The sequence below is a fragment of the Balaenoptera ricei genome, unplaced genomic scaffold (assembly GCF_028023285.1).
Source record: "Balaenoptera ricei isolate mBalRic1 unplaced genomic scaffold, mBalRic1.hap2 scaffold_758, whole genome shotgun sequence".
In the NCBI taxonomy this organism is placed as follows: Eukaryota; Metazoa; Chordata; class Mammalia; order Artiodactyla; family Balaenopteridae; genus Balaenoptera; species Balaenoptera ricei.
In genome coordinates, this window is record NW_026777945.1 from 4,519 (window position 1) to 67,158 (window position 62,640).

Consider the following 62,640-nt stretch of genomic DNA (forward strand, 5'->3'; position numbering starts at 1 on the left):
GTTCAAACAGTAAATAAATACATAAACATAAATTACAAAAAAAAGAACACCTAATGCAGGTGGGAAGGTGGGAGGGCCACTGTAGAGGTCATCTATGCTACATGTACAAGAACCCCGAGAGCACACCAATCGGTACCACACTTTTCACTGCTGTAGCCGATCGTTCCCCCTGTACTGCCACACTGTAGCACTCCCTTCCCTCATCTACTGCTATAGTCTCTTTGGAAGGTGTTTCAGAACTCTTGTTATGAGAGTGCCAGTTGAACTGTCCTCACTTCCTTCATTTATACCAGGATTGAAGACCTTGTGGTCCGAGATCCTGTCCAGAGAGCAAGCAGGCTAAGACTCTGTCTTTGTTGATGTATTTCATCAGAAAGGGCTCTACCCCCTCTCCTAGTTCATGGTGTGACGTGTTCTTGGCCTCTCGGGAGAGTGGGGAGAATGGAAAGGACCCTATATGAGAATATGCTAGGCTCTGTAAAACATTTCAGGTTTTTAAAAATAAGACTCATTTTGTATTGGACTTATAACAGTCCTATGAAATACAAAGCGAGCCGAGAATCAGCGACAGGAAAGGCTCACCAGTAAGAATTACAACAGTCACCGCTTACCTCGTAGCATAGGGCACTGTCCATGATCCTTAAGAAGAGTTAGTAGAAATGCCTTGCCCATCTTGCCCCTGAACCCCTTGAAAGGTACACGACTGCTGTGTTGGTGTTTAGGGGGAGCATCTCACTTACCAGGGACTGACTTCTCCCTTGATCCCTTTGTAGGGATGGAGACCTCCCCCCTGGTGATGAAAAATTCCCTGGGATTGCAACCTCCAAGCCAGACGTTTTGTGTGACACAAAGTCAAGAACTCCCCAAGTCCTGCAGTAGCAGAAACAGCCACATACTTGAGAGTAACCCACCATCTGAACTTGGGGACATTTCAGTGACAGCTCCAGTCCAGAGTGCCAGGCGTCTCCTGGCCCTGCCTCCAGCTCCAAGCCAGGGACAAATAGAGAGTAAGCACGTGGATGATATCAAAACCAAGCTTTCAAAGCCTCTGGATGCCTACCAGATCCCAACAGAGAACCAAGATCCTCCACTACTCCCTTTAGGAATCCCTGATATTCACCAGCCGCTGGCCTGCACCGATCCCCTCAGCCAAGAGGAGCAGCCTGGTTCTGAAAATGCTGATCTGGGAGAGAACAGCCGGAGTCGTCAGGACCTAGGGACACTTGAAAATGGGACTGAACCTAGCAGTGGTCTTGCAGACATTACTACACTGGCGGAGGATATTCACCTTCCCCAGCTCTTTAATCCTTTGAAAGAGCTTGATCAATCCCAAGGTCCCAACGTGATCAAAGCTAAAGACACCAGAGCCATTAAGGTGAATCAGGTGCAGGAAAAGCCAAGTGTCATAAAGGTTCCCTCTGATCAACCCAGGAAGAACAAACAGAAAGCCTCTGAGCCTATCAGTGGCGCTCCCAAGGCCAAAATCCAGCCAAAGAATCCAGAGTGCCTGTTAGGGGGAGAAGTGGTTACCTGCCACGCTGCAGTCAGTGACAGGGCTCCTGTGAACACGGCCAAGCACTCTCAAGGCAAACCTCAGAAAGCTGCATCCAGAAAGATCAGCAAAACTAAGAGCCACGGGCAGGAAAAGACCAAAAGGACCAGAGGGAGAAACAAGGCTGAAGAGAACAAGCAGTCAGGGAACAAAGTCAAGGCAGAAGAGAAGCCAGCAATCCCCCACACGAAGCGAAAGGAACACCAAACTGAGCTTCTCCAACAGAGCTTTCAAAAGCCTCGAACCTCCCTTGGCGTGCGCATGCTGGAGTCTGTGAAGGTTCTTCATGCGCTGGGGAAGAAGAATGAGACGAAAACTGGGCTCTCTTCCTGTCGGCTCTTGGGAAAGTCAAGCAACCCCAAAGACCCCCAGCCACCCCCAGCTATCCAGCCATGGCGGCATACCCCACGTGAGGGGAAGGGTCCTGAGAAAACGCAAGTCCAAGCCCAGAAACCAGACAGCAGTGCTGAAACAGAGTGTCCATCTCCAGCCCAGTATGAGCGGCCTCCTCCTGGGAAGGTCAAGTTGATACCTCTGCCTTTTTCTGCCTGGGACAAGCCTCAAGCTCGACCCGCTCCTCGGAGGCCACAGTCTCTGGCCTCACATCGGCCTGCTGGGGCTTACCGTGCCCAGCCTGGTTCTACTGACTCAGCTCAACCTGCTGCAGTCAATTCATCCCAGCCAGCTCCTGCCTCTTTGCCAGGCCCCGCCAAACCAGCTCAGCCAACTGTGACCAACCCAACCCAACCGGCTTGGACCAACCACACCCAGCCTCGTGTCCCTCAGTCTGCTGCTCCTAGGCCTGCACCCTCCAAAACTTCATCTGGCGCTCCTCTCCAGCGGGAGCCTGTTCCCCCTGCTGTGAATAAGCGCCAGGCCCCACCCAAGCTCCAAACCCAATTTCTACTCCAAGACTTCAGCAAGCAACGAGTTCCATGGAGGGAACCCAACGTGCCTGAGCCAGTCATGTCAAAGCCCATCGAACAAGAGCAGAGGCCAGAGCGAGAGGCCATGAAGAGGCGGGCTCAACAACAACGGGAGAATGCTGCCAGATACACCTCTTCGGGCAAGCTGCAATTTTTCACCGAGAGGGAAAACGAAATGGAAATTGCCGACTACTACGGATACGTCAAGTGAGAGCTGCTAGGATTCTTGGTGCCACCTTGGCCACCAGCTGTTCTTCCATACACAGGTAAGACAGGTATAGAACTGAATAAGTAAATGGAATACAATTAATAGACGAGTAACAAACCTTTCGAATTTTCAGATGCTGCTAACTGGGGCGTGAGAAAGGAAGGACTGAAAGTTGGATGGGAGAATGAAGGAAAGGGGTAAAAACTGAGCAAAGAGGAAGGAACTTGGCCCAGGGCTAGGAAGGCCAAAAGAGACGTATGGATTTAGGAAAGGAAGCAGGAGTGAGGATGAAATGGCAGAAGTAAAAAGCAGGGTCAGAGGTCTGGGTTGAAAGAACACAATTGGAGTAGAGTTGAAGGTGACAGAAGAGGAGTCTAGGTTTACTAGGAGAAATAGAAAAAGTCTCTCGGGGACGCTGGCCTTAAGTCTCACAACCACCAGATAGGTATTTCAGAAAACAAGAGGTTCAGGACACATCTCTGAAAGGTCTGAGTCGCCTTATTCAGGTGTGACTGTAGTGGGGGAATAGGGAAATCTACCAGAGAAGTGGCTAGGGCTCAGAGTTATCCTAGGGGCAGCTGACGACAGGGGCAGAGCCAAGGGAACTGCTGGATCAGGAGGCCCACGAACAAATCAGGGGCAGAGCCGCCTGTCACTTCCCTGCCAGGAAGGAAGCCAGGTATATTACTATAACCAAGGCACACTGGGGTCTTTACTGTATGGAGAACTTGGCTCCTGCCCGCAATCCTACGGCTCTGCGTCACACACAGGAAGTAGGGCCTCTGGGCAACCAGAAATGGGAATGGGACTGAAGGAGATTCAGCCCACAAATATCCGACCACCAGCTTCCACCTCTGCAATCTGCCACCCTGTGTCTGCTCAACGCATCACAGAAACAAGTTTTCAAGGTGAGTATACAGACGGCAGAGAAAAGTTGAACAATGAGGTCAGCATTGAAAAATGGGGTCAAATCGACAGCTGGGAAGGGGTGTAGAGACAGGTAGAATTTAGATCCTGAGCCTTTAATAACCACTACCTTCTCTCAGTGCTCTCTGTTTTTAGACTCTATATGAGAACACCTAGGGCTTCCCTGGTGGCGCCTGCCAATGCAGGGGACACGGGTTCGAGCCCTGGTCTGCGAAGATCCCACATGCCGTGCAGCAACTAAGCGCATGTGCCACAACGACGGAGCCTGCATTCTAGAGCCCGTGAGCCTCAACTACCGAAGCCCACGTGCCTACAGCCCATGCTCCGCAACAAGAGAAGCCACCGCGATGAGATGCCCGCACACCGCAACCAAGAGTAGCCCCCGCTAGCCGCCAACTAGAGAAAGCCCGTGCACAGCAATGAGAGACCCAGTGCAGCCAAAAAAATAAATACGTAGAATAAATAAGTTCAAACAGTAAATAAATACATAAACATAAATTACAAAAAAAAAGAACACCTAATGCAGGTGGGAAGGTGGGAGGGCCACTGTAGAGGTCATCTATGCTACATGTACAAGAACCCCGAGAGCACACCAATCGGTACCACACTTTTCACTGCTGTAGCCGATCATTCCCCCCTGTACTGCCACACTGTAGCACTCCCTTCCCTCATCTACTGCTATAGTCTCTTTGGAAGGTGTTTCAGAACTCTTGTTATGAGAGTGCCAGTTGAACTGTCCTCACTTCCTTCATTTATACCAGGATTGAAGACCTTGTGGTCCGAGATCCTGTCCAGAGAGCAAGCAGGCTAAGGCTCTGTCTTTGTTGATGTATTTCATCAGAAAGGGCTCTACCCCCTCTCCTAGTTCATGGTGTGAAGTGTTCTTGGCCTCTCGGGAAAGTGGGGAGAATGGAAAGGACCCTATATGAGAATGCTAGGCTCTGTAAAACATTTCAGGTTTTTAAAAATAAGACTCATTTTGTATTGGACTTACAACAGTCCTATGAAATACAAAGAAAGCCGAGAATCAGTGACAGGAAAGGATCACCAGTAAGAACTACAACAGTCACCGCTTACCTCGTAGCACAGGGCACTGTCCGTGATCCTTAAGAAGAGTTAGTAGAAATGCCTTTGCCCATCTTGCCCCTGAACCCCTTGAAAGGTACACGACTGCTGTGTTGGTGTTTAGGGGGAGCGTCTCACTTACCAGGGACTGACTTCTCCCTTGATTCCTCTGTAGTGATGGAGACTTCCCCGCTGATGAAAAATTCCCTGGGATTGCAACCTCCAAGCCAGACAGCTTTCCTATGGAATGACAGAGAACTTGTCAAGGTGAAACACCAGTCTGCGGGAGAAAGGGAAGAAGAGAATGATGGAAATCGTTTCTGGGAAACTATTTTTACATTATGTGTTGTTTGTTCCCGGTAAATAAACTGAAATCTTCTTAACAGTAAAACAAAATCGAAACCACTAAAGCCAATAATACAGGAGTATAACGTTCGAAAAAAATTTCTTTGGCTGCGCAGCATGTGGGATCTTAGCTCCCCAACCAGGGATTGAACCCACGCCTGCTGCATTGGAAGCGCAGAGTCTTCACCACGGGACCACCGGGGAAGTCCCAGGACTACCACTTTTAAAGGAGAAGGTACAAACCCCTCGGTTCTATGAACTGGAGATTTTTAGTAAGAAGTCAATATATTTGTTGTTAGGCACATTTTATGTTAGGCTGTCTCCCTGCACAGGATGCAGGCGCCTTGAGAATGGAAGTCATATCCCTCTATAGTACGTCCCTCTTCTTTCTGCTTTGCAGTTTGCTGCTCCACTTGTTCAACCCCACCTAGTAATAACCTATACTTCCCTTGTTCCTGTTTTCCCATCTGGAAAACAGACAAAAGGCAACCAAACAACGCAAAGGTCTCAACAAATAAGGGATATCCAAAACCAGAGATGGCCAGAACTTCTGTACCCCTGATGAAATAGTCCTCATACAAAACCTGATAATCAAATTCCTTAATGCTAGGAATCACAGTGAAAAATAGTATCTGAACTGACTTCTGTCAGATGAGTGAGAACTAAGGTTAATTCAGTGTATCTGAAGCATAGAAAGTGAGGGCAAAAGTGGCACAAGATGGGGCTAGAGAAGCAGAGAGGATTCTAGACCACGCAGAGTCTTAAAGGCCAACAGTGTGTTTTCTATTCTCAAAACAATGTTTGTGAGCGATGTTTATGAGCAACGTTCCAACTTGCTTTGAAGGTTTCTTGTGTGAAGAGTGGATGGGAAGGAAACAAGACATATGGACACTAGTTAGGACCTAATCGCAACAGACAGGCAAGTTCAGTATTAGGAAGTTGAGGAAGAGCTGGCTGACAGATTCCAAAGAAATTCAGGAGATGAACTGAAGCGGGCTTAATGGGGTAGGAGATGGAGGAAAGGAAGGTCTTAGGGAATTCAAGGGTTTACTGCACACATGAGCAAAGTCTCAAAATTAATCATTTGAACGTACAGAGGCGGATCTCCCAAATGACACCGGTTAGGAAGCAACGGTACGCCCTTTAGAATTCCTAGAGACAACACAAATCAACTGTTTCGATGGAAAATTCGGCAGGACTCTTGATTTCCATGGGAATACAGAGAAAAGAGACACTGATCTGGCTTGCAGGTATATTTAGGAAGTTGTTAGCCGGACATCACCTACTAGTATCAGGTAAGTAGGCCGTCCGAAGTAGGAAGCTTAGGGGAAAAACCTGGAGGAAAACTTAAAAGCTGAAGCCACACCTCCACACTACACCACCTTTCACAATTTCTTCTCAGATAAGCATCATCCCCATCAGTGAAGAAACTCGTACCTCATAATAGGAAAAACAGGCCTAAAGATTCAATGTGTGTCTTGGGAGGTCCCATCTATGCGATATCTTCCTGGGACCAGAAAAGGCCCCAGGAAGATCAATCTCTGCACCCCTGAAAGCTTACCACCAAGGAAAATGACTAGGTCCATAGATTTCCTCCCTCAAACCAGCTTACCTCACACATAGATCATTAGCAACTCCGCCCTTACTCACATTATCACAGTCACAAGAGTGGTTAGGGAGAAAAGCACTAACCAGGGGAACTAAAACAGAGGCAATCCAGGCCAAGCTGGGCTGGTGGCAGATATCTGCTCCTTACGCTCGGGTGCATAATGCGACTCACCACAGTGCCTTTTTCACAGACCCTTTTGAACGTTTCTCCACAGAATCCAACAGCTCAAGTTAGCTCATGACGCTTCAAGGTCAACAATCGTCAAGAGAAAAACATGCAATATGTCTTACAATGTTGGATTCCTTACAAACAGGACAAGGAGATAACCATGTAGACAAAACCAGAGCATTTGAAAACATCTGTATTCTACAAACACACCAGTGAATGCTATAAATAAGGTACTATGACATAAAACAAAATGAAAACTAGATGTGAGACTGTTCTCTTCAGTGTACAGACTTCATGGCAGTTGCTGCACACTATCTAGCTACTTAGATCTTTAACTCTCTGTTCTGTTAATACCAAATGAGGCCCAAGTGTGTCAACCTGTTTCCCACAGAAACCAAAAAGTCTACATGCATCTCTTTTCTCCTGTGCCCTTTCACCTTACCTGCTCCCAATTCTCCACCAACGTCCTCCTCTTTCTCTAATTATTCTCCTCTTCATTTTGCTTGGCCTTGCCCCCAAGCATGCAAGACAGAGAGTCCTAGAGGTCCAAGATTCTAGAGTGGCTGTTTGCAAGGCGGAGGAGATTACAGTAACTGCCACACTGTATATACTTCTGTGCAAAGAAAAAGGGGCAGTGTTCAGAATGTCTCTCACATATAACAAGAGCTGGAGATGGCAGGATACCTGTGTGGCCCAAGGAACTAGAGCTAGCAAATTACGGGCCAAACAATTGCAACCAAAGGCTGGAAGAGGAAAGGTCTGCAACCAGCTCTGTCTCCTAGCTCTCTGGTATTTGCTGCCAACGGGCAGAGTCTATTTCGTGAGGCATCAAGCACTGAAAAGAAGACTCCTGCTGCTGGAAGTTGACAGGAAGTAACGTCCAATGCAAGATCAAGGCTTGTCCTCGAAGCAATGCCCATAATGGAAGAAAAAAAAACAAGAGAAAGCGGAAGAGAAATGTTAAGTCGCAAGTCCAACCTGGCCCCCAGCCTAGCCCAGCCCAAGGAAGGTAGGAGTCAAGGAGAAGAAACTAAAAGAGAAGAGCCTTGGACCACAACATTCTCCACAAGGTACACTCAAGAAACTTCACCCTACTCTTGAACCAAGTTACAAAGAGAGCTTCTTAATCCCTACTTTGGCTCCTTAAAAGCTGCTATCAGTTCACTCATTAGACACATATGATTTCAGAACAACTGTAATAGTTCAAACTAGATGGCTCTTTCCTTCCTAAGGATTATTAGTTAAATAAGATCTATATAGCTCTAAGTATATGATACATAAAATAGAATACTCTGTAGAATGTAAGTAACTCTTAGTTCAGTGTATTAATGAACGTCTGTAAGAAATGTTGCAATGATTTCCCTAATGGAAGAGCCTGGGGGAGGTAAATCTGTCTTCTAGGATTTCCTCCCCAGAGCTCAGAAACTCAGGTGTTGTTTTAGCTCTCCTACACTCTCTTCACCCAAGCCCGCCTTCCTGTTGGGGATCGGACCTCCCTATTGGCTCTCTCATACCTTTCAACTGCCTGCTTTGTGACATCACTCTCCTACCAAACCTACTACCACTTGGTAGAGCCTTGGGGTTTCCGTGGAGCTGTTTGGACCAGTAACCAGTGACCTCTGTACTGGACACGTGCGCCGTTCAGCTGCAGCCACTCAGACATCCTCTAGTGTTGTCTCCTCATCCCTTGTACCTGCAGTGGATGCTTCCTCTTCTCTGACCATGTCAGGTAAGAAAAGAAACTTTGGAAAGTTTTGCGTTCGATTTCTTTTGCCCCTAAATTGAGTAGGAGATTCAAAATAGCATGGAATAATGAGGGAAAGTATTGAACTACAAGTCTGGAGACCTAATTTCACTTTTGACTTTGACGTTTACTATCTGTGTGACTTTGGACAAATCACTGGCTGTCTCACAAAGCCTGTTGCTTTCCTTAACTGTTACGTTAGGATACCACATTGGGTTGATCACTCTGATCCCCTTCTTTTCCAGTATTGAGCCTTAAAGGGTACCCATGTAGAAAACGAAATCAGACACTTCTCAAGAGTGTTTCAACAGAAACATAGAAAAGCCAGGGGACATAGAAAACTAGCAATATATACCAAGATGTTTCATCTCTAATGGTCTCCCTCCACTAGGATTTCGACTAGTTGAAAAGAGAGAATAGGGAGAGAGGATGGAGAGTACTGGGCTCTACAGGGAGGCACAGAGTCGAGCGTAAGGAAGTTTAGGATGGTTTTCATTAGCACAGGCCAACAGGCACCAAGAGATGGGAGAAAATGTAAGAATGAAGAGGGAAAGCATAGAGGAGCTCTCAAGAAAAACGGAGTTTGCAATGGAATGCTGATGGGAACCAAAGATTTTCAATTAAAGCAGAAACAGCACAGAGGGAAACCTGCTCAGAGCAGGGCAAAACCAAGTTGATGGTAGCAAACCCTTACATTAACAGACTAAGAAGGAAAGTAAGGCCAGAACAGGGGATCACCAGGAAAGGCAGCTTATCAGAAAAGTCATACTCCGTTTTCTTTCTTTTATTGCCTCTCTGAATACAGTTGGCCACTTGACAGTTTTGAATATAAACGTTTTAGAAATACGTTTTAGAAATGATGCCTCCTATAAACAAGCAACCACAGTGGTTATCTAGGGGGCTGCTTTTCAGTGTTTTATTCTTTCTAATTTTTAAACTAGGTAGACATTTCGCCAATTCAACATTTTAAGTGATATCTTCTAAATTGAATCAGAAGGACTATTTTCCTTTGTGTGATATGTAGGTTCTAAGGCAAGGCTGCTTTTCATTTTTACAGTTATTTCCTTCCTAACACAGAGAGCACATTGATCAACAGCCATCGTTCGCTTGTAGATCGTAGGTATCGAAGAAGAAGAAGAAGAAGAAAAAGTCAAGCCCCACATCTCTAATTCCCCCCACTTAGGGAATTCCCTGGCGGTCCAGTGCTTAGGACTCGGTGCTTTCACGGCCAGGGCCACGCGGCGCGGCCAAAGAAACAAAACAAACAAACATCCACGTTTATCGAAAACCATATTGTGGAGTCCTGTGGATTTTCTTACATTTGAAAATCTTTTTTAATTGGATTCTAGGCATGATGGTTTTTTGAGGTTTTGGGATGCCATCTTCTTGGATGCTGAAGATGATTCTAATCTAAGTTCTAGGATAAATCCAAAAACCTTCCTGATACATTTTAAGCTTCCTTTCTGCTTATTATATAAGCTATATTCATTGAAATATATATTTCTCCTAGGCTTAATACCTCTTACTTGCTGGGTAAAAATATGAAGGAGCACAATAATGAAACTCTTTTACACTTATTATTTTGCTGTCTGCTTCGTACCGGTTTTCATTGAAATACTTGTCTATGTATGTTGTGGCTACCTATACATTCACATTTATTGCATTCTGTTGCTTGTTATGCATTTTTTATTGACATACCTTCTCTGTCTGTATGCATTGGCTAGGAATTCATTCACCTCTATCACCTCCATCGTGTTTTCTGGTTAATAGTATTCACTAAAATAGAGTGGGCAAAATTCACTTTCATAATGTTGCATGGATGGTACAGAATGCCATTTGTTAGTAAATTCATTAGGCTTCGATACTTGCCACATACCCCAGTTTTCATTAATATCTATGGATTTCTTTTTCGTTAACGTAATATGCTTGTCATGATTTTTCTTTGTCTTTCTAGAACTTATTGTATCTTCCTCCATATAAACCATACGCAATAGATCAGCTTATTCATCTATTAATTATTACTGCTATTATTATTGGTGGTGGTGTTATAACCACTTTATAGATGAGTAATCTGAAGGAATCAGATAACTTTTCCCTTTCCAAAAGCACTTAAGAAATCCACTTTCGGGTAATCATTTTGAGGTAGGATGAGAAACCAGGCTTGAAGAGGGCAAAAATGACTCTTTCAATTCACCAGTTGGACTGAGCTGTACGTCACCTCTAGGTAATAGCGTGGGAACTGCACAAGCAAAGGGAGACACTGAAGACGACAATGGTAATAGCCGTACTGTTTTCTAATGGACAAAAAAAATGCCTATATTATAAGTTCTATTTCTCCTGCTTTCTGGCAGTATCATGCTCAGAGTGGAGTCCTGGCAAGGAAGTCAGGATACTTAGGTTCTGAAACCTGGTAATGATACTAACATAATGAGAGAACTTGAACAAGTCAACCCGACCTCTCTGAGCCTCAGTTTCCTTACTCACGAAATGAGACTGAGAACATCGAAGTTCTCTAAGGGCCTCCTAGTTCTAAAATGCTTCCAGTCTAGGAAATAGCATAGAAGTCAATACGAGTGCAGGCTGAAGGGAAAGACAGGGCAGGGAGAAGGTTGCTTCCAGCCTAGAGAACAATCTCTGAACCACACCACTTGGCTCTTCTGCCCGTCTGTGCCCAAGATTGGGAGCACAGGCAGTTAATAGAGAAGAGTGGAAAACTGCTCAGTCCTTACAGCCATCATTAACTGTCTGATTTTGGGTTTCTCAGGAAGTAGTGATAGTAGAGGTGTCCTGATAGCAAGAACCTTCAGATGATGCCGTTCCTCAAACGTAGTGAGAATTTCTCAACCTCCCTGAGTTTGTCATGACCCTCTTGTTCTTACAGAAAATTTCCAACATCCATCTCTACGTGGAACTCTAAATTCTCTGCAGCATTCTCCTCCTGTGGTGAGCAATGCAACTTCCCTAACACGAAGCGTCTGCAACTTCTCCAGAGTCTCTGCCCCTGCCGTCAGTTCGGCATCGGCTACTGGTACCCCTTTCCAGACACTCATGGGTAGTGCCTACCTTTACCAACATTCTAGCACGACTATGTTATCTGGAGTTACTGACCACAGCCAGATCTCCACTTCAGCTGCTTCCTATCCAGGTGTTCTTGAGTGGGACATCACAGCAAGCACTGAAAAGAATTCTTCTTCACTCGGAGACTTTACTCTGGCACTCACTGACCGCCACACAGCTGCCTCCTCCATGTTTCTGGCAGCCCAGTATGATAAAACTTCAGACGCCAAGAACATGGTCCCTCTACATCCATCGCTTTCTGCCAGCCTTGCTCAGGGAACACCATCTCAGATTCCAAATCAGGGGCAGAGCCGCCTGTCACTTCCCTGCCAGGAAGGAAGCCAGGTATATTACTATAACCAAGGCACACTGGGGTCTTTACTGTATGGAGAACTTGGCTCCTGCCCGCAATCCTACGGCTCGGCGTCACACACAGGAAGTCGGGCCTCTGGGCAACCAGAAATGGGAACGGGACTGAAGGAGATTCAGCCCACAAATATCCGACCACCAGCTTCCACCTCTGCAGTCTGCCACCCTGTGTCTGCTCAACGCATCACAGAAACAAGTTTTCAAGGTGAGTATACAGACGGCAGAGAAAAGTTGAACAATGAGGTCAGCATTCAAAAATGGGGTCAAATCGACAGCTGGGAAGGGGTGTAGAGACAGGTAGAATTTAGATCCTGAGCCTTTAATAACCACTACCTTCTCTCAGTGCTCTCTGTTTTTAGACTCTATATGAGAACACCTAGGGCTTCCCTGGTGGCGCCTGCCAATGCAGGGGACACGGGTTCGAGCCCTGGTCTGCGAAGATCCCACATGCCGTGCAGCAACTAAGCGCATGTGCCACAACGACGGAGCCTGCATTCTAGAGCCCGTGAGCCTCAACTACCGAAGCCCACGTGCCTACAGCCCATGCTCCGCAACAAGAGAAGCCACCGCGATGAGATGCCCGCACACCGCAACCAAGAGTAGCCCCCGCTAGCCGCCAACTAGAGAAAGCCCGTGCACAGCAATGAGAGACCCAGTGCAGCCAAAAAAATAAATACGTAGAATAAATAAGTTCAAACAGTAAATAAATACATAAACATAAATTACAAAAAAAAAGAACACCTAATGCAGGTGGGAAGGTGGGAGGGCCACTGTAGAGGTCATCTATGCTACATGTACAAGAACCCCGAGAGCACACCAATCGGTACCACACTTTTCACTGCTGTAGCCGATCATTCCCCCGGTACTGCCACACTGTAGCACTCCCTTCCCTCATCTACTGCTATAGTCTCTTTGGAAGGTGTTTCAGAACTCTTGTTATGAGAGTGCCAGTTGAACTGTCCTCACTTCCTTCATTTACACCAGGAGTGAAGACCTTGTGGTCCGAGATCCTGTCCAGAGAGCAAGCAGGCTAAGACTCTGTCTTTGTTGATGTATTTCATCAGAAAGGGCTCTACCCCCTCTCCTAGTTCATGGTGTGAAGTGTTCTTGGCCTCTCGGGAAAGTGGGGAGAATGGAAAGGACCCTATATGAGAATGCTAGGCTCTGTAAAACATTTCAGGTTTTTAAAAATAAGACTCATTTTGTATTGGACTGACAACAGTCCTATGAAATACAAAGAAAGCCGAGAATCAGTGACAGGAAAGGATCACCAGTAAGAACTACAACAGTCACCGCTTACCTCGTAGCACAGGGCGCTGTCCGTGATCCTTAAGAAGAGTTAGTAGAAATGCCTTGCCCATCTTGCCCCTGAACCCCTTGAAAGGTACACGACTGCTGTGTTGGTGTTTAGGGGGAGCATCTCACTTACCAGGGACTGACTTCTCCCTTGATCCCTCTGTAGTGATGGAGACTTCCCCGCTGATGAAAAATTCCCTGGGATTGCAACCTCCAAGCCAGACAGCTTTCCTATGGAATGACAGAGAACTTGTCAAGGTGAAACACCAGTCTGCGGGAGAAAGGGAAGAAGAGAATGATGGAAATCGTTTCTGGGAAACTATTTTTACATTATGTGTTGTTTGTTCCCGGTAAATAAACTGAAATCTTCTTAACAGTAAAACAAAATCGAAACCACTAAAGCCAATAATACAGGAGTATAACGTTCGAAAAAAATTTCTTTGGCTGCGCAGCATGTGGGATCTTAGCTCCCCAACCAGGGACTGAACCCACGCCTGCTGCATTGCAAGCGCAGAGTCTTCACCACGGGACCACCGGGGAAGTCCCAGGACTATCACTTTTAAAGGAGAAGGTACAAACCCCTCGGTTCTATGAACTGGAGATTTTTAGTAAGAAGTCAATATATTTGTTGTTAGGCACATTTTATGTTAGGCTGTCTCCCTGCACAGGATGCAGGCGCCTTGAGAATGGAAGTCATATCCCTCTATAGTACGTCCCTCTTCTTTCTGCTTTGCAGTTTGCTGCTCCACTTGTTCAACCCCACCTAGTAATAACCTATACTTCCCTTGTTCCTGTTTTCCCATCTGGAAAACAGACAAAAGGCAACCAAACAACGCAAAGGTCTCAACAAATAAGGGATATCCAAAACCAGAGATGGCCAAAACTTCTGTATCCCTCATGAAACCTAGCCCGGTGTTCAATACTTAGGTATCATTAATACATGCGTGTTGACTGAAACAGTTGAAACTCAATTCTTCCACTTCCCAGTTTAGTTTTAGTCCTCATACAAAACCTGATAATCAACTTGGTTAATGCTAGGGATCACAGTGAAAAATAATATCTGAACTGACTTCTGTCAGATGAGTGAGAACTAAGGTTAATTCAGTGTATCTGAAGCATAGAAAGTGAGGGCAAAAGTGGCATAAGATGGGGCTAGAGAAGCAGAGAGGATTCTAGACCACGCAGAGTCTTAAAGGCCAACACTGTTTTCTATTCTCAAAACAATGCTTGTGAGCGATGTTTATGAGCAATGTTCCAACTTGCCTTGAAGGTTTTTTGTGTGAAGAACGGATTGGAAGGAAACAAGATATATGGACACTAGTTAGGACCTAATCGCAACACACAGGCAAGTTCAGTATTAGGGTGTTGAGGGAGAGCTGACAGATTCCAAAGAAATTCAGGAGATGAACTGAAGCGGGCTTAATGGGGTATGAGATGGAGGAAAGGAAGGTCTTAGGGAATTAAAGGGTTTACTGCACACATGAGCAAAGTCTCAAAATTAATCATTTGAACGTACAGAGGTAGATCTCTCAAATGACTCCGGTTAGGAAGCAACGGTACGCCCTTTAGAATTCCTAGAGACAACACAAATCAACTGTTTCGATGGAAAATTCGGCGGGACCGGTGCGTTTTTTCACTCCAACTTAGCTCCAGTTCCTATTACTCACATCTTCTGTGCCAAAACAACACAGCTGGAGGAACTGAAGGGGATTCCGTTTTGGTAATTAAGGAGTGTCCCCAACACTGACAGTCCCATCTTAAAAAGCACTCCCTCTGCATTTTACCCGAGGAGCAATGGCCAGAGCCTCCCTTTGAAAACGATGGGCAGAAATGAGAACATCACACACAGTCCCTTTCAGCTACTGTGAACTGAGCCGCGAGACGACCAATACCCCCTGGCACAGCGCGGACGGGCCAGCGCGCGGGGGCAACAGGGACAGGAGACAGCACAAGAGACGAAGCCCAGGCCCAGGGGCCAAGGCCTATTACCTTTCCGGCATGTGCAAAACATAAAACAGAAGCAATATTGTAACAAATTCATTAAAGACTTAAGAAAAAAACAAAAATCAGATGCTAAAGTGCCTACTCTAACCACTATACTATACTATATTGCTTCTATAAAACAAGCACTAAACCTCAGATACAGAAAAAAACCCTTTTCGTGTCCTCACACCTAGGTCAAAATTACAAAGCGTTAATTCAGGAGACAGAAAGGGAAGGAATAAATCTGAATGAATCTGAGTCAGAACACAGTGCTATAACCTTAGGCAAATTCCACAATACCCATGCCTCAACATGGCAAATTCCACAATACCCATGCCTCAACCTCCCTATCTATAAAGGAGTTAACCACACCAGCGCTAACCATTACTTGCCTCCTGGTAGCTTGTGAGTGTTAATTAATATTTGTAATAAATACACAGATCATCAGTTGAAAGAAACAAGGAAAACTACAGCGTTATTATTATTGCCTTGTTGCTAGAGCTAAACACCACAAATCAACATAAATAACTTATGTACACCAAGAATGTAGGGTTTGAATATGTACTTTGAAAGGCAATCGTATAATTAGTTGTTTCACCTCTAATTGCTTTTCCTTTTTTTTTTTTTTTTTTTAATTTAAAAAAGCAATACAGGGACTTCCCTGGTGGTTCAGTGGTAAAGAATCCGTCCTGCAATGCAGGGGACGCGGGTTCGATTCCCGGTCGGGGAACTAAGATCCCACATGCCGCGGGGCAACTAAGCCCTCGCACCAAACTACTGAGCTCGCACACCTCAATGAGGTAGCCCACGTGCCACAACTAGAGAGAGAAAACCCGCACGCCACAACTAGAGAGAAGCTCTCATGCTGCAACGAAGAGCCCGTGCGCCGCAACGACAATAAAGATCCCACATGCCTTAACGAAGGTCCCGCATGCCGCAACTAAGACCCAATACAGCCAATCAACCAATCAATCAATCAAGTGGGGCGGGGGGAGCAATACAGGAATTTCCCTGGCAGTCCAGCGGTTAAGACTCCAAGCTCCCAATGCAGGGGGCACGGGCTCGATCCCTGATTGGGGAACCAAGATCCCACATGTGGCACAGCGTAGCCGAAAAAAAAACAAAAAAAGCAACACATACCCTACGGCATTTATCCCAGAGAACGCATGTTCGCACAAAAAAAGGTACACAAATGTCCACAGCATCTCTATCAGTAATAGTCAGGAAATGGGAAAAAAACTCAGATGTTCTTCAATGGGCAAGTGATTAAACAAACTGAAGTACAGCCAAACCATGGAATACTACTCAGCAATTAAAAAGAAAGCGGCACTGGGACCTCTCTGGTGTTCCAGCGGTTAAGACTCTGCACTCTCAATGCAGGGGGCCCAGGTTCCATCCCTGGTCAGGGAACTAGATCCCGCATGCTGCAACTAAAGACCCGCACAGCCAAATAAATAAATAAATATTTTTTTTAAAAAAAAAGGAGCACTGTTGATTCATGCAATTTGGATGACTCTCCAGGGAATTACACTGATTGAAAAAGGCCGATCCAAAAGGTTGCATACTGGGAATTCCCTGGCGGTCCAGTGTTTAGCACTCAGCACTTTCACTACCTGGGCTGGGTTCAATCCTTGGTCGGGGAACTAAGATCGCACAACCGGCAGCGCAGCCAAAAAAAAATTTTTTTTACTTAAAAAAAAAAAAAAGGTTACACACTATATGATTTTATTCACATAACATTCTTTTTTTTTAATTAATTAGTTAATTTATTTTATTTTTGGCTGCGTTGGGTCTTCGTTGCTGCGTGTGGGCTTTCTCTAGTTGCGGCGAGCGGGGGCTACTCTTTGTTGCAGTGTGCGGGCTTCTCGCTGCGGTGGCTTCTCTTGTTGCAGAGCACGGGCTCTAGGCACGCGGGCTTCAGTAGTTGTGGCACGTGGGCTCAGTAGTTGTGGCTCCCGGGCTCTAAAGCGCAGGCTCAGTCGTTGTGGCGCATGGGCTTAGTTGCTCCGCGGCATGTGGGATCTTCCCGGACAAGGGATCAAACCCATGTCCCCTGCAATGGCAGGCAGATTCTTAACCGCTGCGCCACCAGGGAAGTCCCACATAACATTCTTGAAATGACAGGTTGCCAGGGACAGATAGGGCCGGGGGAGTGGGAGACGGGCCATCTTCCCCAGGGGGTATTTTCCCTTGATCATCTGCACAAAAACTTTATTGCAACTTTATCCACTGCACTATCAGATCATTATGATTTGGTGGGGAGTGGGGGAGCAGCAGTGGCTATAAAATGGCATCAGGAGAGATCCTGTGGGATGGAAATGTTCTCTATCTTGACTGTGTCAATGGCAATACCCAGGTTGTGACAGTATACTATGATTCTGTAAGATGTTACCATTGGGGAAAACTGGGTAAAGGACACACAGGAGCTATCGCACTATTATTTCTTACAATTGCATGTAAACCTACAATAATCTGTAAACAAAAAGTTTAATCAGAAATGAAGGCAACACATGCCTCTTGTAACAAGTAAAACAATAGTCTGTGGTCAGTCTCTTTCTCTACCCGTCCCATTCCCTCCCTCTTGAGATAACCATGCAAACTCACTGCTCATACAAACAGGCATGCATTTAATACTTTCTGTTTACTGTATCAAAATGGGATCATACATACTACATATTACCCTGCAGCCTACCTTCTTCACCCATCATCCCTATATCATAGAGAGCTTAAAAAAAAAAAATTTTTTTTTAAGTGCCAAGCAGGATGGCAGGTATAGAAAATTTTCTGACTAGGGCAAATCTGACAAATGTTTACCGTGCTAATGTGCCATAGCTCAGCCAGGTGCATTCAGTGAGAGCACAATATGCAAGTAGCATTCTAAAGAGATCTGCAAAAAATGCAAGGTCTTCAGCAGCTCTTCGAGGATCCCATCCCCCTCTCTGCCTCCTCCATGGAACCATCCCATGGAGGTTTAACAGTTTAACTCCATTTGCCCCCTCCTGCTGTTTGTGCTTTTGTTGTATACTTCTGTTCTACATCTCCACAAGACATTATTATTGTCATTTATTTACAAAATAACGTATAAATATAAAGGTGTATGTACCTGGGTATATGTACATGTATATATTAGACACACACACACACTTTAAGTGCTCTTTGTTCTTTCCTGCAGTTGTGTTCTTTTTTTTGGGGGGGGGGGGCAAGTTTTTATATTGGTAAAGTTCTGTACTACTAGAAATATAAGATTTGAAAAGAAAAGTGAGACTTGAGGATTATCTGTGGAGCTTATCCTCATTCTCCTGCTGACGCATTATGTGTTTATAATTTGAGAACTGCAGATAAATACAAACTGGTCTTCTCCATACTTGCTCACTAAGGAATTCCTCATTTCTAGGAAACGTCTATTTCAAGGAAAGGAAACAAACAAAAACACCTAGTGCACTAGATGATTAAAAGGTACACGTTTTATAGCCTGAGTTCGAGAAAAAAATTACCCAAGAAACGGCCTTTTTCCCTAGGAGCCAGCTTCTACTAGGGGAGTCTAGGGTTCTCTAGGCAAAGAAAAAAAACTTGCCAGTTTAAACAGAGTAACAGAAACGTTCAGCCAATCAAATATACAGAACTCATCACTTGCAGTGAGGAATGAAAGGCCTGTATCAACAGAAAAAATAAATGGCACCGGCAACGTCTGCAACAGAAAACAAACAGGAAATCCTTTAAAAAGCCAAAATTGCAAAGACAGATGAACAGGGTATGAAATTACACGCCGGGCAATGCACCTGTTAAAGGAAAAGAGGCGCACACCAAGTCTGAAGTCTTAAGAATTCGGTGTTCAACACTACTTCTGCATGCTGCCCAGCAGAAAACTCGGGTCCTGGCTTAATCCACAACGCACACTTCATTTAAGGAGGTGAACTGCTTGGTCTGACTCAGTTTCTTATTCTGTAAAATGAATGCAACACAGCTGTCGTGAGTCCCCAAAGAATTCTGCACAAACGCTTTGTAACTCCAAAGTGCTGTGCAAATCAGAGCAGCCCTTCTCTCCTTCACATTCGTTGGACTTAGAATTTCAGAAGTTTAGCTGAAAATATAGACGACTCGGAAGCAAGGGACTGAGAGTGGCCCACACAGGTGGAAAGAAATGCAGAAACTGGAGCACCTCATACAAACCGCAAGAGACCACGTTCACGTGCACACGTTATCAGTAACAGAAAACGCCACCGGTAGCAACTGTAAACCACTGAGAGGACCAGCAACGACATGTGTCCAAATCCAGCCGGCAGCACAGCCTCGTCGGCGGCAATGCCTTAAACACAGCTCCCCGCACTCCGCGGCCTAACGAGATCCACTTTTTCCAAAAAGTTTAGCAACTTGCCAAGTACACTGGCGTAGTTCACCTTTTTTAATTGCTAAACAAACATGCAGGGGAGTTGAGACAATCAAGGGAATGTTCAGCCTTCCTCAAAAATAAGATCCAGGAAATTCACGTTTTGCTTGAACAGTTTCATGTCTAAAACTGATCACAAACCTCTGTTTGATGTTGTTTTCTCGCTGCTGGCCAATGAGCCCGGGAAAGAGAACCAATTCTTTCAAACAGGGAGGGCTCTCTGCACTCTTCAGCTAAACCAGCGAGGCTTTACCACCGTCACGTTTAAAATAATGAGGAAGATGCCTCCATAGAGTTTACCGGGCTGCGCTAATCACGAGGGGCCTCGGGCGCCCAGGGCGGATCCCAGCGCCGGTGGCCGCGGGACCGGACGCCCTCCCCGGGACCCCCCCAGGACCCCCTCCCCGGGACGCGGCCGCGGGACAGGACGCCCCCCAGAACCCCTGCCCGGGACGCAGCTGCGGGACAGGACGCCCCCCAGACCCCTGCCCGGGACGCAGCTGCGGGACAGGACGCCCCCCAGAACCCCTGCCCGGGACGCGGCCGCGGGACACGAAGCTCCCCCCTCCCCAGGAACCCCTCCCCAGAGCGCGGGCCTCGCCGCCGTCTCGCAGCACCCGCCGCGCTCACCGCGGGCCGGGAGCCCCCTCAGGCCGACTGGCCCCCGCCCGCCGCCCGGCCTCCCTCCGGCCCGCGCCGCCCGCCGCGCTCACCGCGTTTTTCTTCTGCACCATCTTGTCCATCTTCTTGGCAATGCGGACCACCTCGTCCTCCATGGCCCTGGCAGGCCTGCCCCGCGCCGGGCCGCGGGGGACGGGAAACGAGAGGAGCTGGCCGGGCGGCAGGTAAGCCCAGGCGTCGGCGAGGGCCCTCACCAGGCGTGACCGAGGCGCTTCTTCACTCACGACGACTGCGACGGCGGGGGCGGCGGCGGCGGCGGCGCTCCTCCCACGCAGGCAGCGCCAATCGAGCTCCCAGCTCGCGGCGGCGACGGCGGCGGCGCTCCTCCCCCGCAGGCAGCGCCAATCGAGCTCCCAGCTCGCGGCGGCGACGGCGGCGGCGCTCCTCCCACGCAGGCAGCGCCAATCGAGCTCCCAGCTCGCGGCGGCGACGGCGGCGGCGCTCCTCCCCCGCAGGCAGCGCCAATCGAGCTCCCAGCTCGCGGCGGCGGCGGCGGCGGCGCTCCTCCCCCGCAGGCAGCGCCAATCGAGCTCCCAGCTCGCGGCGGCGGCGGCGGCGGCGCTCCTCCCCCGCAGGCAGCGCCAAACGAGCTCCCAGCTCGCGGCGGCGGCGGCGGCGGCGCTCCTCCCCCGCAGGCAGTGCCAAGCGAGCTCCCAGCTCGCGGCGGCGACGGCGGCGGCGCTCCTCCCCCGCAGGCAGTGCCAATCGAGCTCCCAGCTCGCGGCGGCGGCGGCGCTCCTCCCCCGCAGGCAGCGCCAATCGAGCTCCCAGCTCGCGGCGGCGGCGCTCCTCCCCCGCAGGCAGCGCCAAACGAGCTCCCAGCTCGCGGCGGCGGCGGCGGCGCTCCTCCCCCGCAGGCAGCGCCAATCCAGCTCGCGGCGGCGGCGGCGGCGCTCCTCCCCCGCAGGCAGTGCCAAGCGAGCTCCCAGCTCGCGGCGGCGGCGCTCCTCCCCCGCAGGCAGTGCCAAGCGAGCTCCCAGCTCGCGGCGGCGGCGCTCCTCCCCCGCAGGCAGCGACAATCGAGCTCCCGGCTCGCGGCGGCGACGGCGGCGCTCCTCCCCCGCAGGGAGCGCCAGTCGAGCTCCCAGCTCGCGGCGGCGGCGGCGGCGCTCCTCCCCCGCAGGGAGCGCCAATCGAGCTCCCAGCTCGCGGCGGCGACGGCGGCGGCGCTCCTCCCCCGCAGGCAGCGACAATCGAGCTCCCAGCTCGCGGCGGCGGCGGCGGCGGCGCTCCTCCCCCGCAGGCAGCGCCAATCGCGCTCCCAGCTCTGTTCTTTTGTTTTTTTTTTTTTTTGAATTCTGAGATTTTTCATTTGAAGTACATCTTAAAGCTATTAAATTCACAAATATGCTAATTTAAATACCCAATTCTATTATCTAAAACACACATTGCAAACATACAAATATCTATTCTCTCCACATGTCAGAGCCCATTCATTTCATGGTTTGGAAATGGGGAGAATAGATCCCCTTAAACTGCAAGTCAGCAGGTGTTTCTTTACAGTTAACTTTAGCAAAATTCATACAAAATATTAATGAACAATGAATGATCTTCTTTACTTGTTAACTCACAAGGAAACACCTTCAAAACTGCATTTTGTTAAAGTTTCTGTACTAAAATGTAGAAAAACTGAACTACACAAATATTGAAAAGTTTAAAATTCCTTAATTTTTTATTCCTGGTACCACTACCACAATTTACAGGGCAATATACCTGATGTAATGAAAAGAAAAAGACAAAGCTACAACAGATAAAAGACCTCAGGAATGTACATCTAATTGACCCTCCGTTGCATGAATCAATAGCTGCACTTTTTGCAAACTGTGGCTAGGACAGTCCTGAACAAGAAGGGTTTCCTGTTTAAGCTGCAGTAACTTTTCTGACTATGGATCATCGTTCCTTCTGCGGCAGGTTTTTACAGTTCCTCTAATGCATTTGGGACGACTGTCTCAAAGTAACCTGCAGCTTTCCTGACAACTCCTCGCTCTCTCTCCTGCTAAGAACTGTAGCCCTTTTCTTCTGAGTTTTGAGAACCTTCTGCTACCATATCCACCACTTCCACCACCAGATCCATAACCACCACCATAGGGACTTCCCGAGCTTCTTCCACCAAAACTGCCCCCCTTCATGGGTCCATAATTTGATTGCTGTTGTCCACTATAATTTCCAAAATCATTATAGCTCCCACCACCACCACCGTAGTTACCTCCAAAATTTCCTCCTTCATTGTAAGCATCATATCCTCCACCACCGCCACCATATCCACCATCTTGGTTTCCATATCCTGGTCCACCACCACCATAGCCTCCTCTACTACTGTAACCAGGACCACCACCATCGTTACCACCGTCGCCTCCAAATCCGTTTTATCCACCATCACCTCCTCCATAACTACCTCTGCTGCCACCACCTCCACCACCATAGCCTCCTCTTCCACCAAAGTTTCCACCACGGCCAAAGTTACCTCCACCACCTCCAAAGTTTCCTCCACGACCCATAAAGTTGCCAGATCCACCTCCACGACCTCTCTGTGATCCAGCAGATTGCATTTCTTGTTTAGAAAGGGCCTTTTTCACTTACAATTATGCCCATTAATAGTGTGGTATTTCTGAACAACAATTTTATCAACTGTATCATGATCATCAAAAGTTACAAAAGCAAATCCTCTCTTTTTTCCACTCTGCCTGTCTTCCATAACTCCTATGGTTTCAATCTTGCCATACTTTTCAAAGTAGTCTCTCGAATTACATTCTTCTGTATCTTCTTTAATACCACCAACAAAAATTTTCTTCACTGTTAGATGGGCACCAGGCTTTACAGAATCCTCTCTAGAAACAGCTCTCTTTGGTTCCACTACACGCCCATCAACCTTGTGTGGTCGAGCACACATTGCTGCATCCACCTCTTCAACCCAAGAGTAAGTCACAAAACCAAAGCCCCTGGAACGGTTTGTCTGGGGGTCTCTCATCACCACACAATCTGTAAGTGTGCCCCATTTCTCAAAATGTTCTCTTAAGCTATCGTCTGTAGTTTCAAAGCTCAGACCGCCAATAAACAGTTTTCTCAACTGTTCTGGTTCCTTTGGATCATGGCCCTCCTCCCCCCGGCGGCGGCGGCGGCCGGAGTCGGGCTGGGGGCGACCGGGCGGCGGTTTTACCTCCGTTTTGAGACCGGACTCGCCTCTTCCAACTCGAGTTCAATATGGGACCGAGAGCCCAGCTCTGTTCTATGTTGGGCCATTTTACTTCAGCCCAAAAAAATTTCTTCTAGTATTCCCTAAGGTCTGCTGGGGATCAGTTTTCTTATTTTTCATTTATCTGTATTTGATTTTTTAAAATTGATTCCAATTTTCTGTTGAGATTCTCCATATTTTAATCTATTAATCCCCATCTTTTACTCTCAATATAGTCATTTTAAAGTTCTGTGCTAACTCCAGAATCTGAATTCCCTCTAAATCAATTTTTCTTGGTTTTTTTTTTTTTTTTTTTTTTGTCTTAAGTTTTAGTCACTTTTTCCTGCTTCAGGAATTTCATAATTTTTGATTGTGTGCTGGACGTGGTGAATAAAAAATTCATAGAGACTGAAGATGCTATTACTTTGCACCAGAGAAGATTTACCCTTTTCTCTGTTAATCAGAGTGGCTGATCATTTCAGTCATTTCAGGAATTTTACTAGGTCAGAACTGGGTTGGAGCTTTAGTTGTCTCATCCTACCTATGATTTTTCCTAATTTGTGGCCTCCCTGGATTTTTGCTGTGAGCCTGACAGGTCTTTGATTCTTCAATAAATACAGTCAGTTATTGACTTCAGTCTTTCAGATGTTTGAATTCAGCTCTTTAGGCTCTCAGTTCTCACAGCTTCAGAGTATGGCAAATGTAAGGAGAGACCAGCTATGTATTTGTTGCCGTTACACTTTCTCAGTGAAAATTTGTCTCATAAACACTGAAACATTGCAGATGATTTCACTTTTTCTGACTCAGCCCCCTTCTTGGGGATGGCACTTCTGGGTTTTTACTGTGAGTCTGGTAGGTCTCTAATTCCTCACTTTGGAAAGTTCTCTCCCTCAGGCATTAGGTATTTAGCTTCCTGCTTTATATAGGTTCAAAAACTGGCAAATGTCTTGAAGAGGAGACCTAATGATTGTCACAGGCCCCTTTATCTAGCGGGATTTGGTTTGTTAGTGCCATGACTGTGCAGGAAATTTCACTCTGCTTTCTTGGCTCAGTCCCCCATCATCCTATACCACCCTGACACTAAGGAAATGTCCTGTGGGGGAAATCGGCTTGACATTCTGCTAGATTTCACTCCATCATGCCAGCAAATGAGTTCATCAAAAGGTATGGTGATTTCTCTTTTCCAGTGGAGTATGTCTCCCTACACCAAACCCCTGCTCCAAATCTCTAAATGTCCCTCTCTAGCATATTAGTTGATATTGTTTCTTGATTGCTTCCTTAGCTCGATGATCTTTTATTCAAGTTTGTTTGCTCGTTGCAGCAGGAGTGATGGCCTGTGCCTACCTAGTGCAGGCATATTATTATGGAGATATGGCTTTGGTCCCAGACACCACAATAAGGAGAATATCATAAGAAAGCAAGTCACACGAGTTGTTTGGTTTCCCAGTGCATGTAAAAGTTATGTTTATGCTATACTGTAGTCTATTAAGTGTGCAATAGCATTATGTCTAAAAAAAGTACATATCTTAATTTGAAAGTAGACTTTAAGAATGCTACCCATAGGGGGCTTCCCTGGTGGCGCAGTGGTTGAGAATCTGCCTGCTGATGCAGGGGACATGGGTTCGAGCCCTGGTCTGGGAGGATCCCACATGCCGCGGAGCAGCTGGGCCTGTGAGCCACAATTACTGAGCCTGCGCGTCTGGAGCCTGTGCTCCGCAACAAGAGAGGCCGCGATAGTGAGAGGCCCGCGCACCGCGATGAAGAGTGGCCCTCACTTGCCACAACTAGAGAAAGCCCTTGCACAGAAACGAAGACCCAACACAGCCATAAAATAAAAATAAATTAATTAAAAAAAAAAAAAAATTGAAAAAAAAAAAAAAAAAAAGAATGCTACCCATCATCTGAGCCTTCAGCAAGCTGTAATCTTTTTGCAATAGTAACATCAAAGATCACTGATCACAGATCATGTAACAAGTATAATAGTGAAAAAGTTTGAAATATTGTGAGACTTACCAAAACATGACATAGAGACACGAAGTGAGCAAATGCTGTTGGAAAAATGGCACCACCAGTAGAGCTGCTTGACACAGGGTTGCCACAAACCTTCAATTTGTAAAAAAAAAAAAAAAAAAAAGCATTATCTGCAAGGTACAATAAAGTGAAGTGCAATAAAGTGAGGTATGCCTATACATCCTGCCTCAAAGCAGAAATCCTATTTAGATCACCTTTAATTTCTCTCTATGATATATCAATAGTTTTCTATTCTAATAGGGTTCTTACATTTTTTATTACACTTATTATTAGGTATATGATGTTTTGATGATAATGTAGATGGCATATTTTTTAGTTTTTAATTTTATAACTTTTCAGACACAGAAAAATGTTAGTGGAATTTTTTAATGTTTGGTCTCTTATCTGGCAACTCTTCTAAAAACTAACTGATATTCTAATAAGTTATCTGTAGATGGTTTTGGATTTTCTGTATCCTTAATTATATCAACTATGGAAAGTGACAGTATGATTTCTTCCTTTCTTAGCCTTATATTTCTGATTTCTTTTTCCTGCCTTACTGCTAATGCCATTTAATACTTTTACTAATAGGTTGAATAGAAAAGGTAAGAGTTGGCATTCTTATTTTGTTCCTAATCTTACAGTGGACATTCTCCACATTTCACTATAAATAGGATGGTGGCTCTAAAGTTTTTTGTAGTTTCCCTTTGCTATGAGTTTTTAATCATACATAATTATTGAATTTTATCAAATGCTTTATCTGACTATACTGATATGATCATATACATTTTCTCCTTTATTTTATGGATGTGGTGCATGACATCTATTGATATTTGAATGTTAACTCACCTTGCATTTCTGGAGTAAAACAACTTGGTAGGAATTCACACACACACACACACACACACACATTCACTCACTCACACACTCTACATTTGATTGTCTAACATTTTGTGTATGATTTTTGCTTCTGTATACATAAGGGAGATGGGCCTATTTTCTTTTCTCATAATTGTCCTTTTAATTAGTGAATAGTATATAGAGGGTAGAGATTTAAAAGACTTTTTAAAAGGTCTTCTTCTTCTGTGATATAATACAATACAGTATTACTCCATTTTTTAAAAATGACCTTTTTCATTTTCAAATAATTTCAAATCTGCAGAAAAGATACAAACAGAGTTCCCTTTACCTCTCTCCCAGTTTTTCCTATTGCTAACATCTTATACTACCATAGTATATTTTTCAAAATTAAAAAGCCAACATTTATACATTACTATTAACTAAACTTAAGACTTTTTTTGGATTTCACCAGTTTTCCTGTTAATGACCTTTTTCTGTTCTAGGACCCAATCCAGTATATCACATTCCACTTAGTTAGTTGTCATGTCTCCTTAGTCTTCTCTGGTCTATGACAGTTCCTCATTCCTTCCTTGTTTTTCATGATTTTGACAGTCTTGAGGAATATTTGTCTGATATTTTGTAGAATTGTTCTCAGTCTGGGTTTGGCTGATGTTTTTCTCATGATTCGACTGGAGTTATAGGTTTTGACAAAGAATACCGCAGAAGCGAAGTAACCGTCTCATCACATCATAACAGAGAGTATGTAGTGTCTCCGTGACATCACTGGTGATGTGAAACATCATCACTTGCATAACATGGTGTTTGCTTGGTTTCTCCACTGTAAAGTTACTTTTTCTCCCATTTTATACTGTCTTTGGAATTCAATCATTAAGGCCAGCCCAGGACTGGACTTAAGGGGAAGATTAAGCTTCACCTCCACCTCCTTGGGGAGGAGATGGATGCCGGGGAGGGGGGGGGGGGCGGGGGGGGCGGGGGGGAGGTTACCTACATATGGAATTCTTCTGTTGGCAAGATTTGTCTTCTCCCTCCCTCCTATTATTTATTTATTTATACACTCATTTATTTACTCCATTATGTTTTAATATGGATTCTTTATAATCTATATACATAATTACAACCTTAAAAACCTCTGGTTCCCCCACTGACATATAAACTTTTTGAGGAAAGGCTCTGTTTCTTTTTTATTTTTGTACACTCTATGCGTTTAGCATAGTCCCCTAATTTATAGTGGACTTCCAGTAATTATTTTTTAATGGATATCTTTCCACTTCAACTGAAAAGTACCCTTTCCTTATATAATAGCATTCTAAATCCAAAATAAAAGTAGATTTTAAAATAAGTAAAAGTAAACTCATGCATGATCACCCTGTAATAAGTATGTAAAAAAGCAAAGGGTACTGCAGAAATAACTTAACCATTTGAGTTGGATGTGTCTCCAAAAAATATTGAAGCCACATTTGGAAAGAAATTACAGTATTTGATAAGCCAAGGATATGACCTGCTGTGTGCTTTCTCTTTTTTGTTCAGATCACCAAAGGAGATTAAGACCCCGTTTTCTCCCTTCTCTGGAAAATTATCATCTGATGCAGTCACTCAGATAACAACAGAGAGTCCAGGAAAAACCATGTTTTCATCTGAGATTTTTGTTAATGCTGAAGATCGTGGACATGATATTCCAGACCTCAGGTACACAGAAGTTGGGCAAAGTTCCTGTCAAGTTTGCTTCATCATCTTCAGTCCAACAGATTACTGTTCTTCATGGCACAGATGGTAAGAGAATTTTAGGTCACATTACCAACTTTTGTGTGTCATTAACTAAGAAATTTCTTGATTGGGTCTTTCTAGTTAGAAAACCTAATTTTAATTTTAAGCATTAGGTTGTACATGATTAAAACATCTTTTATTTACATAGCTATGAAGAGAATATAATTTATTATGTTTTTACTTCAATTTCTAGTGAAGTTAACAACCTATGTGAAACTCATGCTACTTGTGGCTGACGTATTTTCAACTCATAATACTTGTCATAAGAATGCAAGTAGTTCATGAAAACATAAAAACTATAGAGGTTCAATTTTAGGGAGGTAGATAACTATTTGGCATTGTTTCTTTTACTATTGTTTTGCATGATACAGTGAACAGATAGCAAACACAATACCAGTCTATTTCTTGCTCAAGAAACGTTGAGCAGGGACCCAGGTTGACTGTGACTCTGCTTTCTTTAAAACACGGAACCCTGGATTCATCATCATAGTCAACTGGAAGGGACGAAAAGCATGGAGGAGCACATGTTGGGAGGCTTTTATGGGCTAGGCCTAGGTGTGGCCCACATCACTTTCCACTGACTAGGAATAGTTTAGCTGTGCTTTCCAGGATGAAGAAGAAAAGAGTTTTGGTGAACAGCTAGCAATTTCTACCATAAGGTCTACATTTAGAGTGTTCCTATGCTATCATGACAGTGATATTTTTATAGTGCTTATACTATATAACATTCAAAATTATAGCAAGTTATTTTCTTTTTCAGACCAGTAACTGGAAAGTTAAGTTCCCATTCTGCCTCCAAATGAGGGTGGGAACTTTCAATTACTAATTTTAAAGTATTCAACAGTTTGTACAAATCTATTCAAAATATATTTTAAGTTTTCCTACTTGTGCAAAAAGTTTATCTGTCTGTAGGTATAAATGGAATATGCCTAAATGTATAAAGAAAATTGCTTAGTTCCACATGTAAATTGCACTGAATTTAATTTGAATAAATACATTTATATGTTGAAATGGTTATATTTCTTTTCTTTTTTTTTTTTTTTTTACTTTTATTTATTTTATTTTTGGCTGTGTTGGGTCTTCATCGCTGCGTGCAGCCTTTCTCTAGTTGCGGCGAGCGGGGGCTACTCTTCGTTGCGGTGCACGGGCTTCTCATTGCGGTGGCTTCTCTTGTGGTGGAGCACGGGCTCTAGGCGCGTGGGCTTCGGTGCATGGGCTCAGTAGTTGTGGCTCGCGGGCTCTAGAGCGCAGGCTCAGTAGTTGTGGCACATGGGCTTAGTTGCTCCGCGGCATGGGGGATCTTCCCGGACCAGGGCTGGCACCCGTGTCCCCTGCATTGGCAGGCGGATTCTTAACCACTGCGCTATCAGGGAAACCCGAGATGGTTATATTTCTTATACATTTTTATTGTGATATAAAATTATGCCCCCCAAATGTATAGTCTAATCAATATCACACAGAACACCTTTAATGTGTCAGTTACCTATTGCCACCGTGATACTGTATAAGAACCTCGAAAATCTGTGCTTTATAACAACAGACATTTGCTTTCCTCACTCATGGGCTTATGAGTCAGTTGGAGTTTGGCATCAGGATGCAAAAACGGTTTGGGTCTGTTCCACATGCCTTGTACTGAAACCCAGGCTACTCTGGGTATGCTGTTTTCATGTTGGTGGCAGAGCACAGGAGAGGAAATCCAACTGTGAAAGTGTATTTTATACCTCTTCTGACATCAAATGGATCGGTCTACATAGAGCCCACAGTTCACGGTCTTACCTTTACATACAGGTACTTGGTAGAAAGGACTCCTTTAAAAGAGAAATATTATTTGGTTTAATAATAAAAGATTTTTAACTCTGTGGATTCAGAAGTAAAATTTTAAAAAATATTTTAAAAGTATACAGAATAGGGCTTCCCTGGTGGCGCAGTGGTTAAGAATCCACCTGCCAATGCAATGCGGGGGACACGGGTTCGAGCCCTGGTCTGCGAAGATCCCACATGCCGTGGAGCAACTAAGCCCATGTGCCACAACTACTGAGCCTGCATTCTAGAGCCCGTGAGCCGCAACTACCGAAGCCCACGCGCCTAGAGCGCATGCTCCGCAACAAGAGACGCCACCGCGATGAGACGCCCGCACACCGCAACCAAGAGTAGCCCCCGCTAGCCGCCAACTAGAGAAAGCCCGTGCACAGCAATGAAGACCCAGTGCAGCCAAAAAAATAAACACATAGAATAAATAAGTTCAAACAATAAATAAATAAATAAACATAAATTTAAAAAAAAGAACACCTAATGCAGGTGGGAAGGTGAGAGGGCCACTGTAAAGGTCATCTATGCTACATGTACAAGAACCCCGAGAGCACACCAATAGGTACCACATTTTTCACTGCTGTAGTCGATCATTCCCCCTGTACTACCACACTGTAGCACTCCCTTCCCTCATCTACTGCTATAGTCTCTTTGGAAGGTGTTTCACAACTCTTGTTATGAGAGTGCCAGTTGAACTGTCCTCACTTCCTTCATTTATACCAGGATTGAAGACTTTGTGGTCCGAGATCCTGTCCAGAGAGCAAGCAGGCTAAGACTCTGTCTTTGTTGATGTATTTCATCAGAAAGGGCTCTACCCCCTCTCCTAGTTCATGGTGTGAAGCGTTCATAGCCTCTTGGGAAAGTGGGGAGAATTGAAAGGACTCTATATGAGAATGCTAGGCTTTGTAAAACATTTCAGTTTTTTAAAAATAAGACTCATTTTCTATTGGACTTATAACAGTCCTATGAAATACAAAGAAAGCCGAGAATCAGTGACAGGAAATGATCACCAGTAAGAATTACAACAGTCACCGCTTACCTCGTAGCTTACGGCACTGTCCATGGTCCTTAAGAAGAGTTAGTAGAAATGCCTAGCCCATCTTGCCCTTGAACCCCTTAAAAGGTACACGACTGCTGTGTTGGTGTTTAGGGGGAGCATCTCACTTACCAGGGACTGACTTCTCCCTTGATCCCTCTGTAGTGATGGAGACTTCCCCGCTGATGAAAAATTCCCTGGGATTGCAACCTCCAAGCCAGACAGCTTTCCTATGGAAAGACAGAGAGCTTGTAAAGATGAAACACCAGTCTGCGGGAGAAAGGGAAGAAGAGAATGATGGAAATCGTTTCTGGGAAACTATTTTTACATTATGTTTTGTTTGTTCCTGGTAAATAAACTGAAATCTTCTTAACATTAAAACAAAATCTAAACCACTAAATTCAATAATACAGGAGTATAACTTTTGAAAAAAATTTCTTTGGCTGCGCAGCATGTGGGATCTTAGCTCCCCAACCAGGAATTGAACCCACGCCTGCTGCATTGGAAGCGCAGAGTCTTCACCACTGGACCACCAGGGAAGTCCCAGGAATATCACTTTTAAAGGAGAAGTTATAAACCCCTTGGTTATATGAACTGCAGATTTTTAGTAAGAAGTCAATATATTTTTTGTTAGGCACATTTTATGTTAGGCTGTCTCCCTGCACAGGATGCAGGCGCCTTGAGAATGGAAATCATATCCCTCTATAGTACGTCCCTCTTCTTTCTGCCTTGCAGTTTGCTGCTCCACTTGTTCAACCCCACCTAGTAATAACCTATACTTCCCTCGTTCCTGTTTTCCCATCTTGAAAACAGACAAAAGGCAACCAAACAACGCAAAGGTCTCAACAAATAAGGGATATCCAAAACCAGAGATGGCCAGAACTTCTGTATCCCTCATGAAACCTAGCCCGGTGTTCAATATGTAGGTATCATTAATACATGCGTGTTGACTGAAACAGTTGAAACTCAATTCTTCCACTTCCCAGTTTAGTTTTAGTCCTCATACAAAACCTGATAATCAACTTGCTTAATGCTAGGGATCACAGTGAAAAATAATATCTGAACTGACTTCTGTCAGATGAGTGAGAACTAAGGTTAATTCAGTGTATCTGAAGCATAGAAAGTGAGGGCACAAGTGGCACAAGATGGGGCTAGAGAAGCAGAGAGGATTCTAGACCACGCAGAGTCTTAAAGGCCAACACTGTGTTTTCTATTCTCAAAACAATGTTTGTGAGCGATGTTTATGAGCAATGTTCCAACTTGCCTTGAAGGTTTTTTGTGTGAAGAACGGATTGGAAGGAAACAAGATATATGGACACTAGTTAGGACCTAATCGCAACACACAGGCAAGTTCAGTATTAGGGTGTTGAGGGAGAGCTGACAGATTCCAAAGAAATTCAGGAGATGAACTGAAGCGGGCTTAATGGGGTATGAGATGGAGGAAAGGAAGGTCTTAGGGAATTAAAGGGTTTACTGCACACATGAGCAAAGTCTCAAAATTAATCATTTGAACGTACAGAGGTAGATCTCTCAAATGACTCCGGTTAGGAAGCAACGGTACGCCCTTTAGAATTCCTAGAGACAACACAAATCAACTGTTTCGATGGAAAATTCGGCGGGACCGGTGCGTTTTTTCACTCCAACTTAGCTCCAGTTCCTATTACTCACATCTTCTGTGCCAAAACAACACAGCTGGAGGAACTGAAGGGGATTCCGTTTTGGTAATTAAGGAGTGTCCCCAACACTGACAGTCCCATCTTAAAAAGCACTCCCTCTGCATTTTACCCGAGGAGCAATGGCCAGAGCCTCCCTTTGAAAACGATGGGCAGAAATGAGAACATCACACACAGTCCCTTTCAGCTACTGTGAACTGAGCCGCGAGACGACCAATACCCCCTGGCACAGCGCGGACGGGCCAGCGCGCGGGGGCAACAGGGACAGGAGACAGCACAAGAGACGAAGCCCAGGCCCAGGGGCCAAGGCCTATTACCTTTCCGGCATGTGCAAAACATAAAACAGAAGCAATATTGTAACAAATTCATTAAAGACTTAAGAAAAAAACAAAAATCAGATGCTAAAGTGCCTACTCTAACCACTATACTATACTATATTGCTTCTATAAAACAAGCACTAAACCTCAGATACAGAAAAAAACCCTTTTCGTGTCCTCACACCTAGGTCAAAATTACAAAGCGTTAATTCAGGAGACAGAAAGGGAAGGAATAAATCTGAATGAATCTGAGTCAGAACACAGTGCTATAACCTTAGGCAAATTCCACAATACCCATGCCTCAACATGGCAAATTCCACAATACCCATGCCTCAACCTCCCTATCTATAAAGGAGTTAACCACACCAGCGCTAACCATTACTTGCCTCCTGGTAGCTTGTGAGTGTTAATTAATATTTGTAATAAATACACAGATCATCAGTTGAAAGAAACAAGGAAAACTACAGCGTTATTATTATTGCCTTGTTGCTAGAGCTAAACACCACAAATCAACATAAATAACTTATGTACACCAAGAATGTAGGGTTTGAATATGTACTTTGAAAGGCAATCGTATAATTAGTTGTTTCACCTCTAATTGCTTTTCCTTTTTTTTTTTTTTTTTAATTTAAAAAAGCAATACAGGGACTTCCCTGGTGGTTCAGTGGTAAAGAATCCGTCCTGCAATGCAGGGGACGCGGGTTCGATTCCCGGTCGGGGAACTAAGATCCCACATGCCGCGGGGCAACTAAGCCCTCGCACCAAACTACTGAGCTCGCACACCTCAATGAGGTAGCCCACGTGCAGCAAACTACAGAGCCCACGCGCTCTGGAGCCTGCACGCCACAACTACAGAGCCCACGTGCCACAACTAGAGAGAGAAAACCCGCACGCCACAACTAGAGAGAAGCTCTCATGCTGCAACGAAGAGCCCGTGCGCCGCAACGACAATAAAGATCCCACATGCCTTAACGAAGGTCCCGCATGCCGCAACTAAGACCCAATACAGCCAATCAACCAATCAATCAATCAAGTGGGGCGGGGGGAGCAATACAGGAATTTCCCTGGCAGTCCAGCGGTTAAGACTCCAAGCTCCCAATGCAGGGGGCACGGGCTCGATCCCTGATTGGGGAACCAAGATCCCACATGTGGCACAGCGTAGCCGAAAAAAAAACAAAAAAAGCAACACATACCCTACGGCATTTATCCCAGAGAACGCATGTTCGCACAAAAAAAGGTACACAAATGTCCACAGCATCTCTATCAGTAATAGTCAGGAAATGGGAAAAAAACTCAGATGTTCTTCAATGGGCAAGTGATTAAACAAACTGAAGTACAGCCAAACCATGGAATACTACTCAGCAATTAAAAAGAAAGCGGCACTGGGACCTCTCTGGTGTTCCAGCGGTTAAGACTCTGCACTCTCAATGCAGGGGGCCCAGGTTCCATCCCTGGTCAGGGAACTAGATCCCGCATGCTGCAACTAAAGACCCGCACAGCCAAATAAATAAATAAATATTTTTTTAAAAAAAAAAGGAGCACTGTTGATTCATGCAATTTGGATGACTCTCCAGGGAATTACACTGATTGAAAAAGGCCGATCCAAAAGGTTGCATACTGGGAATTCCCTGGCGGTCCAGTGTTTAGCACTCAGCACTTTCACTACCTGGGCTGGGTTCAATCCTTGGTCGGGGAACTAAGATCGCACAACCGGCAGCGCAGCCAAAAAAAAATTTTTTTTACTTAAAAAAAAAAAAAAGGTTACACACTATATGATTTTATTCACATAACATTCTTTTTTTTTAATTAATTAGTTAATTTATTTTATTTTTGGCTGCGTTGGGTCTTCGTTGCTGCGTGTGGGCTTTCTCTAGTTGCGGCGAGCGGGGGCTACTCTTTGTTGCAGTGTGCGGGCTTCTCGCTGCGGTGGCTTCTCTTGTTGCAGAGCACGGGCTCTAGGCACGCGGGCTTCAGTAGTTGTGGCACGTGGGCTCAGTAGTTGTGGCTCCCGGGCTCTAAAGCGCAGGCTCAGTCGTTGTGGCGCATGGGCTTAGTTGCTCCGCGGCATGTGGGATCTTCCCGGACAAGGGATCAAACCCATGTCCCCTGCAATGGCAGGCAGATTCTTAACCGCTGCGCCACCAGGGAAGTCCCACATAACATTCTTGAAATGACAGGTTGCCAGGGACAGATAGGGCCGGGGGAGTGGGAGACGGGCCATCTTCCCCAGGGGGTATTTTCCCTTGATCATCTGCACAAAAACTTTATTGCAACTTTATCCACTGCACTATCAGATCATTATGATTTGGTGGGGAGTGGGGGAGCAGCAGTGGCTATAAAATGGCATCAGGAGAGATCCTGTGGGATGGAAATGTTCTCTATCTTGACTGTGTCAATGGCAATACCCAGGTTGTGACAGTATACTATGATTCTGTAAGATGTTACCATTGGGGAAAACTGGGTAAAGGACACACAGGAGCTATCGCACTATTATTTCTTACAATTGCATGTAAACCTACAATAATCTGTAAACAAAAAGTTTAATCAGAAATGAAGGCAACACATGCCTCTTGTAACAAGTAAAACAATAGTCTGTGGTCAGTCTCTTTCTCTACCCGTCCCATTCCCTCCCTCTTGAGATAACCATGCAAACTCACTGCTCATACAAACAGGCATGCATTTAATACTTTCTGTTTACTGTATCAAAATGGGATCATACATACTACATATTACCCTGCAGCCTACCTTCTTCACCCATCATCCCTATATCATAGAGAGCTTAAAAAAAAAAAATTTTTTTTTAAGTGCCAAGCAGGATGGCAGGTATAGAAAATTTTCTGACTAGGGCAAATCTGACAAATGTTTACCGTGCTAATGTGCCATAGCTCAGCCAGGTGCATTCAGTGAGAGCACAATATGCAAGTAGCATTCTAAAGAGATCTGCAAAAAATGCAAGGTCTTCAGCAGCTCTTCGAGGATCCCATCCCCCTCTCTGCCTCCTCCATGGAACCATCCCATGGAGGTTTAACAGTTTAACTCCATTTGCCCCCTCCTGCTGTTTGTGCTTTTGTTGTATACTTCTGTTCTACATCTCCACAAGACATTATTATTGTCATTTATTTACAAAATAACGTATAAATATAAAGGTGTATGTACCTGGGTATATGTACATGTATATATTAGACACACACACACACTTTAAGTGCTCTTTGTTCTTTCCTGCAGTTGTGTTCTTTTTTTTGGGGGGGGGGGGCAAGTTTTTATATTGGTAAAGTTCTGTACTACTAGAAATATAAGATTTGAAAAGAAAAGTGAGACTTGAGGATTATCTGTGGAGCTTATCCTCATTCTCCTGCTGACGCATTATGTGTTTATAATTTGAGAACTGCAGATAAATACAAACTGGTCTTCTCCATACTTGCTCACTAAGGAATTCCTCATTTCTAGGAAACGTCTATTTCAAGGAAAGGAAACAAACAAAAACACCTAGTGCACTAGATGATTAAAAGGTACACGTTTTATAGCCTGAGTTCGAGAAAAAAATTACCCAAGAAACGGCCTTTTTCCCTAGGAGCCAGCTTCTACTAGGGGAGTCTAGGGTTCTCTAGGCAAAGAAAAAAAACTTGCCAGTTTAAACAGAGTAACAGAAACGTTCAGCCAATCAAATATACAGAACTCATCACTTGCAGTGAGGAATGAAAGGCCTGTATCAACAGAAAAAATAAATGGCACCGGCAACGTCTGCAACAGAAAACAAACAGGAAATCCTTTAAAAAGCCAAAATTGCAAAGACAGATGAACAGGGTATGAAATTACACGCCGGGCAATGCACCTGTTAAAGGAAAAGAGGCGCACACCAAGTCTGAAGTCTTAAGAATTCGGTGTTCAACACTACTTCTGCATGCTGCCCAGCAGAAAACTCGGGTCCTGGCTTAATCCACAACGCACACTTCATTTAAGGAGGTGAACTGCTTGGTCTGACTCAGTTTCTTATTCTGTAAAATGAATGCAACACAGCTGTCGTGAGTCCCCAAAGAATTCTGCACAAACGCTTTGTAACTCCAAAGTGCTGTGCAAATCAGAGCAGCCCTTCTCTCCTTCACATTCGTTGGACTTAGAATTTCAGAAGTTTAGCTGAAAATATAGACGACTCGGAAGCAAGGGACTGAGAGTGGCCCACACAGGTGGAAAGAAATGCAGAAACTGGAGCACCTCATACAAACCGCAAGAGACCACGTTCACGTGCACACGTTATCAGTAACAGAAAACGCCACCGGTAGCAACTGTAAACCACTGAGAGGACCAGCAACGACATGTGTCCAAATCCAGCCGGCAGCACAGCCTCGTCGGCGGCAATGCCTTAAACACAGCTCCCCGCACTCCGCGGCCTAACGAGATCCACTTTTTCCAAAAAGTTTAGCAACTTGCCAAGTACACTGGCGTAGTTCACCTTTTTTAATTGCTAAACAAACATGCAGGGGAGTTGAGACAATCAAGGGAATGTTCAGCCTTCCTCAAAAATAAGATCCAGGAAATTCACGTTTTGCTTGAACAGTTTCATGTCTAAAACTGATCACAAACCTCTGTTTGATGTTGTTTTCTCGCTGCTGGCCAATGAGCCCGGGAAAGAGAACCAATTCTTTCAAACAGGGAGGGCTCTCTGCACTCTTCAGCTAAACCAGCGAGGCTTTACCACCGTCACGTTTAAAATAATGAGGAAGATGCCTCCATAGAGTTTACCGGGCTGCGCTAATCACGAGGGGCCTCGGGCGCCCAGGGCGGATCCCAGCGCCGGTGGCCGCGGGACCGGACGCCCTCCCCGGGACCCCCCCAGGACCCCCTCCCCGGGACGCGGCCGCGGGACAGGACGCCCCCCAGAACCCCTGCCCGGGACGCAGCTGCGGGACAGGACGCCCCCCAGACCCCTGCCCGGGACGCAGCTGCGGGACAGGACGCCCCCCAGAACCCCTGCCCGGGACGCGGCCGCGGGACACGAAGCTCCCCCCTCCCCAGGAACCCCTCCCCAGAGCGCGGGCCTCGCCGCCGTCTCGCAGCACCCGCCGCGCTCACCGCGGGCCGGGAGCCCCCTCAGGCCGACTGGCCCCCGCCCGCCGCCCGGCCTCCCTCCGGCCCGCGCCGCCCGCCGCGCTCACCGCGTTTTTCTTCTGCACCATCTTGTCCATCTTCTTGGCAATGCGGACCACCTCGTCCTCCATGGCCCTGGCAGGCCTGCCCCGCGCCGGGCCGCGGGGGACGGGAAACGAGAGGAGCTGGCCGGGCGGCAGGTAAGCCCAGGCGTCGGCGAGGGCCCTCACCAGGCGTGACCGAGGCGCTTCTTCACTCACGACGACTGCGACGGCGGGGGCGGCGGCGGCGGCGGCGCTCCTCCCACGCAGGCAGCGCCAATCGAGCTCCCAGCTCGCGGTGGCGACGGCGGCGGCGCTCCTCCCCCGCAGGCAGCGCCAATCGAGCTCCCAGCTCGCGGCGGCGACGGCGGCGGCGCTCCTCCCACGCAGGCAGCGCCAATCGAGCTCCCAGCTCGCGGCGGCGACGGCGGCGGCGCTCCTCCCCCGCAGGCAGCGCCAATCGAGCTCCCAGCTCGCGGCGGCGGCGGCGGCGGCGCTCCTCCCCCGCAGGCAGCGCCAATCGAGCTCCCAGCTCGCGGCGGCGGCGGCGGCGGCGCTCCTCCCCCGCAGGCAGCGCCAAACGAGCTCCCAGCTCGCGGCGGCGGCGGCGGCGGCGCTCCTCCCCCGCAGGCAGTGCCAAGCGAGCTCCCAGCTCGCGGCGGCGACGGCGGCGGCGCTCCTCCCCCGCAGGCAGTGCCAATCGAGCTCCCAGCTCGCGGCGGCGGCGGCGCTCCTCCCCCGCAGGCAGCGCCAATCGAGCTCCCAGCTCGCGGCGGCGGCGCTCCTCCCCCGCAGGCAGCGCCAAACGAGCTCCCAGCTCGCGGCGGCGGCGGCGGCGCTCCTCCCCCGCAGGCAGCGCCAATCCAGCTCGCGGCGGCGGCGGCGGCGCTCCTCCCCCGCAGGCAGTGCCAAGCGAGCTCCCAGCTCGCGGCGGCGGCGCTCCTCCCCCGCAGGCAGTGCCAAGCGAGCTCCCAGCTCGCGGCGGCGGCGCTCCTCCCCCGCAGGCAGCGACAATCGAGCTCCCGGCTCGCGGCGGCGACGGCGGCGCTCCTCCCCCGCAGGGAGCGCCAGTCGAGCTCCCAGCTCGCGGCGGCGGCGGCGGCGCTCCTCCCCCGCAGGGAGCGCCAATCGAGCTCCCAGCTCGCGGCGGCGACGGCGGCGGCGCTCCTCCCCCGCAGGCAGCGACAATCGAGCTCCCAGCTGCGGCGGCGGCGGCGGCGCTCCTCCCCCGCAGGCAGCGCCAATCGCGCTCCCAGCTCTGTTCTTTTGTTTTTTTTTTTTTTTGAATTCTGAGATTTTTCATTTGAAGTACATCTTAAAGCTATTAAATTCACAAATATGCTAATTTAAATACCCAATTCTATTATCTAAAACACACATTGCAAACATACAAATATCTATTCTCTCCACATGTCAGAGCCCATTCATTTCATGGTTTGGAAATGGGGAGAATAGATCCCCTTAAACTGCAAGTCAGCAGGTGTTTCTTTACAGTTAACTTTAGCAAAATTCATACAAAATATTAATGAACAATGAATGATCTTCTTTACTTGTTAACTCACAAGGAAACACCTTCAAAACTGCATTTTGTTAAAGTTTCTGTACTAAAATGTAGAAAAACTGAACTACACAAATATTGAAAAGTTTAAAATTCCTTAATTTTTTATTCCTGGTACCACTACCACAATTTACAGGGCAATATACCTGATGTAATGAAAAGAAAAAGACAAAGCTACAACAGATAAAAGACCTCAGGAATGTACATCTAATTGACCCTCCGTTGCATGAATCAATAGCTGCACTTTTTGCAAACTGTGGCTAGGACAGTCCTGAACAAGAAGGGTTTCCTGTTTAAGCTGCAGTAACTTTTCTGACTATGGATCATCGTTCCTTCTGCGGCAGGTTTTTACAGTTCCTCTAATGCATTTGGGACGACTGTCTCAAAGTAACCTGCAGCTTTCCTGACAACTCCTCGCTCTCTCTCCTGCTAAGAACTGTAGCCCTTTTCTTCTGAGTTTTGAGAACCTTCTGCTACCATATCCACCACTTCCACCACCAGATCCATAACCACCACCATAGGGACTTCCCGAGCTTCTTCCACCAAAACTGCCCCCCTTCATGGGTCCATAATTTGATTGCTGTTGTCCACTATAATTTCCAAAATCATTATAGCTCCCACCACCACCACCGTAGTTACCTCCAAAATTTCCTCCTTCATTGTAAGCATCATATCCTCCACCACCGCCACCATATCCACCATCTTGGTTTCCATATCCTGGTCCACCACCACCATAGCCTCCTCTACTACTGTAACCAGGACCACCACCATCGTTACCACCGTCGCCTCCAAATCCGTTTTATCCACCATCACCTCCTCCATAACTACCTCTGCTGCCACCACCTCCACCACCATAGCCTCCTCTTCCACCAAAGTTTCCACCACGGCCAAAGTTACCTCCACCACCTCCAAAGTTTCCTCCACGACCCATAAAGTTGCCAGATCCACCTCCACGACCTCTCTGTGATCCAGCAGATTGCATTTCTTGTTTAGAAAGGGCCTTTTTCACTTACAATTATGCCCATTAATAGTGTGGTATTTCTGAACAACAATTTTATCAACTGTATCATGATCATCAAAAGTTACAAAAGCAAATCCTCTCTTTTTTCCACTCTGCCTGTCTTCCATAACTCCTATGGTTTCAATCTTGCCATACTTTTCAAAGTAGTCTCTCGAATTACATTCTTCTGTATCTTCTTTAATACCACCAACAAAAATTTTCTTCACTGTTAGATGGGCACCAGGCTTTACAGAATCCTCTCTAGAAACAGCTCTCTTTGGTTCCACTACACGCCCATCAACCTTGTGTGGTCGAGCACACATTGCTGCATCCACCTCTTCAACCCAAGAGTAAGTCACAAAACCAAAGCCCCTGGAACGGTTTGTCTGGGGGTCTCTCATCACCACACAATCTGTAAGTGTGCCCCATTTCTCAAAATGTTCTCTTAAGCTATCGTCTGTAGTTTCAAAGCTCAGACCGCCAATAAACAGTTTTCTCAACTGTTCTGGTTCCTTTGGATCATGGCCCTCCTCCCCCCGGCGGCGGCGGCGGCCGGAGTCGGGCTGGGGGCGACCGGGCGGCGGTTTTACCTCCGTTTTGAGACCGGACTCGCCTCTTCCAACTCGAGTTCAATATGGGACCGAGAGCCCAGCTCTGTTCTATGTTGGGCCATTTTACTTCAGCCCAAAAAAATTTCTTCTAGTATTCCCTAAGGTCTGCTGGGGATCAGTTTTCTTATTTTTCATTTATCTGTATTTGATTTTTTAAAATTGATTCCAATTTTCTGTTGAGATTCTCCATATTTTAATCTATTAATCCCCATCTTTTACTCTCAATATAGTCATTTTAAAGTTCTGTGCTAACTCCAGAATCTGAATTCCCTCTAAATCAATTTTTCTTGGTTTTTTTTTTTTTTTTTTTTTGTCTTAAGTTTTAGTCACTTTTTCCTGCTTCAGGAATTTCATAATTTTTGATTGTGTGCTGGACGTGGTGAATAAAAAATTCATAGAGACTGAAGATGCTATTACTTTGCACCAGAGAAGATTTACCCTTTTCTCTGTTAATCAGAGTGGCTGATCATTTCAGTCATTTCAGGAATTTTACTAGGTCAGAACTGGGTTGGAGCTTTAGTTGTCTCATCCTACCTATGATTTTTCCTAATTTGTGGCCTCCCTGGATTTTTGCTGTGAGCCTGACAGGTCTTTGATTCTTCAATAAATACAGTCAGTTATTGACTTCAGTCTTTCAGATGTTTGAATTCAGCTCTTTAGGCTCTCAGTTCTCACAGCTTCAGAGTATGGCAAATGTAAGGAGAGACCAGCTATGTATTTGTTGCCGTTACACTTTCTCAGTGAAAATTTGTCTCATAAACACTGAAACATTGCAGATGATTTCACTTTTTCTGACTCAGCCCCCTTCTTGGGGATGGCACTTCTGGGTTTTTACTGTGAGTCTGGTAGGTCTCTAATTCCTCACTTTGGAAAGTTCTCTCCCTCAGGCATTAGGTATTTAGCTTCCTGCTTTATATAGGTTCAAAAACTGGCAAATGTCTTGAAGAGGAGACCTAATGATTGTCACAGGCCCCTTTATCTAGCGGGATTTGGTTTGTTAGTGCCATGACTGTGCAGGAAATTTCACTCTGCTTTCTTGGCTCAGTCCCCCATCATCCTATACCACCCTGACACTAAGGAAATGTCCTGTGGGGGAAATCGGCTTGACATTCTGCTAGATTTCACTCCATCATGCCAGCAAATGAGTTCATCAAAAGGTATGGTGATTTCTCTTTTCCAGTGGAGTATGTCTCCCTACACCAAACCCCTGCTCCAAATCTCTAAATGTCCCTCTCTAGCATATTAGTTGATATTGTTTCTTGATTGCTTCCTTAGCTCGATGATCTTTTATTCAAGTTTGTTTGCTCGTTGCAGCAGGAGTGATGGCCTGTGCCTACCTAGTGCAGGCATATTATTATGGAGATATGGCTTTGGTCCCAGACACCACAATAAGGAGAATATCATAAGAAAGCAAGTCACACGAGTTGTTTGGTTTCCCAGTGCATGTAAAAGTTATGTTTATGCTATACTGTAGTCTATTAAGTGTGCAATAGCATTATGTCTAAAAAAAGTACATATCTTAATTTGAAAGTAGACTTTAAGAATGCTACCCATAGGGGGCTTCCCTGGTGGCGCAGTGGTTGAGAATCTGCCTGCTGATGCAGGGGACATGGGTTCGAGCCCTGGTCTGGGAGGATCCCACATGCCGCGGAGCAGCTGGGCCTGTGAGCCACAATTACTGAGCCTGCGCGTCTGGAGCCTGTGCTCCGCAACAAGAGAGGCCGCGATAGTGAGAGGCCCGCGCACCGCGATGAAGAGTGGCCCTCACTTGCCACAACTAGAGAAAGCCCTTGCACAGAAACGAAGACCCAACACAGCCATAAAATAAAAATAAATTAATTAAAAAAAAAAAAAAATTGAAAAAAAAAAAAAAAAAAAGAATGCTACCCATCATCTGAGCCTTCAGCAAGCTGTAATCTTTTTGCAATAGTAACATCAAAGATCACTGATCACAGATCATGTAACAAGTATAATAGTGAAAAAGTTTGAAATATTGTGAGACTTACCAAAACATGACATAGAGACACGAAGTGAGCAAATGCTGTTGGAAAAATGGCACCACCAGTAGAGCTGCTTGACACAGGGTTGCCACAAACCTTCAATTTGTAAAAAAAAAAAAAAAAAAAAGCATTATCTGCAAGGTACAATAAAGTGAAGTGCAATAAAGTGAGGTATGCCTATACATCCTGCCTCAAAGCAGAAATCCTATTTAGATCACCTTTAATTTCTCTCTATGATATATCAATAGTTTTCTATTCTAATAGGGTTCTTACATTTTTTATTACACTTATTATTAGGTATATGATGTTTTGATGATAATGTAGATGGCATATTTTTTAGTTTTTAATTTTATAACTTTTCAGACACAGAAAAATGTTAGTGGAATTTTTTAATGTTTGGTCTCTTATCTGGCAACTCTTCTAAAAACTAACTGATATTCTAATAAGTTATCTGTAGATGGTTTTGGATTTTCTGTATCCTTAATTATATCAACTATGGAAAGTGACAGTATGATTTCTTCCTTTCTTAGCCTTATATTTCTGATTTCTTTTTCCTGCCTTACTGCTAATGCCATTTAATACTTTTACTAATAGGTTGAATAGAAAAGGTAAGAGTTGGCATTCTTATTTTGTTCCTAATCTTACAGTGGACATTCTCCACATTTCACTATAAATAGGATGGTGGCTCTAAAGTTTTTTGTAGTTTCCCTTTGCTATGAGTTTTTAATCATACATAATTATTGAATTTTATCAAATGCTTTATCTGACTATACTGATATGATCATATACATTTTCTCCTTTATTTTATGGATGTGGTGCATGACATCTATTGATATTTGAATGTTAACTCACCTTGCATTTCTGGAGTAAAACAACTTGGTAGGAATTCACACACACACACACACACACACACATTCACTCACTCACACACTCTACATTTGATTGTCTAACATTTTGTGTATGATTTTTGCTTCTGTATACATAAGGGAGATGGGCCTATTTTCTTTTCTCATAATTGTCCTTTTAATTAGTGAATAGTATATAGAGGGTAGAGATTTAAAAGACCTTTTAAAAGGTCTTCTTCTTCTGTGATATAATACAATACAGTATTACTCCATTTTTTAAAAATGACCTTTTTCATTTTCAAATAATTTCAAATCTGCAGAAAAGATACAAACAGAGTTCCCTTTACCTCTCTCCCAGTTTTTCCTATTGCTAACATCTTATACTACCATAGTATATTTTTCAAAATTAAAAAGCCAACATTTATACATTACTATTAACTAAACTTAAGACTTTTTTTGGATTTCACCAGTTTTCCTGTTAATGACCTTTTTCTGTTCTAGGACCCAATCCAGTATATCACATTCCACTTAGTTAGTTGTCATGTCTCCTTAGTCTTCTCTGGTCTATGACAGTTCCTCATTCCTTCCTTGTTTTTCATGATTTTGACAGTCTTGAGGAATATTTGTCTGATATTTTGTAGAATTGTTCTCAGTCTGGGTTTGGCTGATGTTTTTCTCATGATTCGACTGGAGTTATAGGTTTTGACAAAGAATACCGCAGAAGCGAAGTAACCGTCTCATCACATCATAACAGAGAGTATGTAGTGTCTCCGTGACATCACTGGTGATGTGAAACATCATCACTTGCATAACATGGTGTTTGCTTGGTTTCTCCACTGTAAAGTTACTTTTTCTCCCATTTTATACTGTCTTTGGAATTCAATCATTAAGGCCAGCCCAGGACTGGACTTAAGGGGAAGATTAAGCTTCACCTCCACCTCCTTGGGGAGGAGATGGATGCCGGGGAGGGGGGGGGGGGGCGGGGGGGGCGGGGGGGAGGTTACCTACATATGGAATTCTTCTGTTGGCAAGATTTGTCTTCTCCCTCCCTCCTATTATTTATTTATTTATACACTCATTTATTTACTCCATTATGTTTTAATATGGATTCTTTATAATCTATATACATAATTACAACCTTAAAAACCTCTGGTTCCCCCACTGACATATAAACTTTTTGAGGAAAGGCTCTGTTTCTTTTTTATTTTTGTACACTCTATGCGTTTAGCATAGTCCCCTAATTTATAGTGGACTTCCAGTAATTATTTTTTAATGGATATCTTTCCACTTCAACTGAAAAGTACCCTTTCCTTATATAATAGCATTCTAAATCCAAAATAAAAGTAGATTTTAAAATAAGTAAAAGTAAACTCATGCATGATCACCCTGTAATAAGTATGTAAAAAAGCAAAGGGTACTGCAGAAATAACTTAACCATTTGAGTTGGATGTGTCTCCAAAAAATATTGAAGCCACATTTGGAAAGAAATTACAGTATTTGATAAGCCAAGGATATGACCTGCTGTGTGCTTTCTCTTTTTTGTTCAGATCACCAAAGGAGATTAAGACCCCGTTTTCTCCCTTCTCTGGAAAATTATCATCTGATGCAGTCACTCAGATAACAACAGAGAGTCCAGGAAAAACCATGTTTTCATCTGAGATTTTTGTTAATGCTGAAGATCGTGGACATGATATTCCAGACCTCAGGTACACAGAAGTTGGGCAAAGTTCCTGTCAAGTTTGCTTCATCATCTTCAGTCCAACAGATTACTGTTCTTCATGGCACAGATGGTAAGAGAATTTTAGGTCACATTACCAACTTTTGTGTGTCATTAACTAAGAAATTTCTTGATTGGGTCTTTCTAGTTAGAAAACCTAATTTTAATTTTAAGCATTAGGTTGTACATGATTAAAACATCTTTTATTTACATAGCTATGAAGAGAATATAATTTATTATGTTTTTACTTCAATTTCTAGTGAAGTTAACAACCTATGTGAAACTCATGCTACTTGTGGCTGACGTATTTTCAACTCATAATACTTGTCATAAGAATGCAAGTAGTTCATGAAAACATAAAAACTATAGAGGTTCAATTTTAGGGAGGTAGATAACTATTTGGCATTGTTTCTTTTACTATTGTTTTGCATGATACAGTGAACAGATAGCAAACACAATACCAGTCTATTTCTTGCTCAAGAAACGTTGAGCAGGGACCCAGGTTGACTGTGACTCTGCTTTCTTTAAAACATGGAACCCTGGATTCATCATCATAGTCAACTGGAAGGGACGAAAAGCATGGAGGAGCACATGTTGGGAGGCTTTTATGGGCTAGGCCTAGGTGTGGCCCACATCACTTTCCACTGACTAGGAATAGTTTAGCTGTGCTTTCCAGGATGAAGAAGAAAAGAGTTTTGGTGAACAGCTAGCAATTTCTACCATAAGGTCTACATTTAGAGTGTTCCTATGCTATCATGACAGTGATATTTTTATAGTGCTTATACTATATAACATTCAAAATTATAGCAAGTTATTTTCTTTTTCAGACCAGTAACTGGAAAGTTAAGTTCCCATTCTGCCTCCAAATGAGGGTGGGAACTTTCAATTACTAATTTTAAAGTATTCAACAGTTTGTACAAATCTATTCAAAATATATTTTAAGTTTTCCTACTTGTGCAAAAAGTTTATCTGTCTGTAGGTATAAATGGAATATGCCTAAATGTATAAAGAAAATTGCTTAGTTCCACATGTAAATTGCACTGAATTTAATTTGAATAAATACATTTATATGTTGAAATGGTTATATTTCTTTTCTTTTTTTTTTTTTTTTTTACTTTTATTTATTTTATTTTTGGCTGTGTTGGGTCTTCATCGCTGCGTGCAGCCTTTCTCTAGTTGCGGCGAGCGGGGGCTACTCTTCGTTGCGGTGCACGGGCTTCTCATTGCGGTGGCTTCTCTTGTGGTGGAGCACGGGCTCTAGGCGCGTGGGCTTCGGTGCATGGGCTCAGTAGTTGTGGCTCGCGGGCTCTAGAGCGCAGGCTCAGTAGTTGTGGCACATGGGCTTAGTTGCTCCGCGGCATGGGGGATCTTCCCGGACCAGGGCTGGCACCCGTGTCCCCTGCATTGGCAGGCGGATTCTTAACCACTGCGCTATCAGGGAAACCCGAGATGGTTATATTTCTTATACATTTTTATTGTGATATAAAATTATGCCCCCCAAATGTATAGTCTAATCAATATCACACAGAACACCTTTAATGTGTCAGTTACCTATTGCCACCGTGATACTGTATAAGAACCTCGAAAATCTCAGTGCTTTATAACAACAGACATTTGCTTTCCTCACTCATGGGCTTATGAGTCAGTTGGAGTTTGGCATCAGGATGCAAAAACGGTTTGGGTCTGTTCCACATGCCTTGTACTGAAACCCAGGCTACTCTGGGTATGCTGTTTTCATGTTGGTGGCAGAGCACAGGAGAGGAAATCCAACTGTGAAAGTGTATTTTATACCTCTTCTGACATCAAATGGATCGGTCTACATAGAGCCCACAGTTCACGGTCTTACCTTTACATACAGGTACTTGGTAGAAAGGACTCCTTTAAAAGAGAAATATTATTTGGTTTAATAATAAAAGATTTTTAACTCTGTGGATTCAGAAGTAAAATTTTAAAAATATTTTAAAAGTATACAGAATAGCATGTTGAATTTATGACTATGTGTCCACTGCTCTGAATTAACAAATTAAGAGTAATATGCTATATGTTTATATTTAGTTCCATTTGCAAGTTTTTTGAAGGAATAAAGTTTATGGTTGGACTTTCTTCTTTACCCTTCTGCAGTCCTTTCTTTCTCTCCCAGGAACAACCATTATTTGCTGAATAGTCGCTTCTTCCCCCAGAGATAGGCAGTCCAAAGTAACTTTAAGACTTCTGCATCCAAACAGAAAGTTGTTGAGAATTTCAAAAAGCCACTTATCTTGCCTCTGAATTCTCCATCTCCACATGGTAGCCATTCTTGCTCTGGGTCCATTGTAATTCTGCCCAATTGTTGTTGTCCATTTTCTGCAAACTTTGAACTAAATGGTAAATTTAACCATCACCACCAAGCTTTATATACACTGGTGGAGGAAGAAAACTACTAAGTCAATATTCTAACAATAATGACTACAGCAACGTCCAAAGAGAAGTAGAGGCTACAGCCTATTTTTCCTGTTATTTAAATTCTTCCAGCCTCTATACATTTCTTCATTCTCCTTGAATTCAGCCAGGTTCTCATTGGCTGGGGCTTTGCCTGATAGGTTGGTACAAGTATTCCTAAGTAGTCTAAGGCTTTGCTAGCCCTGCATAGGTTTAAGGTCATTTTTTGTTAATTTCTATGACCAGGCTTGGTAAAGTGGTCCCCTAGGTGTAAGCCATACTCCTACTGACTTTCTTCTTTTAAGGTAACCTTATTTCTCCCTGATAGTTAAGGTCAATTGTAGTTTTAGTCAACACTATGGCATCCTATTCCCTGTATTGTTTCAGTGACATAAAGAATGTAAAATGACTAGATGGCTCCTGTCTCCCGGTAGAAGTGCCCCTCCCTTATTTCTAAGATCTTCCATCAAACAAAGCAGAGTCACAGAGATAGAAAGCAAAAGATTTTAAAGGCTTCTGCCTTTGTTCCTAAATATATGCATTCTGTCTGTAGGATAGGCAAGTGCCATATGTGGTTCTGAGCACATGCCGTATTTGGCAAGCTAGCATTCCAGCCTCAGAAAGTGATGCCTCCCAGCTTGTGCCATGACAGTTATCAGTAAATTGTTCACTCGCTTTTTTGTTTTTGAGTTTACCATAGCTGTGGGTGATCAGGCTTGTGAGGAGAACAGTGACTCCCTTTAGGCATCAGCCTGTTGTCTCATTTCCTTCACTATGAAGTCAGTTCCTTGGTTGGAAGCAGGGTACTAGTAATATGGATTCCATGTCAAATCATCAGAATGATGGAGTGGTCAAGGATGGTAACACAATTCTAAGTAATATAAAAGTTGTTATTGCGTCCAGAATGAAGGAGATCTCATTCTACTCTGGGACTATCAGACTCTGTCTAGAGTATTTTGATTTTTATAAACTAGACATGGGCAACTAGGAGTCCATCTAGAGGTGATTACAGGATGCAAGAGAAGACCATGGTCCATAAGGATAAACTGAAGAAGCTGTTGTGTTTAATCAGGAGAAGTGGTAGCTATCTACAAAATTCTATTTGAATGAGCAGTACAACCCCATGAATACTGAGGAGTAACCTAAACAAGAATTTTATAGGACTCATGTGATGGCAATACTAATCCTTTGTGTAGGCATAGAAAAGGAGAGTAGACTAAAAGGAGGGATGGGATATTTCTGAATGGGAAAATTGAATATTTAAAGATGTCATTTATTCCCAAATGAATTTAAACTCTAATGTAATTCTACTCAAAATTCTAATGGAATTGTTCTTTTGAACTTGTTTAATTGATCTTAAGTTTTTTCCGGAAGACTAATAAAGAAAATACTGGAAAAGAAGAGTAATGGGGAGGATAAATTTTAGCAGCAGCCAGTGGAGTGTTTTAATGGGATGCCTGGAAGTTGCAGACATTATTCTCACCCTTGACCTATGGGCCCAGACTTAGTCATATGTCCATACATGTCTGCAAGGGAGATTGGGAAATACAGTGTACAGATGAGCAGTATGTACCCAGCTAAATATCAAAATGCTGTTACAGAGAGAGAGAGAGAGTTTCTACCACATCATGAAAGAAAAACAAGTGTATAGAAAAAGATTTCAGGGACTTCCCTGGTGGCGCAGTGGTTAAGAATCCACCTGCCAGTGCAGGGGACACGGGTTCGAGCCCTGGTCCGGGAAGATCCCACATGCCGCAGAGCAACTAAGCCCGTGTGCCACAACTACTGAGCCTGTGCTCTAGAGCCTGCGAGCCACAACTACTGAGCCCATGCTCCACAACTACTGAAGCCTGCGTGCCTAGAGCCTGTGCTCCACAACAAGAGAAGCCACTGCAGTGAGAAGAGTGAGAAGCTCGCGCACCACAACGAACAGTAGCCCCCCCACACCGCAACTAGAGAAAGCCCGCGTGCAGCAATGAAGACCCAATGAAGTAAAAAAATAAGAAGAAGAAGAAAAAGATTTCATCTTCTATAATAATCAAATTACTACCATGTCACAGACATTTTAGAAAGAATTTTAGCAGTTAGTATTTAAAAAAAAGAAACTTTATAAATGACATAATTTTTCACTCTGAAATCAGAAAACTTATGTGAAATGGGGCAGCAGGGGAGAATGGGTATGCTATAAACAGGAAGTCTTTATTACAGAATTCTTTATTATTGAAAATTTAATCCAGCCTAAATTTTTAACATTATGAGAAGGGTTAAATACACTTAATGTGTAGTAGAATGATAAAAAATGTGAAGATAGGAAATAAAATGAATATTTTATTATCAATGTAAAGTAGAAAAACTGAATTCCACATTATACATACTATACACAACTATGTAAACAAATAAGAAATACAGAGGAAAGACCTGTAGAAATACATTAAAATATTAATAATAGTTATCTTTGAGTGGTAAGACTTTGTCTTTTTTATTTCTGTGTATTTTTTTAATATTGAGAAGTTATACTTTTTTAATGGGAAACTTATTTTGAAAATCTGCCACATAGAAGAGAATTAGATTTACTTTCTATGACTCTGGAGGGAGAACCTTCAAAGATCAGTAGTAGGGGTTAACAACGACCAGGTTTGGGTTCAATATAAGATAAAGTGTTTCTTAGTTAGAGCCATCTAAATATGGAATAGATTGCTAAGAAGTCGTCTTCTCAATGAATCCTACCCTTACCACTCTATTTAAACTGCATCCTGCTGCAATTTCCCAAATACTTCTAATCTTCCTCAGCATTTTCTAATTTTTGGGGGGGGAGTGGCTGTTTTGGGTCTTTGTTGCTGCACACGGGCTTTCCCTAGCTGTGGTGAGTAGGGGCTACTCTTCGTTGTGGTGCATGGGTTTCTTATTGTGGTGGCTTCTCCTGTTGCAGAGCGTGGGCTCTAGGCGCACAGGTTTCAGTAGTTGCAGCACGAGGGCTCAGTACTCGCAGCACAAGGGCCCTAGAGCACGTGGGCTTCAGTAGTTGCGGCACATGGGCTCAGTAGTTGTGGCGCTCGGGCTCTAGGGCGGGCGGGCTTTGGTAGTTGTGGCACGCAGGCTCAGTAGTTGTGGTGCACAGGCTTAGTTGCTCCACAGCATGTGAGATCTTCCCAGACCAGGTATCGAACCCCTGTCCCCTGCATTGGCAGGCAGATTCTTAACCCACTGCACCACCAGGGAAGTCCCAGTATTTTCTAATTTTTTATGTCACTAATAATTTATAAAAATACTAGATGATTTACTTATTTAGTATGCTAATTGTTTACTGTCTATCTCCCTCTTCTAGAATGCTAGTTTACTGATACATTCCAAGAATCTTGACCACTGCTTGGCACATTAAAGGTGCTTAATATTTGTTCAGTTAATTAATAAATGTTTTCTTATTAATTATTCTGATCTTTATGTCCTTAGGCCAGCCTTTACTGTTGCCATATAAGCCTTCTGGTAGTACAAAGATGTACTATGTTCCCCAATTAAGACAAATTCCTTCATCTCTGGATTCCAAGTCAGACACCACCATTGAGAGCTCACACTCAGGTATTATGCAGAAATTATTCAAAATTTTATTTTTTGAAATTTTATTTGTGGATTGGCTGTTTAATTCTGGATGACATATGAAAGCTCAGTGCTCTTTAATCTTTAAGTGAAACATGGAGATTTTCATGACACAGGCTCTGGTTCAGATAGGTGAGTTATTTGGTCAGATGTATTGTGTACACTCAAACATTTGATAAATATTTGAAGAAAATTGTATGAACAGTTACTTGTTTGGGTTAGTGGACTCCATCTAGGACAAAGGTTTCCAAGTTTTCTCTGTTCACAGTCACCTTAGTGTTTGGGTGATTTCTTTTCTCATCATCGTGGGGATATAAATCATCAGCAGCATATAAATACATGAAGTATTTTTTCAGACACTAAGCTATTATGTTATTAGGGTATAAAAATACTTAGCGTTTTGATCTTACAGCTTAATAAGCAAAAATATTTTTCGTTTTGTGTTTGAAAGAAAACATTTTACTTTGTTCAGAAATATGCATAATTACTTGCTAACGAGATATGTGTGGCTATTAGGGCACAGTTTCTCAAACCTTGAGATGAGATTGGACACAACCACCCTCATTTATTGCTTTTGTTACAGAAACCGTCAAAAATCCAACTCTGCAGAGATACAGACAGCAGCATTGAAAGGAATGTAGCAGTATCTAATGTTGAAACTTTAAACTATCTTTAGCGATTAGTTTTTGTCCTGTACACCAGATATTACATATCACTCTTTCTCTAGAATTTTAAAATATCCCACAACATCCCTGTGAGATCACCACAATAGAACTGCAGATTTAGAAAATGAATAGCATCCTGTGGAGGAACTGAATAAATATTTTCTGTGGAAAATTATAAGGATACGGAGTTGGTATGGTGCGGGGTTTTGATTGTTGGGATAACATATTGATTGGTCCACAGGAGTTGACTTGGTTCAGTTTAGATATAAATTGTTCATGATTTGTCAATAGACATCTTTATAGGTGTAGAAATTAAAAAGAAAGTAGTTGTCCCTGGTCTTACGCAGATTTTCTGTTAATTTTAAGAGGACCCAACTAGTATCTAATGGTAACTGAGTTAAAGCCCCGATATAATTGCTCCTGATTTCCCACTGTGATGCCACTGAAAAAAAGAACCACAAAATGCTCATATGTTAGGATTGATTATGAAGCCTATAACCAGGAACTGGAAGAAATTTTCACTACCTGCATGGCTATGATTTTAAAAACTCACTTAGTGGCTACGAGACATAAAACAAGCTTACTTAATTGATTGTAGGTAGGAAAATCTTTTATCTCAGTCTCACTTTCAGCCCCCTAGTTCAGAAGACAGAATGTACCAATAGAAGTCTAATCAGGTGTTCCAGTATTTTTTGAGGCCTCCTGTGTACTTCTATTCATTTACATCCTAACTCTTCCCTTTGGAGACATTAACTTTGAGAAAAATTGGACAGTAGTGGGAAGAGGAAATGACTCAGGGATGGTACACTGTATCCTGAGAAATACTGTCCGTATAAATAAAGTACTGAATGCATCAGTTAGACAAGAAGAGATCTGTTGGCTATATATACTTGAGGTTGTCATTTATCATGTTCTGCATCTATTCTGAGAGTGAGGGAGTTGACAGTAGAAAATAATAGTTTCTTAGACCAGTAGAGCTGATCTAGATGAAAGCCTAGGAATTGTTCTGATAGATAGTGTCTATTAGTATGTTGTGATTCTATAGATACTAGAAAGATCCAACTAGAGTTTGGGGCCAAGGGCAAGTCATAAACCATTGCAGATATTTGGACCAAATAATTTCTCCTCAGTTGAGAATGAGTAAACAATTGAACTCATAAAATTCTTTTAGAGACAAAAACAAAGGGACTTCCCTGGTGGCGCAGTGGTTAAGAATCCGCCTGCCAATACAGAGGACACGGGTTCCAGCCCTGGTCCGGGAAGATCCCACATGCCACAGAGCAACTAAGCCTGTGCGCCACAACTACTGAGCCTGCGCTTTAGAGCCTGCGAGCCACGACTACTGAAGCCCGCATGCCTAGAGCCCGTGCTCCACAACAAGAGAAGCCACTGCAATGAGAAGCCCGCGCACTGCAACGAAATGTAGCCCCCGCTCGCCGCAACTAGAGGAAGCCCGTGCACAGCACCGAAGACCCTACACAGCCAAAAATAAAAATAAATAAATTAAAAACAAAACAAAAACAAAAAAACAAGGCAAAGGTAACCTCGCAAAGAAAGAGATAGATGTTAGAGATTTACTCATTAGGTCAAGTAACACTCTGAAGTAGTAACAGGATTTCATTTATATCTGACAGTAAGTTCTGTGAAGATAGGTACTATGTCTTTTTTTTTGTAAGCCATTTTATACCTCATACCAATATATAATATAGATGTTATTTTTATATTCATTTAAAGACATTTAAATATTTTGTGTACTAGTACTGTCAATAGGAGCAAAAAGCCATGGGGAGAGAACTGGTTGGGATTTTTAAAACAAAGTGAGGAGTTAATAGCAGAAAAAAATGGTGGAGTAAAGACCTCCAACATTTTGCCCTGTGATAAAAGCAACAGAATTTTGGCAAAACTTTATGGAAAACTTTTCCAAAACTCGAAATTAACCAAAGGCTTGTAGCTTTTGTAGTAAGCATTTATTCAAGAAAAATGGCTGAACCTTGATAAGAATAGTAAGCTTGTGGCATTTTACCTTGCCCTATTCTCATTGCCACACTCAGCTCAGTGATAACCTTGAAAAATATCAGCCTGCATTCCCAGGACTGGAGGGAGCAGAACAGAGCTGGACCTCTTTCACAATTTCATTCCCAAAGAATTGTCAGTATTTGATCTGTCTGATGGCTCTCTGGAAGACTCCACTCAAAAGGCTTATCTTTATTTGACCTTACTCAGAGCTATCCAGTGCGTATGAGCCTCTGTGTCTATGTGTGAGGTGTTTGTCAAAAAACACTTACAGGCAAGTGTTTTATTTTAGTTTCTTAAATATTTATTTATTTTATTTATTTATTTTGGCTGCGCCGGGTCTTAGTTGCACCACTCAGGATCTTCGTTGCGGCATGCGGACTCCTTAGTTGCAGGACCTAGTTCCCTGACCAGGGATCGATCCCGGGGCCCCTGCATTGGGAGCCCGGAGTCTTACCCCCTAGACCACCAGGGAAGTCCCCAGGCAACTGTTTTAATGTCACAATGCAGGAGGCAGTGGATAACACTTTAGACAAACAATAGACTAACCAAAAGCTTTAACGGAAAAACTGAGGATGAGATGTCCATAGATATTTTGAAAAGCATTGATATATTCCTAGGACTCTAGAAGACCACAAGTGTGCACAGGCCTGAGTGCATGCTCAGGAAAGATCTGAGAGGGGCCTACCCTTTACCTTTGGCTGCCCTTGAGGCTCTGGGCAAGAAGAAAGGGAAGGCTAAGGCAGAATTGATAACTCCCTGCCCTCAGCGTTGATGGCTATGTGCACGTAGTCCCTCGGCAAAGACTGGGAGATTTATTGTTTCTAGATGTTTAAGGATACCTCCATCTAGGCATTAGCTGACCACTAAGCTAGTTGAGTGGCAGCTTCAGTAGACTTCATAGAATTTGTTCAGAAAAGTTACTTAAAAAAAAAAACAGCGTAAAGCAACAGCAGGAAACTGTAGGGAGGTAGTAGACTCTGATTTCCAGGGTTGTCACATTATATTTTTTAAGATGTCGAGTTTTCAACAAAAAGTTACAAGATATGGAAATTCAAAGTAAAAACAAAATATATGGACCATACAAAAGTTTAGAAACTGTCTGTGAGGAATCTCAGACATTGGACTTACTAAATGAAGATGTTAAAATAGCTATTTAAAATATGTTCAAAGAACTAAATGAAACCATGTCTAAAGAAGTATAGGGAGAGGGGCAAGACGGCGGAAGAGTAAGACGAGGAGATCACCCTCCTTCCCACAGATACAGTAGAAATACATCTACACGTGGAACTGCTCCTACAGAACACCCACTGAACGCTGGCAGAAGACGTCAGAACTCCCAAAAGGCAAGAGACTCCCCACGTACTTGGGTAGGGCAAAAGAAAAAAGAAAAAACAGAGACAAAAGAATAGGGACAGGACCTGCACCAGTGGGAGGGAGCTGTGAAGGAGGAAAGGTTTCCACACACTAGGAAGCCCCTTCACGGGCAGAGACTGTGGGTGGCAGAGGGGGGAAGCTTCGGAGCCACGGAGGAGAGCGCAGCCACAGGGGTGCGGAGGGCAAAGCGGAGAGATTCCCGCACGGAGGAGCGGTGCTGAGTGGCACTCACCAGCCCGAGAGGCTTGTCTGCTCAGCCGCTGGGGCGGGTGGGGGCTGGGAGCTGAGGCTCGGGCTTCGGTGCTAGCCGAGAGGGAGTCCGGGAAAAAGTCTGCAGCTGCCAAAGAGGCAAGAGACTTTTTCTTGCCTCTTTGTTTCGTGGCGCGCAAGGAGAGGGGATTCAGAGCGCCGCCTAAACGAGCTCCAGAGACGGGCGCGAGCCGCGGCTATAAGCGCGGACCCCAGAGGCGGGCGCGAGCCGCGGCTAACAGCGCGGACCCCAGAGACGGGCGTGAGCCGCGGTTATCAGCGTGGACCCCAGAGACGGGCGGGAGACGCTAAGGCTGCTGCTGCCGCCACCAAGAAGCCTGTGTGCAAGCACAGGTCACTCTACACACCGCCCCTCCCGGGAGCCTGTGCAGCTCGCCACTGCCAGGGTCCCGTGATCCAGGGACAACTTCGCCGGGAGAACGCACGGCGCGCCTCAGGCTGCTGCAACGTCACGCCGGCCTCTGCTGCCGCAGGCTTGCCCCGCCTCCTCCATACCGCTCCCTCCCCCCGGCCTGAGTGAGCCAGAGCTCCCGAAGCAGCTGCTTCTTTAACCCCGTCCTGTCTGGGCGGGGAACAGACGCCCTCAGGCGACCTACACGCAGAGGCGGGTCCAAATCCAAAGCTGAACTCCGGGAGCTGTACGAACAAAGAAGAGAAAGGGAAGTCTCTCCCAGCAGCCTCAGAAGCAGTGGGTTAAAGCTCCACAAACAACTTGATGTGCCTGCATCTGTTGAATACCTGAATAGACAACGAATCATCCCAAATTCAAGAGGTGGACTTTGGGAGCAGAATATATTAATTTTTCCCCTTTTCCTTTTTTTGTGAGTGTATATGTGTATGCTTCTGGGTGAGATTTTGTCTGTATAGCTTTGCTTTCACCATTAGTCCTAGGGTTAGGTCCGTCCATGTTTTTTTTCTTTGTTTGTTTTTTTGTTCACTCAAAAAAATTTTTTTTCCTAATAAATGTTTTCTTAATAATTTTTCCCTTATTTTCTATTTTTAGAAATTAAAAAAATTTTTTAATAAGTTTTTTCATATTTTTTATTTTAAAAAATTAAACATTTTTTCTTAATAAATTTTTTTCTTAATAATTTTTTTCTTATTTTTTACTACAAAAAATTAATAAATCTATTTTTAAAAATTAAAAAAAAATTTTTTCTGAATACATTTATTCTTAATTTTTTTTCTTATTTTTTATTATAATAGCTTTATTTTATTTTATTTTATCCTCTTTCTTTCTTTCTTTCTATTTTTTTCTCCTTTTTATTCTGAGCCATGTGGACGAAAGGCTCTTGGTGCTCCAGCCAGGCATCAGGGCTGTGCCTCTGAGGTGGGAGAGCCAACTTCAGGACACTGGTCCACAAGAGACCTCCCTTCTCCACGTAACATCAAACGGTGAAAATCTCTCAGAGACCTCCATCTCAACATCAAGACCCAGCTTAACTCAATGACCAGCAAGCTACAGTGCTGGACACCCTATGCCAAACAACTAGCAAGACGGGAATACAGCCCCATCCATTAGCAGAGAGGCTGCCTAAAATCATAATAAGGCCACAGACACCCCAAAACACACCACCAGACGTGGACGTGCCCACCAGAAAGACAAAATCCAACCTCATCCACCAGAACACAGGCACTAGTCCCCTCCACCAGGAAGCCTACACAACCCACTGAACCAACCTTAGCCACTGGGGACAGATACCAAAAGCAACGGGAACTACGAACCTGCAGCCTGTGAAAAGGAGACCCCAAACACAGTAAGATAAGCAAAATGAGAAGACAAAAAACCACACAGCAGGTGAAGGAGCAGGGTCAAAACACACCAGACCTAACAGATGAAGAGGAAATAGGCAGTCTACCTGACAAAGAATTCAGAATAATGATAGTAAAGATGATCCAAAATCTTGGAAATAGAATAGACAAAATGCAAGAAACATTTAACAAGGATGTAGAAGAACTAGAGAGGAACCAAGCAACGATGAAAAACACAATAAATGAAATTAAAAATACTCTAGACGGGATCAATAGCAGAATAACTGAGGCAGAAGAACGGATAAGTGACCTGGAAGATAAAATAGTGGAAATAACTACTGCAGAGCAGAATAAAGAAAAAAGAATGAAAAGAACTGAGGACAGTCTCAGAGACCTCTGGGACAACATTAAACGCACCAACATTCGAATTATAGGGGTCCCAGAAGAAGAAGAGAAAAAGAAAGGGACTGAGAAAATATTTGAAGAGATTATAGTTGAAAACTTCCCTAATATGGGAAAGGAAATAGTTAATCAAGTCCTGGAAGCACAGAGAGTCCCATACAGGATAAATCCAAGGAGAAACATGCCAAGACACATATTAATCAAACTATCAAAAATTAAATATAAAGAAAGCATATTAAGAGCAGCAAGGGAAAAACAACAAATAACACACAAGGGAATCCCCATAAGGTTAACATCTGATCTTTCAGCAGAAACTCTGCAAGCCAGAAGGGAGTGGCAGGATATACTTAAAGTCATGAAGGAGAAAAACCTACAACCAAGGTTACTCTACCCAGCAAGGATCTCATTCAGATTCGATGGAGAAATGAAAACCTTTACAGACAAGCAAAAGCTGAGAGAGTTCAGCACCACCAAACCAGCTTTACAACAAATGCTAAAGGAACTTCTCTAGGCAAGAAACACAAGAGAAGGAAAACACCTACAATAACAAACATAAACTATTTAAGAAAATGGGAATAGGAACATACATATCAATAATTACCTTAAATATAAATGGATTAAATGCTCCCACCAAAAGACACAGACTGGCTGAATGGATACAAAAGCAAGACCCATATATATGCTGTCTACAAGAGACCCACTTCAGACCTAGAGACACATACAGACTGAAAGTGAGGGGATGGAAAAAGATATTCCATGCAAATGGAAATCAAAAGAAAGCTGGAGTAGCAATTCTCATATCAGACAAAATAGACTTTAAAATAAAGACTATTACAAGAGACAAAGAAGGACACTATATAATGATCAAGGGATCGATCCAAGAAGAAGATATAACAATTGTAAACATTTATGCACCCAACATAGGAGCACCTCAGTACATAAGGCAAATACTAACAGCCATAAAAGGGGAAATCGACAGCAACACAATCATAGTAGGGGACTTTAACACCCCACTTTCACCAATGGACAGATCATCCAAAATGAAAATAAATAAGGAAACACAAGCTTTAAATGATACATTAAACAAGATGGACTTAATTGATATTTATAGGACATTCCACCCAAAAACAACAGAATACACATTTTTCTCAAGTGCTCATGGAACATTCTCCAGGATAGATCATATCTTGGGTCACAAATCAAGCCTTGGTAAATTTAAGAAAATTGAAATCGTATCAAGTATCTTTTCTGACCACAACGCTATGAGACTAGATATCAATTACAGGAAAAGGTCTGTAAAAAATACAAACACATGGAGGCTACACAATACACTACTTATTAACGAAGTGATCACTGAAGAAATCAAAGGGGAAATCAAAAAATACCTAGAAACAAATGACAATGGAGACACGACGACCCAAAACCTATGGGACGCAGCAAAAGCAGTGCTAAGAGGGAAGTTTATAGCAATAGAAGCCTACATCAAGAAACAGGAAACATCTCGAATAAACAACCTAACCTTGCACCTAAAGCAATTAGAGAAAGAAGAACAAAAAAACCCCAAAGCTAGCAGAAGGAAAGAAATCATAAAGATCAGATCAGAAATAAATGAAAAAGAAATGAAGGAAACAATAGCAAAAATCAATGAAACTAAAAGCTGGTTCTTCGAGAAGATAAACAAAATTGATAAACCATTAGCCAGACTCATCAAGAGAAAAAGGGAGAAGACTCAAATCAATAGAATTAGAAATGAAAAAGGAGAAGTAACCACTGACACTGCAGAAATACAAACGATCATGAGAGATTACTACAAGCAACTCTATGCCAATAAAATGGACAACCTGGAAGAAATGGACAGATGCTTAGAAATGCACAACCCACCGAGACTGAACCAGGAAGAAATAGAAAATATGAACAGACCGATCACAAGCACTGAAATTGAAACTGTGATTAAAAATCTTCCAACAAACAAAAGCCCAGGACCAGATGGCTTCACAGGCGAATTCTATCAAACATTTAGAGAAGAGCTAACACCTATCCTTCTCAAACTCTTCCAAAATATTGCAGAGGGAGGAACACTCCCCAACTCATTCTACGAGGCCACCATCACCCTGATACCAAAACCAGACAAAGATGTCACAAAGAAAGAAAACTACAGGCCAATATCACTGATGAACACAGATGCAAAAATCCTCAACAAAATACTAGCAAACAGAATCCAACAGCACATTAAAAGGATCATACACCATGATCAAGTGGGGTTTATTCCAGGAATGCAAGGATTCTTCAATATACGCAAATCAATCAACGTGAATACATCATATTAACAAATTGAAGGAGAAAAACCATATGATCATCTCAATAGATGCAGAGAAAGCTTTCGACAAAATTCAACACCCATTTATGATAAAAGCCCTGCAGAAAGTAGGCATAGAGGGAACTTTCCTCAACATAATAAAGGCCATATATGACAAACCCACAGCCAACATTGTCCTCAATGGTGAAAAACTGAAACCATTTCCACTAAGATCAGGAACAAGACAAGGTTGCCCACTCTCACCACTATTATTCAACATAGTTTTGGAAGTTTTAGCCACAGCAATCAGAGAAGAAAAAGAAATAAAAGGAATCCAAATCGGAAAAGAAGAAGTAAAGCTGTCACTGTTTGCAGATGACATGATACTATACATAGAGAATCCTAAAACTGGCACCAGAAAACTACTAGAGCTAATCAATGAATTTGGTAAAGTAGCAGGATACAAAATTAATGCACAGAAATCTCTTGCCTTCCTATATACTAATGATGAAAAATCTGAAAGTGAAATTAAGAGAACACTCCCGTTTACCATTGCAACAAAAAGAATAAAATATCTAGGAATAAACCTACCTAAGGAGACAAAAGACCTGTATGCCGAAAATTATAAGACACTGATGAAAGAAATTAAAGATGATACAAATAGATGGAGAGATATACCATGTTCTTGGATTGGAAGAATCAATATTGTGAAAATGACTCTACTACCCAAAGAAATCTACAGATTCAATGCAATCCCTATCAAACTACCACTGGCATTTTTCACAGAACTAGAACCAAAAATTTCACAATTTCTATGGAGACACAAAAGACCCCGAATAGCCAAAGCAATCTTGAGAACGAAAAATGGAGCTGGAGGAATCAGGCTCCCTGACTTCAGACTATATTACAAAGCTACAGTAATCAAGACAGTTTGGTACTGGCACAAAAACAGAAATATAGATCAATGGAACAGGATAGAAAGCCCAGAGATAAACCCACGCACATATGGTCACCTTATCTTTGATAAAGGAGGCAAGCATATACAGTGGAGAAAAGACAGCCTCTTTAATAAGTGGTGCTGGGAAAATTGGACAGGTACATGTAAAAGTATGAAATTAGAACACTCCCTGACACCATACACAAAAATAAACTCAAAATGGATTAAAGACCTAAGTGTAAGGCCAGACACTATCAAACTCTTAGAGGAAAACATAGGCAGAACACTCTATGACATAAATCACAGCAAGATCCTTTTTGACCCAGATCCTAGAGAAATGGAAATAAGAACACAAATAAACAAATGGGACCTAATGAAACTTAAAAGCTTTTGCACAGCAAAGGAAACCATAAACAAGACCAAAAGACAACCCTCAGAATGGGAGAAAATATTTGCAAATGAAGCAACTGACAAAGGATTAATCTCCGAGATTTACAAGCAGCTCATGCAGCTCAATAACAAAAAAACAAACAACCCAATCCAAAAATGGGCAGAAGACCTAAATAGACATTTCTCCAAAGAAGATATACAGATGGCCAACAGACACATGAAAGCATGCTCAACATCATTAATCATTAGAGAAATGCAAATCAAAACTACAATGAGGTATCATCTCACACCGGTCAGAATGGCCATCATCAAAAAATCTAGAAACAATAAATGCTGGAGAGGGTGTGGAGAAAAGGGAGCACTCTTGCACTGTTGGTGGGAATGTAAATTGATACAGCCACTATGGAGGACAGTATGGAGGTTCCTTAAAAAACTACAAATAGAACTACCATACGACCCAGCAATCCCACTTCTGGGCATATACCCTGAGAAAACCATAATTCAAAAAGAGTCATGTACCAAAATGTTCATTGCAGCTCTATTTACAATAGCCAGGACATGGAAGCAACCTAAGTGTCCATCATCAGATGAATGGATAAAGAAGATGTGGCACATATATACAGTGGAATATTACTCAGCCATAAAAAGAAATGAAATGGAGGTATTTGTAATGAGGTGGATGGAGTTAGAGTCTGTCATACAGAGTGAAG

General features: G+C 43.8%; 2 pseudogenes; both read right to left on the minus strand.

The window, feature by feature from the left end:
* Positions 1-22,116: 22,116 nt before the first annotated feature.
* On the minus strand, positions 22,117-23,483 carry LOC132358949 (heterogeneous nuclear ribonucleoprotein A3-like; annotated as a pseudogene).
* A 16,367-nt stretch (positions 23,484-39,850) lies between these two features.
* Positions 39,851-41,242, minus strand: LOC132358948 (heterogeneous nuclear ribonucleoprotein A3-like; annotated as a pseudogene).
* Between the last annotated feature and the right edge of the window lie 21,398 nt (positions 41,243-62,640).